The 61,050-nt window shown below is 43.9% G+C and overlaps 1 protein-coding gene across 1 annotated transcript; it reads left to right on the forward strand.

Moving 5' to 3' along the window:
• Nucleotides 1-16,936: 16,936 nt before the first annotated feature.
• DLX4 (distal-less homeobox 4) lies at nucleotides 16,937-44,752 on the forward strand. Its single transcript, XM_054994746.1, has 3 exons — nucleotides 16,937-17,537; nucleotides 33,546-33,739; nucleotides 42,442-44,752. The coding sequence occupies exons 1-3, from the start codon at nucleotides 17,150-17,152 to the stop codon at nucleotides 42,691-42,693; spliced, it is 834 nt and encodes a 277-aa protein (XP_054850721.1). The 5' UTR covers nucleotides 16,937-17,149; the 3' UTR covers nucleotides 42,694-44,752.
• The last annotated feature ends 16,298 nt before the right edge of the window (nucleotides 44,753-61,050 follow it).

Consider the following 61,050-nt stretch of genomic DNA (forward strand, 5'->3'; position numbering starts at 1 on the left):
AGGCTCTGGGAAAGGAACTTTAGAAAGAAGAGCAAGGAAAAGAGGTTGGAAGAGACCTTTGAATGGACGAAACCTCATTCTGTATCAGAGGGACAAACCAAACAAGACAAGAGTTATGTGGCTGGAGTGTTATTTTAAAGACTCCATTATCTGGAGATGTGGGGACGTGATTGAGACTGGCATTGCCACACAAGGACAGGGGGACAATTAGGCCAGTCCCAACCTGAGGTAAAATAGAGGAAGGAAGGCCAATATTTGCATTCCTGAGCTCCTCAGAGACAGAATAGGATAAAAATAACCTAGACAGGTACCTGTATCTGGGCTCATAAATATCAGTGCTCAATTTGGTCATCATAAGGGCTGGACGGACAGGCCCATTTCTGTGCTTGCAGTCTTGGACCTCCCCTTATATGACTGCTTTCCAACCCATTGGGTGCTCTAGATGGCTCTCACCAACCAATCTAATCTGGGTGGAAAGTGCTCTGGACCCAGCTGCTGAGTGGTTCCCTATGGGCACACACTACCAAACAGCCAGGGGCATTGTGATGGAATCCTTAGAGTGCCAGAATGGGGCAAGGAATAGCCAGGCTAAAATCTCTGCTTGTCATGAAGGTGACCTTAGGCCTGTCATTCCCTCTCCAGCATAGCCTACTTCACAGGGTTGTTGTGAAGACAAAAAATAGAGGTAGAGAAGGAGAGATCCATGTATGCCTCTTTGTAGAAAGAGTGGGATAAAAATACCCTAGACAGACAGGCAGGGTTAAGGGAAGCCAGCAAGGTCCACCTGCTTAGCACTGACAGGGTAGAATCATTCCCAAACAGCCACAGTGAGAATGTGGGTCAAGTTGATTGCCGCAGATCCTTTTTTCAAGCAGCTGCTTCTTTTGTCTTTGACAAAAGGTTAAATCAACAGGCACATACAAGAGTCCCCTGTTTGCAAACACACACACACACACACACACACACACACACACACACACACACACAGAGGTTTTCCTCCTTGCCATATTTATTATTCATGGGCTGCTGCTGCTATTTGGCAAATGGGGTTGCAGCCATGTGTGGGAGGCCAGACGCCGGGCTGTCTGTAAAGCATTCTCTTGTCTTGTTATTAACTTCTCCTTGGGCTTCCATTAAAGTGGAGCTTCTGTACTTGGCTTCAGGCCTTTGCCGTTGTTATTGTGGCTTTTTGTTCTTTTTGTTCTTTTCTTCTGCTGCATCTTTTTTTTTTTCCGGTTCCACCACTAATGCATAATTACAGCTGTCTGGACCTTCATTATTATCGAAAGGTCTGTGCAGGTTTATTACCTGGAACCTGCTTTTCCTTAGTTCATGCAGAGCACGGTGGATTTTTCTGCAGGAGATTAAAGCTTGAAAAATATTGGAAGGATCTGATCTAACTTCCTGAGGTGTCTTAATCTTGTGTATTGTGTTGAGTGCTTAAAGCAAAGAGGGTGAAAATGTTTTTTAGAAGATCTATTTAACTCCTGCTTCTATCTCCCATTCTTTTCTTTCATCCATCGTTATATCCTTTCTGCTGCTTCCCTTGTTTTGTACCATTGTCTTCCAGATATAATATTAACCAAGAGTCCAGCAGCCCCTTAAAGGCTAACAAAATTTATTCCAGCATAAGCTTTCCTGAGTCAGAGCTCACTTCATCAAATGCAATAGACTGTACAACAATTAGGCTGATTTATATACACAACAGAAAGGAAGAGGAAATGTTATAAAAACAGTTCTGTTAAGAACAAGATGCAATCAAAACAGTAATCAATTCACATATGGAATGAGATTCTCTCTTTCATCTATAATTTTAACTCTCCCTACACCTTTTCTTTAGTGTGTCTTTCTTCCCAGTTAGCCCATTTCTGCTCTTGGGAGCAAAGTAAGTAGATTCAATAAATAAGTCTTAATTGGGGATACCCTGATCTGGATTGCCCAGGCTAACTCAATCTTGTCAGATCTTGAAAACTAAGCAGGGTGGGGCCCTGATTAGTACTTGGATGGGAGACAACCAATGAAGTCCAGAGTCGCTACGTAGAGGCAGGCAAAAGCAAACCATCTCTGAACATCTCTTGCCTTGAAAACCCTATGGGGCCACTATAAATCAGCTACAACTTTCTACCACCAATTGGAGATATCCTTTGCAACTGGGATTGTTAAGACAGATGCAAGGTGGGGAAGGGAAAATGTATGTTATGCATTTCAGCATGAAAAGGAGAAGATGAAGGCCAGCTCCATCACAATGCATCAGAGTCAGTCTAGTATGAAAGGCAACATGTAGCTTTTAGAATGTTGAACTAGGTCCAGAGAGACCCAGGTTCAAATTCCCACTATTTCACAAAACTGTCCGGATGACTTTGAACTAGTCACTCTTTTCCTCTCTCGCTCAGCCTGACCTATTTCACAGGGTTGTTGTGAGGATAAGCTGGAGAAGGGGTATGTGTGCGATGGACAAAAACAGGACATATGGGATCTTTTGCAGTACAGGTACATACCATCTAGGTATTTCCTAAATGCTTCCTGACAAATTTGATAAATGCAGAGCAAGATGATGATCAGGCAAAATTAATTTTTAAAGACAGTAACCTTGAACAGTATCTATTGCTCCAGATCTGTGCACCATGTTTATGGTTGGTCACATGGGACAATTCAGTGTGCACATGCTCACTGAACACTATTCACTTGACAGTCTGAATCCAGGTTTTTCTGTGCAAGTTCTGAGGATCCAGTTTGGTCCTGAATTGGCTAACACTTCTTCTGTAACATTTCTTCTCTGGTCACCTCAGTCTCATGTCCACCAGCCCATAAAACCAGACTACATGTTCTCTGCCTCCTGGTCTAGCATGATGAAAAAGGGTTGAGGAAACAGACTTCCAAGTGTCAGCCTTCCAAGACACTTCCAAGTGTCAGCCTTGCTGAGTGAAATATTGTGTTTGCACTGTTGTGGGGGTTTTTTTGGAAGCTCTATGAATGTGAGAAAGAAAAAGTCTACGGCTGAGGATGTTAATCTACATCCCTGTCAGGCTGGAAATCTTTATTCTGTCACTTGTCCAGGGCTGATGAGTAACAATGAAGGATAGCATTCTCAAAGGTAAAAAAGAGTCCAGTAGCACTTTTAAGACTAACCCAAAGGAGTGTTGTGCTTTTTGCACAACTGGGGTCAGCATTGAGAAAGGCGGTTGAGGTTGACAGAGATACGGCAAAATTTCTCCAGAATTCCTCACCTCTGCTGGGCTCTGTTTTCTTTGCTATTTATGTCAGGAGGGCTGCTGTAGGTTCATGGGTGACACAGTTATTTCCAAATGACATTAAATGGAAACATGGTTGGAAGCTAGTCTTATTTGGAGGCATTGCATCCTCCTAGAATTCTTCTGCAAAATTATCTTCTTGGGATGACAGGAGGGTCTCCTCCTCATATGCAAACAAAACTGCTAAAATGTTTTGCGCAATGGGCAGGTTAGGATTGTAAAGAAGAATCACAGCTAGAATTCAGCTACTAGACCTCAGCCCTGGATGTGTTAAAATAATAGAATCTTTTTTTTTCAACCAAGGAAGCATTTTAGAACATGAACAAAATGCTTTTGCCTTACCACAGCCAGCTTGCATTCATCTCTGGTCTAGTTCCTGAGTTGGTAAACATATGTACCATCTTTAAGAATAGACTGATGCTCACATGTCTTGAATGCTCTTCCATACCAAAAAACAAACAAACAATCCCTTATATATAGAAACATAATATCAGGAAGAAGGGTTCTGTCTTAGCCTTCTCCCTGAAGTATTAGCTTTCTGTGTGTACAGATCTTTGGGAAACGTTCTGATGAACCCCCTCCCCTGCAGTCTGAAGTGGTAGAGCCAAGGTAAAGATATCTCATCTCTTATTGACAACTAGGGCATAAATGAGGGGGGAAGGTGGGGTTTCCAAGCGATTTGAACTTAGCTGCTTTGACTAAATTTAGAGAGCCAGCATGGAGTAATGGTTAGAGTATGATCTGGGAGACCCAGGTTCAAACCCCCTACTGTGCCTAGGGTTGCCAGATGTCCAGTTTTTTATCGGACTGTCTGGGGGAAAAGCAGTTAAAATACTGGACAAATAAATGTCTGGTATTTTTGTGGGAGGGAGGAACAGCTGACTGCTAGCCTGCAGGAGTTGGTGGCAGTGCCAGCAGGCCTTCCTGCGCCTCCTCCTCTCCCTCCCCCTACTCTCCTGTGCTGCCTGTACTACCTCCTCCCTGCTTCCAGCCCACTCGCCCACCCGAGCTCTAGAGAAGCAATCAGCCAGCCCAGCCTCCTCCTGCATACAGGGGAAGTGTAGGGGTTACAAGGTCTCTATACTCTCCCAGCAGGGGGGTGGACCTGGTACTTACTTGGAATCTTCTCATCACATAGACGCTTTGTGTACATGTGCTCCCAGTGCCAATGCAATGACATCATTTCTGGAACTGACGTCATTGCACTGGTCATAGGAATGCTCCTACACTTTGCCTGGAAGTGACGTTATTGGGTCTGCTGGGAGCACATCGTGTGCGTTCTCAGGGTGCCTGCTGGGGGCAGGTGATTACTGGTTGGCCTGCAGCCTCTCACTAATTGCCAGCAACTAGCAGACTCCTGGCATCCCTAGGAAAGCAGCGGGCCCACTTGTCCACCTGAACACTGGAGGAGTGACCAGCCAGCCCAGCCTCCTCCTGAGCACCTGGGAAGTGGCAGACCTATGGTTAAGAGCAGTGGGACTCTAATCTGGATAACCGGGTTTGATTCCCCACTCCTCTGCTTGAAGCCAGCTGGGTGACCTTGGGTCGGTCACAGCTCTTCCAGAGCTCTCTGAGCCCCACCTACCTCACAGGATGACTGTTGTGGGGATAATAATAACATATTTTGTAAATCGCTCTGAGGGGGTGTTAAGTTATCCTGAAGGGTGGTATATAAATCGAATGTTGTTATGATGGTGATTATTAATTTAACTCCATTGGAGGGAAGGGGGGAAAGGCGGATCCTTTTTGGCTGTTTTGGTGCTTTTAAAAATGGCATTGTCTCCCTGCCGATCAGTACTCGAGGGAACGCTGCCATTGACTGACCCCACCCATTGGCTTCAGAAATTTTCCTTTAATTTAGCTCTGAGGAGAGCATGTGTGTTTTGGCGTTTTTTATAACTCTGTGGAGGGAAGGTACATCTTGGGATTTTTTTGGCACTACTCAAGCAACAGCATTGTGTCTCTGCCAACTGGGTCCTAGGAGCAAGACCCCTCCCCACCTGTCAGCTTTGGAATACAGGGATATAGAAAAGGATTTTTTATTTAACACCGTTGCTGTGCTGCTCTGGTTGCAGTGCTCTCCAGCTTGGGTGCCACCCTGCTGCCACTGCAATGCCACCACCACTTTGCTAACCAGTCCTGGTCATTAGTTTAGATGGAGAATTGTGTTCTGTGTGATTTTGGTGCTATTAAGTGCAAAAAAGCTGCCCCAAAAACTCATTTCTCCAACCCTTTTTGAAAATAACAGCATGCATCTATGTATGTCAGCCAACACTTGCATACACAACAGCACTAAAATGCATGATAACGAAAAAACCCAAATGGATTAGATCCTAACAAGCAATGGCCCACCTGAAACAAACCAATAATGGAACACAAGTTTGTTTGGAAACTCCCAATTTGACAATGTAATGAAAATTTTCTTCATGCACACTCCTCTACCCCGCTAACTATGTTATGATACTTCAAACTAGGATCTGAAATTCATTGGTTTATTAACCACAGTTAGTCTTAATGATGGTTTTGTGTATGGTACAAAGGCTGGAATACCAGCTCAGTCTCTGTGGAGTGTGAAGAAATTGGCATTTCTGGAGACAAAGCCAGATTTGAATGATCACCTGAAAACCAAATCCTGGTTTCACAAGCTAACCATAATTAAAACAAACCAGGCTTACTTTCGCACGGTGTTTCAGCCAAGCCTATATGTTTGTTTTCCATGCAGGGTGTGTAATGTGAAGCTACTTATGCTGCATAGAAAGAACTTACAAATTCCTTGTAGAAAAAAACAGGACAGGAGTAATTAAAATTCAGTAATTAAATTGTGGGATTCATTGTGGACATAGTGACAGTCGAACACTGATAGTTTCAAAAGGGACTAGGTAGGTTTATGAAGGAGGTCTATCGATGGCTACTAGCCATGCTAACTAAAAGAAACCTTCACATTCAGAGGCAGTTACCTTCTGAACATCAGTCTTGAGACTCAGAGGTAGAACATCTGCTTGGTATGGGGCAGGTTCCAGGTTCAATCCTCAGATTTTCCAGTTTAAAGGATCAAGTAACAACAACAACAACAACATTCAATTTATATACCACCCTTCAGGACAACTTAACACCGAGTTAGAGTGATTTACAAAGTGTGTTATTATTATCCTCATGACAATCACCCTATGAGGTGGGTGGAGCTGAGAGAGCTCTGAGAGAGCTGTGACTGACTCAAGGTCACCCAGCTGGCTTCAAGCGGAGGAGTGGAGAATCAGACGCGGTTCTCCAGGTTAGAGTCCTGCCCCTCTTAACCACTACACCAAACTGGCTCTCAGTAGTAGGTGATGATGGGAAAAACCTTGACTTAAGACCCTGAAGAGCTTCTGCCAGAGTACAATACTGACTTTGATGGACCTTTTTTCTGATTCAGTATAAGGCAGATTCTTGTGTGTCCAGTAGGCAACATCAGGGTGAGGCCTTGGCCTATGTGCTTTGTTTATTGGCCCTTCACGGTAACTGGTTAGCCACCAGGATGCTGGACTATTGGGCTGATCTAGCAGGGTTCTTCTTATGTTCTTGTGACACTCACATGTTGATTGTCCCATCTCATATTTTTTCAACAATTGTATATGTGCTGTACATGCCCTGGAAAGCCAGACAATAAAAGGCAAACTTCCATTTCATGCTTTTCCCCCTCAGTGGAGTTTTTCATGTAGCCACTGTATGAAATGTTCCGAAAAGAAAATGGTTTGGACATCAAAGCCTCCATGTCAACGGGTTCTTAGAAGGACAGGTGCTGCCTGGTTCTTCTCCCAGACAAGAAGGCCAGATTTCCATTTCCAGGCTGTTTTTCTGGGTAATTATCACATCAAATCTTGGAGCCACCACCCTGCCTTCTCTTGTTGAAAGTGGTGCCTGCAGTCCCCAAAGAAACTCAACACCTGTACATGATTTAATTGCTCTGGCAACGGCAAACTCAGCCAAACCTTGGCTGTTCTTCCCTTTTCATGGAAAGCAGACCTGATTTGCATAACTGCACACTTTGAACTCCTAGTTGCTTCTCAAAGGCTGGCTGGATAACTCATCGTGATAAGTCATCATGCTAGCTCATGTCTACTGCTGCACCATTTCTTACACTGCTGATGTGCTCTGACCCAGCTGTATGCATATATTGATCTGGACCTGGGATGGATAAAATCAATGGGAGAGAGCTGAGACTAGTTGTAAACATTCTAATAAAGTCACAGATCATACAAACTTAATATTATGAGGATAAAAGCATGTCATCCCCATCTTACATGACTCTGGGGGAGATTATCCCTGTCTCTTTGGCTATACAACACAAGCCCTTTTCTGACTTTAGGTGCACATGTACCAAGAGCCAGTCAACCATGATAGGCTTATCAACTTGCCTACTCCTGGTTCCTGCTGCCGAACTTTGCTCCAATGAAAGCAAAGATGGAGGTTAGGAAGCAATGTGGAAATGTGACTTCCAGTTGTAACCAGAATTGATGTTGCAATGCTCTAGGAATCCCCAAATCTCTATGTTTTTTAACCATAGAAATTGGGCAATTCCTAGAGTGCCGGAACTCCGTTCCACTGCATTCCAGCTGAAAAAAACCCAGACTATATTTATACTTTGCCTTTTCTCCCCAGTGGGGATCCAAAGTGATTTACATCATTCTTCTCTCCTGCATTTTATACTTGCAACAACCCTTGTGAGGCAGGGTAGTCACAGAGTATTTGACTGGCCTAAGATCACCCAGTGAGCTTCCATGACAAAGTGGGGTTTGAACCTGGTTCTCCCAGATCTTAGTCCAACACTCTAACCATTATACCACACATGTTGTCTGAACAGGAGAACATGCTTTTTTGTATGCACGTACAGCTTTAGGACATGTGAAAAGGAACCTGGGAAAATTCTAGTGGTTGGCTTACATCTACTTGCATGCAAAATACCTGTCCCCCCCCCCCCCGTTCAGACAACATGGTGTCCCTTCCAGTAAGCAGGAATATAGCATCTGAAAAGGGATATTTATCTATTTAAAAATGTGTATGCTGCCTCTCCAGACCTGCTTAAGGCAGCTCACAACCATAAAGAAAACCAAGCAGATATACAATAAAAAACCCATTCAAATACATCAGTAAAACAACCCAGGTCAATAAAAATGCCAATATATATAAAAAACAATAAAAGCAAGTCAGAGCATAAAAGTACATGAAAAGGAGCTGTCAGAAATGATACTGATAAACTGGCCTGGTGCCTGAAGGACAGTAACGTAGGGGCCTGGTGGTGAGTCTCAAGAGGGAGGATGTTCCAAAGGCGAAAGGCCACCAACATCATGCTAATTACACATGCTGCCTTGATAAAAACTAGTGGGATTTGGGTCAAACACTCAATCAGAATCTGGGGGATGTTCATTATTCTTTTCTCAAGTCTGCCACGTTTTTGACCTGTTTCCATCCATGAACATTATTTTACAAGATAAGCAGTCTAGTGGTTAGATTGTCTGACTAGGGTCTGGGGACCCGTGTTTGAATCCCTACTCTACCATGGAAGCTTGCTGAGTGACCTTGGACCAGTCACACACTCATCTCAACCTACCTTACAAGGCTGTTGTGAAAATAAAATGGAGGAGAGGAGAATGTGATCTGCTTTGGGTCCCCATTGAAAAGTAGGATATAAATGAAGCAAATAAATCACAACCATATATTGTAATTGGGAGGGAAGGCAGCATAATGTAGCCCAATCTTGTCAGATCATGGAAGCTAAGCAGGGTCAGTACTTGGATGGATGACCACCAAGGAAGACTCTGCAGAGGAAGGCACTGGCAAACCCTCTCTGCTTCTTACTTGCCTTGAAAACCCCTGGCTGTGGTCACCATAAGTGATTGCGACTTGATGGCACACACACACACACACACACATGTCCTATAATCACACCAAATTCCAGAGCATTGTTTTAAGACCCATTTACAGGCATGTTTACTCAAAAGTAAGGTCTACTAAGTACAATGGTACTTTCTCCAGTGTTAGTGTGCATAACATTGCAGTCTTAGTTAAAAACAAACTAGAGTAAAATTAGGGTAGCCAGCTCCAAGTTGGGAAATTCCTGGAGATCTGGGGGGGTGAAACCTGGAGAAACCGGCAGAAAGTGGGGTTTGGGGAGGGAAAGGACCTTGGCATGGCATAATTCCATAGAATCCACCCCACAAAGTAGCCATTTTCTCCAGGTGAACTGATCTCTGTGGCCTTGAGACCAGTTGTAATTCCGGGATATCTCCAGCCACTACCTGGAGGCTGGCAACCCTAAGTAAAATATAACTGTGATACTTCTGTTTGTGCAGCATCAAGACTACGAATTAAATGACGCAATGTGAGCATGAGAAAAATGGGTGCATGACACTATCTAAGCCATAGATTAAATCAAAAGCTTAAGCACTTTAGCAGGAAACAGGATTCCTCATATTTTGAATAATTCTTAAATCTGTGAACTGTGGGAGACTACACAGAATAGGATGAATTTGGAATAAACGGTTAGAGAAATTAATACAACCAACAGAATGACTTGATGGTTGCAAGTAATAGGAAGTAGTAATAAGATCCTTCCAACTGTGCATGACTGCGAGGGATTTTTAAAAACCACGTAGCTCCTGCCCAGTCTACATCAAAAAATCTACAATCTACAATTGTTTGGGTTGGAAAGAGTCAAGGATTCATACACGAGCAGGAGTAAGTTTAGGAGGAACACTTGCTTCCAAGTGTTCCTGCCTAGCAACTAAAATAATCTTGTGAGGCCCTGATCCACCTTTCTCCTTTTTCTACGGCTAGTTTTGAGATGTTTGGCCTTTTCATTTGTGGCACCCCAGTTATTATGATATCCAGTCTCCATTGCTGTTTGCTAAATGCCAAATAGTTCAATCTATCAGCACCATATGAAAATGTGTTTGTTTTCCAGGTCTTCTGTAGACTTTCCACCCCATTTTTAATAAATCCTTCCTGAGATGTATGAAGTTGGATTATCTCTTGCTTGAAGTTTGTTTGATGTATCATTTGACATCTTCCACCCTCACCTCCTCTCTGCTTTCTCGCTGATGTTGCTGATCACCAGGGCTTTTTTTCAGGGGGAACGCGGGGGGAACAGAGTTCCGGAACCTCTTGAAAATGGTCACATGGCTGGTGGCCCCGCCCCCTGATCTCCAGATAGAGGGGAGTTTAGATTGCCCTCCGCGCCGCTCAGGGCACGAAGGGCAATCTACACTCCCCTCTGTCTGGAGATCAGGGGGCGGGGCCACCAGCCATGTGACCATTTTCTCTGAGGGCAACCCACTGAGTTCCACCACCTCTTTTCCCAGAAAAAAGCCCTGCTGATCACATTATTTAGATTGCCTTTATGCATTTTTACATAAGATTTTGTCAGCTTGTGAGACATTTCTTTCTAATCCTGTCCTTCTCTTAAAACAAGGGTTCCCAACATTTTTGAGCCTGAGGACACCTTTGGAATTCTGTGGTGGCCACAGCCATAAAGTAGCTGCCACAGGAGGCCGAGCCACAGAAGAGATAGTAGGACTGCCATGTCCCCTGGGATCCAGACCAGGGGATGGGGGGGGGCGTTTCGTGAGGGGGTTAGTGCATGGGAAGAACTGGGGACCCTAAGAGAGAGAGAGAAAGTCCAAGTGCAGAGGAAACGGGTAGTTTTAAAAATACACTAGGAAAGAAAAACGAGACAGAAAATAAAACCAAAACTGTGGTAGTAGTTGCTGCCAAAGCAATGTTATTAGAATCTGCACAGCTGATCAGATCTTCACTGGCCAATCAGAAGCTGCCCCACCCACTTCCTGAAATCACTTGGCAGGCATCCAATAAGATGTTGGTGGGCAGCATGTTGGGGACCCTTCTCTTAACATTTAGGATATCTTTATCGAATTGTTGCTTTAATATGTTATGATCCTTTAACCGTAGCCATTTTGTTTGATAACATTTTATAGCTTTTTATTGAATATGCTCCAAGAACCAAATTGGTCAAAGGGTGGGGCAAAATTGTTTTAAATAAATAATAGGATAAGGGAGGGCCAGGATAGGAAGAGGAGAATAAGGGTACGTAGAACCAGAAAAGGAGATTTCTGCAGAAGATGTATCCTGAGGAAGAGCTTAAAAGATAACAGGGGTGGGGGAGCTTATTCCATGCAGGAACTATTACAGACTTACAGTGCTATCCTAAACAGTGTTACACTCTTTTAAACTCCTGATTTGTCTGTCTCCCACAGCAATGGATTCATTTAAGTGTTCTGTGTCCCAGACGGGCAGTTTCTAACAATGCAGATTAGTTGTCTTTCCCAGCTGGGAACTATTAAAGCCTCATTCAGGTTTAGTGATTGACAGAACTGGGGAATCAAATCTGCAGGTCTGGCTGCTTCCTACAGCCTCATAAGGAAGGTAGTTATTTCTGAAATGAATGGGGGTGGGGGGTAGGAAGGATATTCTCATTCAAACCCACATATAATGACCTGGCAAAATACACTGAATTGCCCATGTGTGTGACGACATGGTTAGCATTGGCCTAGGAACTGAAGAACCAGGTTCAAATCTCTAACATGAAGCTTGTGGGGGATCTCGGGCCAGTCCCTTTCTCTCGGCCTAACCCATCTCACAGGATTGTTGTCATGGGGATAAAATGGAGGAGGAGAAAATAATGTTGTAAGCTGGTTTGGGTCCTTAACAGGAGAGGAAATCGGGGTATAAATAATATACACCGTTCCTTCACTCCACACACTTGTCTGTGTATTTATTTCATTTCATTTACACCTTGCCTTTCTCCCCAATGGGGACCCAAAGAGGCTTACAACATTATTTTCTCTTCCTCCATTTTTCCTCACAACAAATCTTGTGAGGTAGGTTAGGCTGAGAGTTTGTGACTGGCCCAAGGTCACCCAGTGAGCTTCTGTGACATTGCGGGAAATCAAACATGGGTCACTCTAGCCACTACAACGGCTCTTACCCGTGGACCCGTGGCTCTTACCTGTACAACAGCTCTTACCCGTTTAGAACTGATTCTTTGTCTGGATGAGCAGAAATGTGGCTGGTAAAACTTTTCCAGTTAAGAATCTGCATTTGTTTCCAGTTAAGGATCTGCATGTGTTTTTAGATGAACTGAAAAAGCCCTGTTCATTTGGATAGCAAAGACGAAGGGGGAAATAATGAAAGAACACCATTCATTTCCATAGAGCTTGGCAAGGCAGGTGATAGGAACACTAAACATAGCAGAGGTAGAGACTGGCAAGTCCATTGCGGGCAGGTGCAAATAGTATCACTTTCTCCCCTCTCCCCTTCCCTGAGGCCTTGTTGCACCCTAAGGAATGTAGTCCCAGGGGTGCCTGACCCTAGGCACTCTGAGGACTACATTTCCCATGGTTCATCACAGTATGGAACCTGGACATTGTCAGAGTGTCCAAGATGCCAGGAAAGGCAGAGGAAGAGAGATTCTCTTCACATCCAAATGTTATCTGGATGGCCAGCCAAGTGGATGATTGCCACAAGCATGGCATTGGATACCACGACCCAAAAAGCGAGATTCAAAGTGAAGAAACAAAACTGAATAACCCAAAAAAGAAAAGAAAGAAAAAGTAACCACAAGGAAACGGAATGAAGTTTTTGAAACAAATTCATATCCTTATTTTCAACCACTTCAGCTCCATGCTAGGAACAGCTGCTCTCACTCAGTTTCCGCCTGTCAGACTGCTGGTAGAGAAATTGCAGGACTGGTTTAATAAAGGGGGAAATACTAGTAGCAACCTCTCTTTCATAAGGGTGTACATGTTGTAGAATTAAAATAGTTCCCCTTCCCAAGAGAAACCTGGGAACGGCAGTCTCTAGAGATCTTGATCAGTCAACAAATGCTCTGTGTGTCACCAAGCCACAATCCCAAGGATCTTTTGAGGAAAACCACAACATTGAATAGGAATAAAATTATACATTTTCACTATGAAGACAATGATAGCAACAAAGGGCAAGAATTTGGCCCCCCTCCTTAGAATTCATTGAATTTTTAGAGTTATTATTCTCATTTGTTATCATTCTAGATGTGCTTCAAGGTCCTGTCTTCTTTTTCATAATTCTGTTACATATTCCATAGCTGAAACTGAACTGAAAACGGCTTTATTTATTAGATAACTTTCTGTAAAAATACTCGAGGAGACTCACAGCATCAATAACATAACATGCAGAAAAAAATAACAATAAAAGCAGGATTTTTAAAAATAAAACTTAGAGGTAGAGAACATTATAGTACTCTAGCATGGACATGGATAATGTGGTAGTATTTTTGTAGTCCTTAGTACAAATTAAAGTTTGACAGTCTCCTCTACCTCCTGCAATCACAGTTGCTACTATTTCCTTTTCATGTTTACTTGTTGGCTGATTAAATATGAGATAATCAATGCTCTATGATATCTCAAAAGGGAACATTATCGTCTATTGCGCTGTTCCTTGTACGTGTTTACCTTGCTGTCACTGCATTACTTTCTACTTTTGTAATTCCATTCTTTTTTGCATTGTTTATGATAAATCATGTCTGACATTTCTGTGCATTGCATTCCCGGTCTTATTGCATTGGATACCTCATGCTATTTGATTGCAATGACTTAGACTGTAATCTGCCCTGGATCTCGATGAGAAAGGTGGGCTATAAATGAAGGAAACAAATATTCTTTAATTTGTTTTATGTAGCAGCTTGTTGCTCTTTTAAATTATTTCCCTATATTGTTTGTGAGACAAAATTACTAACAACCCTAATAAAGATCCTTTTATACGAAGAAATTCTGTTTGATTAAAACCACGGTTTTATCCTTTGAAAAATAAAAAAGGATCATTTGATTGAAAGGATTTCTCTTTAATCTGTTACATGTATACAGTATTTCCTTGGGACCTTCTCTTTCTGTGTTTGATATTTTAGTATTTTCTTCCCTACCCTACTTCCCTGCCCTGGTGCAGTTTGGTTCACTTGCCCGAGCTATCTAAAGGCCATACTCTTCTAGATTCCTGATGGCTCCTTGCTTGTGATACAGAATAATCTGAATTTGCTATGTGAAGTTGATTTCTTCCCATTTTATTTCTCCTACTTTGTTTCTTACATCCATATATTGACCTTACTCTAAGCACAGAGATAGCCTCACATTTAATAATGAATGAAAAGGTAACCTTTGGCAGTGTGGCAGTGAGGCAGTGCATAACAACCTAAGAGTAGCTATACCAGATCAGACCAGTTGTCCATGCAGTTCAGCATCCCGCAGTGGCAGATCAAGTGCCAGAGGAGAGCCCACTAGCAGGACCTACAGCAGCCCTCAACTGCTCCCCAAATCAGAGATATCTAGTCCTGGAGGTCCCATTTTACTACGTTAGGTGACAGACTTGTCTTCCATAAATGCCCAGCCTCTTTCTTAATGAGTCTAAACCAGTGGACATTGCCATGCCCTGTGGCAGAGTGATCCACAAGCCCAGGCAGGGGTCATTTCCTAGAAAAAGAGCTTCAGGAACTCATTATCATAAATCATTAGCATATGCCACGCCCCTTGATCAGGCCAAAATGGCCGGGATTCAGCTGCTGCCAGACAGGGGAGTGTTCCCCCATCTGGCAGTAGCCCGATCAGGGCCGTTTTGGCCTCAATCTAGGCCGAAACGGCCCCAAATGGTCCTATTGGGCACATTTTGGCCTGGATCAGGCCCCAAACAGCCCAGATTGGGTCAGTGTCAGGCAGGGGAGGGGTCCCCCGCCAGACACCGACCCAATCCTGATGGTTTTGGTGGAAATGGGCATGGTTCAGGGCCGAAACGACCGGGACCAGGTCAGTGCTGGGCAGGGGAGCATTCCCCCGCCTGGTACCGACCTGATCTGGGCTGTTTCGGACCCAATCCAGGCTGAAACAAGCCCAAATGGTCGGTGCTGGGCAGGGGAGGTTTCCCTTGCTCAGTACTGACATGATCCGGGCTGTTACGGCCCCAATTTGGGCCGTTTAGGCCCCAACTGAGGCCTAAACAGCCCAAAACTTCCAAAAGTCAGGTAAGCGGGGCAACCTGACTGTTGGGGGAACTACTGGAACTGCGTTACTGTGCATTCCCCCTGGAAATGAGCCCTGAGCCCAGGGCATTTTTTCTGGGAAAAGAGGTGGTGGAACTCAGTGGTGGAACTCAAGACTGCACAATGACGTCACTTTAGGTCAGCTGGAACAAGGGGGGGGTGTTTAAAATTTTAATTGCCCTTGGCGAAAATGGTTACATGGCCAGTGGCCCCGCCCCCTGGTCTCCAGACAGAGGGGAGTTTAGATTGCCCTCCGCGCTGCTTGGCGGCCCGGAGGGCAATCTAAACTCCCCTCTCTCTGGAGATCAGTGGGCAGGGCCACTGGCCATGTGACTATTTTCAAGAGGAGCTGGAACTCCATCCACCGTGTTCCCACTGAACAAAAATCCTGCACAAGCCAATGACCAGCTGTGCAAAGTAGTACTTCCTTTTGTCTTTCCTGAATCTCTTGTCAATCAATTTCAGAGGGAGGACCAGAGTTCTAGTTTTATGGGCAAGAGAGGATAGTGTTGCTCTGTTATTTTTTTTCCTCTCACCATTCAGAATTTTGTAGCTCTCTGTCATGTCCCCCTCCCCTTTCAACTTTTTAAAAGAAGGGCCAGACATTTTAGCCTTTCCTCAGAGCAGGAGTTCTGGAGCTGGGACCACTTTAGCTGTCCCTTTCTGTGCTTCCTTCCAGCTTTCCTTTGGAGATGCCATTGCCAGAACTATTCATTATATTCCCCTTGTGGCTGCAACCAGTGACATTATAAAGCCATTACTACACAGGTATTTTTTCCAGCCAGCCTTACTGAATTCCAGAGTTAATCTGGTTAATCTACCCCAAAATAAAAGCAGAGGTCCAGTGGCACCTCAAAGCCAAACAAAAGTTTTCAAGAATCAGAGCTCCCATCATCAACGCCTTAGACTTCGTTAAAAACTTTTTTTAAAAAAAATCACCAAGTAAAATCGTCCCCCCCTCTATCATCCTTGCTTCTTTTTTGGAAATATTTCCGTTCTCTGGAAGCCTTAGGGGAAGACTTTTCCACCCCTCACTTCTGATCTGTGTTGACAAACATTGCTATTTGGACTCATCCCTCCAGAGAGCAAGGGGTAGGAGGAGACAGACGTGTTTAAACCTGCTGCTGACAAGCCATGTCCCGGGTCCTCCTCCACCCCCATCGGTATTAATTAGCGACTGTATCGTTTTCCTCGGGATTTTAGAGACTCCCCAGCCAACCAGCCCGCCCCCTCCCTTCCCAAAGCCCGGCCACCCTTCCAGCCTGGACTTCCTCTCCCCCTCCAACCCAGGTGAGAAAAATAGACGTGCCCGAACCTGCCGCTCTTTAATCTCGACTTTATTCTCTGACGCCCCCCGGGAGGACGACAGAACTCAACCAGCTGCCTTTTCCCGCTCTGGCCAGCCAAGCTTCTCTTAATGAGGGATGTCCCCGAGGGGCTCCGGGGACGTCACCGGGCGCCTGGGCCAATCGGGGAGAGCGCGGGCGTGGCTCGGGAGATGAAAGGGGCGAGGGGCGGTGGGCGGAGCCGGCCACGCCCCCGGACCGGCCGGCCCTCCTGCGAGCTGCCGGGTCGGGCTGGGGGAGAAAAAAGAAGGAGGGCGCGGGGCGGGCGGCGAGCCGGGCTCGGGCAGACAGAGGCGGCCGAGGAGGGGACGCTGCGCTTGAGAGGGAAGGCGCTGCCCCGCAGCATGAGGCTACCCCGCGGCTGCCGTCGCCGCCACCGCCACCCCTTGCCCCGCGGCTAGCCGGCTGCCTCTCTGGATGCCGCTGCGCCCGGGCGCCGCCTGCGCTCGCCTCCGCTCCTCCCTCCCGCTCCCGCAGCGGCCGCTGCCGAACTTTGGATGATGACGATGAACTCTCTGGCCGAGAGCCTGCTGGGCCCGCCGGAGCCCTCCAAGCCGGCCTTCCTGGACTTCGCGCTGGGGCCCGCGCCCTCGCCGCACCCGCTGCCCCAACAGGCGCCACCGCCGCCGCAGCACCCGGCCAGCTTGGCGCCTTACCCGCTGCAAGCGCTGCACCCGCCGCCGCCTGCGCAGCACGACGGCGGCGCCTTCCCTCCCGCGGCCCCTTCCTACGGCAGACCCCTGGCCTACCCCTCCTACCCCGGCCCGGCGTCCGGCAGCAGCCCCCACGCCTTCTACCACCACCACCACCACCACGGCGCCGCCTACTCGCCTTACCAGCAGCCCTCCGGCGCCCTGGGCCCCGGCACGAGGCTGGAGGAGACCGGTAAGGCGAGGCGGGGCGGGGACCGGGCGGCGGGCAGCGAGATGGGGGAGGCCGCCGAAGGGCCCGCGGTGGGGAGGCTGGGGGCGGGTTTCGGGAGCGCGCCCCGCTTCGCACGACCGGGTCAGCCGGAGCACTCGCTGCTGGGCACGGTCAGTTTCGGGATCCTGAAAGGCAGGTGGTTGCCCGGGGCCGGATGAATTTAAGGGGCTGCAGAAACGCATCTGAAAACGGGCCTCTTTCCCTCGGGAAGGGGGAGACGCGCGTTCAGTCTGCGGGGAAAGTGGATATCGCTGTGTAGCTCCCGTCTGTGAATCAGGCTCAAATATACACACGCACACAAAAGGGATTTTTTAAAAAAAATAGTTTTGCTCGGATATTGTCATTGGAGGTGCAGAAAGAAACGCGAGCATCGAATTGCATTTTCCTGCCATGAAAAGGTCCCGGTAGCACCTGAAACACGAACTAGATTTCCTGGGCATGAGCTTTGGAAAGTCAAAGCTCCCTTCGGCAGATAAAACTTGGACCTTGGAAACGGCCTGTGTCACTTTGAAGGCACTTGGAAGACAACTCCGAAGCGCGCACTCGGTGAGTCCACCAGTGCCGAACTTTGGATGATGAATGGGTCCCTCTTTTAATTCTTAGCTGCAGCAAACCAAAATAGTTAGCGCTACCTGTTTGGAACAGGCATTTCGTTCAAACTCAGGGGAGTGATCCTTCTCTAACACGCGTTCTGCTCTGCACCCATCAATCAGTATTCACAAGAGCTGCAACCCAGATCTGCAATTAGGAGATGCTTGAGAGGAAAGAGAGACTCAGAAATTTGCTTCTCTGAAACCTGCAGTACAAATCTTTATGATTTGAATCGGAATGCATTGTGACATAGGGTTTTTCTCCCCAGTAAATTGCAGATTGCCATCTGTCTGGGCACCACCACCACTTAAAACCCCTGTGGTTTTCAGCATCAAACAAGTGATTCCAGATCTCTCTGCAGTGTATAATGCTCCATTGCCTGCAAAGAATTAACATGAATATAACCTTCCTCCTTATTAGGCAGTGCCCCCTGCTCTCATCTCTATCCTCCCTCCATTGAACTAGCTGAAAAGAGGCTCATTGGTGGGACCCCCACAGATTTGCCAATGGGGCAGCCACCTGATTAATGACCCAAAACACCACCTGGCTGATGGGGGTGGGTGGATTTGGACAGCCAAAAATACTACTTACTATTTTTATACCCTGCCCCCCCCCCAAGTAGGGAGCCATAGTAACTTAAATGGTTTGCATCTCTTCCAATTTATCCTCACAACAACCCTGTAAGGTAGGTTAGGCTGAGAGGGTGTGACTGGCCCAAGGTCAGCCAGCAAGCTTCCATGGCAGAGTGGGGATTTGAACCTGTGCATCCTAGATCCTAGCCGGATGCGCCAATCACTATACCATAGCATACCTGCTGCTCTCAGGGGTCGCAAGACCATTCCTTGGACCCCCTTTCTTTTCTGCTTCAACACTCCATGATTTGGATATTACTATCATGACAGGCATGTTCTTGCTTGTGTGTAAAGCAGGCCAACCTGACCCACAGACCCTTGCCAGTTCTGAGATGCTGTGGTGGTTCATACATTAACTAACTGGAGTGTGTGTGGCGGGGGGGGGGGGGCAAGTTCTGATCTTTCTGCTGGAGTCTCCCTATCTGTAAAAATGATTACTTCAGAGAAAGTGGAAGAGTAACCACCATAATAACTTTTTAGCCTTCCTCTCCCAGCAACATGAAACTTGGATTTGCATCTGCTCACACCCCCAGCCTTGTCAGCCCACCCTGCTCTGTTGTTTCCCCCAGGCAAAGACTTATCTTTTCCCCCCATGTATGACTCTGTAATTGATGGTAGTACATAAATAACAACTTGCCACAAGAGAATGAGGGAGGTTTAGCCACCTAGTGCGCTGAATGGCTCTTCATGCATGGACCGACAGCTTTCAATGCTGGAGTTCAGGTCTGGATGTGGCCCATAAGAATACAGTGCATTAACATAGAGTGTCCAAAAGGCTTCATGCACCTAACTTGTAATCTGTCAAATGGCCCTGGAAGGTAGGCCAGTAACAATCGTCTTCCATATTGCAGACATGTGGCCGGGAAAGAGAGGCTTGCTAAAGACTGCTGCATGAACTTGTGCAGCCATGTGCAGAGATCTGTGCGCTTATCACCAAATGACTGCAATTAGCTGCCACTTCTGTGAAAAGAAGGGGACACTTCCAAACCAGGCCTGGCTCTCGGACCCCATTTTAGAAATTATGCCTGTCTCAATGACGACTTCAACCTGGGCCTCCCCCACTCATGGCCTGCTTTTTGGATCTTTTAAATTTCCTCCACTGATATGCACCAGTCTAAGATTCCACACTGGGAGAAATTTTTCCTCACTCCAGTACTGTCAGAATCATTTCTGTTGATGAAACAATTTATAGATTTTGGTTTGGAGGGAGTCTTTTCCCACCACCCACCCCCAGCTCCTTCCAGACATATGTAAGTGGCCATTTTCCTCTCCTCCACAACCTATAATCAAGGGATATTATTGCAACAAGTCCTTTATGAACTTATTTTATGGATTCTGGGTCTATGTTGCCAAATGCTTAAGCCCCACCCCCTCAAAAGAGTAGCATTTTAAATAATTTTGACAAAATCCAGATGTTTTCTCAAACATCAGGGCAAAGGCTGTGGAATCCTTTAATCAAAAACTGCTTTGTTTATTTTTTAAAAGTGCATGCAAAAATATTAATATTTCTCCATCTACTTGCAATGCAAAATGAGTAGCTTGAGGTCTCTGTTGAATGCAATTCCCAACCAAATTGGCTTCAGGATCCTGGGGTAAAGGGACTTTTTTCTAAAAAGGCATTTTTCCCAGGACAATAACAGTGCACTCCTGAGCAGAGTTACACCCTTCTAGGCTCGTTAACTTCAGTGAATTTAGAACGGTGAAACTCTAGTTAGGACTGCACTGTAAATGGCAAAGGATGATTTGTGTGTGTTTATTTAAGGGCCTGCTGAGTTTGAAAAAAATATTATTGGGTTTAAAAGAAGCAGTTGATCTTTGTAAAAAATGTTAAAATCTACTCAGTGGTTTATAAATGGGAAACATCTGAACACTGTAACTTGAAACATTGCCTTTTGTTTTGATACGTGGTTCTAAATCTGTCACGGAAACCTTTTTGAAAAAAAAAAATTATTTTGATGGGGGGGGAGTCCCATGTAACCCACAACTCAGGATTTCTAACATGCCAAATAAACTGACCCCCTTTCTGACGAAAGTTTAAGTAAGTGATTGTGAAAATGACCATCCATAATCTATGTTAAAACTACCTCCCCCTTTCTGAAATATTCATTGAACTAATGTTCAAAGATGCTTTAGCAACCAAGGTGTAATATTAGCCCCTCAGTCCCTTTTAAAATGAACCAACTTGGAATGCCCCTGGTCAAGACTGCTCCAAAGCTGAACTGAAACCTCTCCCAGAATGCCGTAACACCAGTTTGCCAAAATGTCCGGGGAAATCCAGGTGAGTTTGGCTTAACTGGTTTCTTGATGAGCCGGCTGTAAACTTGTAAGAATGTACACATTCCCAAAACTTTCCCCATCTTATGATACTTCAGTTTCCCAGACAAAAAGTTTTGTAAAATATTGTGATGTTCATATTATGTTGAGGTTTTCATGGGAGAGTCTAGTAGCACCTTTAAGACTAACCAATTTTATTGTAGCATAAGCTTTCGAGAACCACAACTCTCTCTATTAAACAGGCAAAGGCTGCCCTCTCATACGTCCCTCTTGAATTGGGAGGAGGTTAACCTTTGTGCTTTTAAAAAGCAAGCACGCTCTAAATTATAATGATCATTTCCTAATGATGTTCATCTTTATTATTGAATCCCAGCCTTTGTTTCTTTGTTTCAAATTGGCATCTTTCAAGATCGCAGAGGGTGATAGAAGATGATGACTTAATACTGTTTGGGGGGGGGGGACTGTTTTATCAGGAATCCATTGAAGGGATTGTCCTAGCGCTAGTCCTCTGGCTGCAAAACCAGGATCTATTTATTACAAGAGCGTGGATCACTCCAGTGCCTCATTAGCATTGGAAAGTGTTGTGGTGCTCTAATTCAAACAGGTGATAATTATTAGGTGCAGCAGTGGTGACTCGTTGCCAAAACTCTGACTCCTGGCACTTGGAGTCTAGAACCAAGAAGACATCTATTCCAGGGCCGATCGAATGGCATTGGCTGGTGGCAACAAAATGAAACAAGAGTCCAGAAGACCAGTTCAAAACTAAAAAAAAGTATTCCAGCCCAAGAGTTTGTGAGTTAGAGCTTATTTAATCAGATGTGTTAGACTTCATTCGCCACTCTCATCAAAGGACAAACCTTATATGTGTTCTTGCTTTTCTTTTCAAAGTCTGCTGGAGGGGGTGGGGATTTAGTCACTTTTCCAGTTACACAAAACTCTTGCTGGGATGGAATAAATGGAAACTGGTATCCCCAAGGAGAAAGCCGTGCTCTTTCTGTCAATATTTTACAGCCTGATTCAATGTGTCCACTCAGAAATAAATGTTACTGACTTCAAGTGGGGCATTGTCCCACATGAATGTGCATAGGATCGCAGAGAAATAGTCTGAATTTATTCTCTTTAAGTGAAATCAGTGGGTTTAAAGTATATCTAACATCTTGGGCTTCTCAGCTGGGATTCCTACTATGTGTAAGCACACAAAGTAGGAAGTAAGTCTATTGGAATGAATAGGATTTAAATGTAAACGTGCATAGCATTGGGCCACGTTGTTACCAGCTATGGGAGAAAGGAAGTGATGCTTTTGTTTGTTTTGCTTTGTGTTGGCGAGAGGAAGGGCCAGTTTTTGGACTGCACAGAACTCTTCAGCAGTTCCCTTGTTACTGCAAATAGCTTAGCTACTCAAGCCTTACAAAATAAGAAAAGCAAAGGGTGTTTAAAATTTTTATTATTACCGACCAAGCTTTGTTGGTGTAACTTCAACTTGAGGTCTATGGGATTACTCTGGATAAATTGTTTGCTGCTCTCCAAGGATGTCTTTCACCCTTCGATTTCTGCAGACCCTTTAGAAGAAGGGAGGGGGAAGTTTATAGAGGGCTCTCATAAAGCTGCGATCCTGTACACTTTTAACTTGGGGGTAAGCCCCATTAAACACGGTGAGACTTCTAAATAAACATATATAGGATGGGACTGGTGGGAAGGTAAGCAGACCCGGTAGGTTCGAATGGAAAGAGGCCTTGGTCTGCAGCCTGCAAATCTGAAATCGTTCTTTAAGGGTTGGGTGTAACCTACATGCGGGAGAAACGTGCGTCGGAACGATAGAGTCTCTCCTCCGCAGTTTCTGCCTCAGGTAGCCAGAAAGACTGAAAGGCTTCTCTGTGTGTTTTAAGGGCTTCAGGTGGAAGCGAGCGCGTTAATCTCTAATCCATATAATTAGGCTTTTTGGAATGCAAAATATTCCAATGCAAACCGTCGTATTAAAATAAAAACAAAAGGCACCGCGGGGGCGCTGCGCCTCGACTGTTTACACCCGTTGAATTTGAGGACTGGTTTGGAAGTCTCATCTGGAGCCGAGCAGGGTGGAAATCCCTCGTAGAAGCTCCGAATTCACACCCCACAACCCCACTAGAAGAAATAAGAGACCCCAGACCCTACCCCCCCCCCCAGATTTGGATGGATTTAAATACACCGCGCACGTCTTTACATCGCATTAGGAACTATGAACTGAGACGCTTCTCCCTCGTTCTGATCTCCGCTCGTTATCTCTTACCCCCCCCCCAACACACACACACACACGAGATACAGATCAATCATTCTACGGGCGTTTAAGAACAAAAGGACTCCTTTTCTTTATTAGTCGTTCACATGTGATTTCGAACGAGTGATTTAGGATTTTTTTTTTTAGTATCGCAGAAGCCACAGGGGCTTGGGTCCACCGGAATGCCCGTTTTTTATTTATGTGGTGTTAGCTATCAAGTTAATTTCGCTTGCTAATTTGTATTTCTCTGGCCGTTTTGTAATTTCTTCAACTCGTTACAGTTTACTGGGCGAACAGTGTTCACGTCTTGTTAATTTCATTGGTCAATTTCGTCCCTCGTTCTACTCCGAGCGCTCTAAAAGCCGTCATTAAGACCTTGGTTTTAATGATGATATATATTCGGATAAGGACCGCCCCGCTGCATAGAGATTTAAATTCTTTCTCGCAACGTTTTAGGCAGGCGTAACCCCCCCCCCCACACACACACATTTTGGTCATTTCTTTTTGATTTCCGTTTCTTTAGAGTCAAATGAATTGAGGGGCCGCGTTATGCGAATGGACTAGTCCGCTTTGAGAAGTCTTATTCGGAACACAAGTTGCTTGGAAGCTTTTTGGGTTTCTGCGGAATATATATTTACTTCAAGCAAGATCTGTTGTAGGATCCTAGAATATCGCATTATTTTATTATAAACATTGGTTTATAATAATGATTGAACCTAATAATTATCGACTTTATTTTTTGCGGATGTGTGTGTATTTTAAAAGATTCTACATATTTAGATCTTTAGAAATTATTTTACCACTTGAGAGGTTAGAAAATGTATAAAGCCGAGAAGGGGGGGGGATTACACTTCTGTTATAGTCGCTATTGACTGGAGACTTGGAGGGAGGGGAAAGCAGTTTTCTAACGTCCCTTCTTCCAGCCTCCTGATCCAGCGGGAAAATCTCCTGCGCAACAGGACGAACTTCCCAAGAGATAGTTTCAGGTGGGTCGCCGTGTTGGTCTGCAGTCGAAGAGCAAGATCCGGGTCCAGTAGCACCTTAACGACCAAAGATCCATTGGTCAGATACCTTGGAAATCTAATTGGACTTTAAGGTGCTCTTGGACGCGGATCTTGCTCTTCTCTTAAAAAGCGCCTGCCCAGTAGCGCGGTGAGATCAATCAGAGGTAGGACACGGCATTGCTGCTGCATGTGAATCCGTCGGTACACCCGATGCAGATGCGATGGGTGACCGGATAACTCCAAGGAACCGGAGCATGGGTTTTTTTTTAAATTTCGAGCAGACACCCCCCCCCCATTTTTTTGGTTCTTCTGTTCACACTGCGCTGCTGGCTTCGAACTTGGAGCAATTCAGGAACTTTCCCCATTTTACCTTCCAAGTCCTTTGGCGTGTCCGCGACAACCAAGAAATTGGTAACTCCAGTAGTGTTCTCTAGGTTAAGCAGAAATGTTTAAAGTTTCCTTTTTTTCCTAGACTGGATGGAGGTTTTGGTTTTGGTTTTAAAATCTCAAACCCGCTTTGTGTGATGATAATCCACGGTGGGGCAAGCGATTTCGTGCAATCCTAAATAGAGATACACTCTTCTAAGCCCTTGGACTTCAATGGATTTAGAAGGGTGTAACTCTGTTTAGGAGTCCACTGTTAGAAATGTAAATTATTCCTTAAGGGCTTTTCTACTGACAAAAAAAAGAGAGAGACTTTAATCTTTTTAACTCGCTGACTACTCCTACGCCTCAAGTGTATGCAGTTATTATTTAAGGTGCAGCATGCCCCCCCAGGCCCTTCAAGCCGAAATAATGGGAAGCTTTCGCAGGAGAAGTCCCCGCTGGCTCGTGCCCCTTAGGATTTGAACAGACTTGCAGCCCGATCTTGCGCACATTTATGCGGAACCGCGTACACTTGCGTTTTACTTCTTGAATAACCGCGCAGAAATTCTCATTTAAATCCCGCCGATTCATTCAGTGCGGCTAGAAACGAACGGAGCAGAAATTAACCAATGAAATTGACAAGGAATACTAAGGCGGTCTTCTGAGTAAAGGAAGCGAAGAAATCGTAGGAAATCGCGGCGAAGGAGGAAAAACCCACCCCCAGTTTAGCCAGGTTTTAACACCGCCTCGTAAAGTTGCGTTATAATCGCTTCGATATTAATCTTCAGCCGCGTTCCCCTCCCCCAAGCGCGTGTATTTCGAGATGGAGCTGTAAACCAGGTTGCATGCAAAGATTGCATTTTAAAGGAGTGGTGGATCGATTGCCTCTTATTTGACTGGCGTCTCTGGACCAGTCCTTTTTTTTTTTTTTAACAATCCTGAACGGAGAGAAATTCCTTCTCCAAACCTTTGTTTTAGCTGAAATCACTACATGATGTCAGTTTGGCTTGCCGGAAAATGGTTGTTATGCATTTTCATAGCTGAATTTGAACACAGGATTTTTGTGCGTATGGGTTTTAACCTAGTTCTGTTTTAAAACTCAGAGGGAACAAGCATTAGTTCAGAAGTAAGTCCCATGTGAGGCTTACTCACAGGAAAGTGTCCTTGGGATTGCAGCCAGAGGAACCAAGAGAAGGGACCACGTGCAGCACACTACGTTTAACACAATTAATTGAGCAAATGTTTTCAGGAGCAGCAACATCCATTCTATTCCGAACTGGGCTTCCAATGAGACCAATTTTTACCCTCGATGTCCTGCGTCTTTATTCAGCAGTAAGGCCTACTAAGTGCAGTGGGCCTTACTCTCCAAACAAGCGTGCGTCTAGGAGGGCGCGTCTGCGACGCCCCGTCCCTTCTGGTGCCTTTCGCTAGTCGGCCCCTAAGAGAAGAGCGGCTGTTAGTTTCAAGCCAGTGGGCTGCGGAGTTGTGACGCGATCGGCCGCGCTTCAGCCCAGATCCTTTGGATTTAAACGGCTGGGTTGTGAATTTGCAAAAGGAGGCTCAGCTGTTTGCAGGAGAGTGCACCCCTCCCCCGTTCAGAAGCAATCTAGCCTGAGACCCCAAAGTGGAAGAGCTCCGAGTCTTCCTGTTCTGTTGGTCAAAGTGAGACTGTAATATTTGTTACTGGGGCCAGCTTTTTCCCCCGGCAGGGTTCCTGTGCCTTTAAGAGCAACGTGGCAAACCGATTGAATCTGGTGTAGCGGTTAGTGTGGGACGAGGGACTGGGAGCCGGAGATTGGACTCCCTACTCTGCCATGGAAGCTTGCTGTGTGACTTTGGGCTAGTCTTACACTCTCAGCCTAGCCAACCTCATAGGGTTGTTGTGAGGATAAAATGGAGGAGGAGAGAAGGAGAACAGCTTGGGTCCCTATCAAGGAGAAAAGCTGTGTGTATAAATACCTAAATAAACAGCTGTGATGCAGAGGTGGGGATGGCTTTGCCCTTTGAATTTCTTTTTGGGGAGTAACATGAGATTAAGCAGGCAGGCATTGATTCTTGGCCTGCCTCAAAGATTCTGGTACCTTAAACAGAAAGGTAGGCAAAGTATATATATATATATACTTTGTATATACTTTGTAATATGTGTATATGTATGTATGTATGTATGTATGTATGTATGTATGTATGTATGTATGTAGAGAGAATGGAACATTTCAGGCATCTGATGAAGTGGCCTTTGACTCCTGAAAGCTTATGCCACTAAAATGGTTACCTGTTAAGGTTTAGTAAGACTCCTTTTGACAAAAGCAAAGGTTTATAAATGACAGTTTATCAAGAGACAATAAGTATAGTGGTTAGAGCACCTGTCAACCATTTTGTGAGGCTCAACCCATGGGGCAGAGGGGACATGTAATGCCTTGAAAGAGGATTTTTTAAAGTCAATGAGTATAAAAACAAATGGAAATCCAAACTTTCAAAGTCCCTCCCAAATGATTTAAATATTCAAGTTTTGTAACAACCTAAGAAAGTTGTACTTAGGATGAAGTCTTCTCATTTATTCTTTGACTTGGGAAAGGGTTTGTTTGTTTGTTTGTTTATAGTCCACCTTTCTCACTGAGACTCAAGGTGGGTTACACAGTATGAGATTAGTACAATCAGTATCAAGTACATTTCAATACAGTATCAAGGACATTTCATAAACAATACCATAGGGTAAATAGATACAATAAAAGACATAGTATTTGCAAGAATCCAATACAGAGTAAAAAAAAATACTGAAGCAGAACATAATCAATTCTAGGACTAATATTAGACAACATGGAGCACTGGCGGTACATAGGAGTACATATTTAAAGCAGCAGATAATAAGTAAGGCAATGTAGTGATGAAGTCTATGCTCCCTAACTCATTAGTGAAGCACCTGAGACCCTATCCCTACAATACAGCCCTCCCATTTGAGTAAAAAGCCTTTTTGAATATTTCAGTTTTGCATTGTTTATGAAAAGCCAGGAGAATGGGGGCTCTTCTGACTTCCTCAGGCAGGTAATTCCACAGGATAGGGGCCACCACAGAGAAAGCCCGTGTACGGGCTGCTGCTGACTTCACCCGTGTGCAGCCTGGCACCTGCAGGAGACCCTGTTCAGATGAGTGAAGCTGCCGTGGAGAAACATAGGGAGGGAGGCGGTCCTGTAGGTATGCCGGACCAAAGCCATGAAGAACTTTGTATGTAATAACTATTACCTTGAACTGAGCCTTGAACTATTACCTGGTAACTGATGGAGTGACTGTAGGATGGGAGTGATGTTCATGTTCCTTCTCACTCCTCCTGATAACAGTCCAGCTGCAGCATTTTGCACTAATTGGAGCCTCCTAGTAACTTGGATGGCAGACCTATGTATAGAGCATTACAATAGTCAAGCTTTGATGTTAGGTTTCTGTTGGAAAGCTTGTGCAATCCTATATGGAGAAAAGATAATCCAGTAGAAGATATGTGTCTTAGATACCACTAAAGACCAGTGATAACATGCTGTACATAATAAATAATAATGCATACATTGCATACAGTGCAATCCTAAGAATACTTTATACGCAATAAGCCCCAATGAATAAAAATGGAACTACTTCCAAGTAGACCTCCTTAGGATTGCACTGTTGTATATGACTGGGGTGTGTGTGTGTCATTTTTTATTGCACTCTTTCAGAGACAGTAATATTATCACTCCGTGTTGCAAACTGGGGAGTGAGAAGCCAGTAGAGACTCACACTAGTGCTTTCGAGTTGAATGTGGAGGGGGGAGGGCACGTTGAACTCAAAACTATACAAATTCTGAGTTCCTTTAAGAAATGAAATTCTTTGCCTGGTAGATTCTCTGACATCCATAGTTAAGGGTATGTATTTATTTCATGCCCCACCTTTCTCCCCAACGGGGACCCAAAGTGGCTTACATTGTTCTCTTCTCCTCCATTTCGTCCTCTCAACAACCCTGTTAGGCTGCAAACGTGAAATTGGCCCAAGAAAGCTTCCATGGCAGAGTGGGGATTCAGACCTCCCAGGTTAGAGTCCAACACTCTAACCACTACACAACACATTAAAACAGCACAGCTTGCATACCCAACCAAAATTCTTACAAGTCTTCTGGGCTCAGCCATCCATGTAGCCTGTAGGCAAAACTCATACCCAAATGATTCAGCATCTGAAAAATCAGCAAGGTGGGAGACTTCCCAATAAACTCAGGCAGGGCATTCCGTCAGGTAGGGGCCACCACTGAAAAGGCTGTGAAATATTTATATGCTGTCTTTCCAAGTGACTGTGGCAGCTCATACCAGAATCTGACCCACAGGTAAAAGACAATTAATTTTTAAATGCCTCATATATTTCAAATAATAAGTAGACACTCTATTGTGCATTAACCCATTAGGGGCAGGAAGGGCTGCTAATATCTTTAGGGTACAAGATCCTGCACCACAAGATCCCATGCCATGTTGCAGAAGATGCTGTGGTGCTACACTTCTGCTCATGGAGCAGGAAAAATCTCTTGGATTTCCTGGCCTGTATACTTCTATCAGTTATTCTCCAGTACAGAAGCGTGCCTTTCTCCATAGGTCTGTACGTTGGGAGGACCACTACTTCCTTGCAAATCTTATAAACGGGTGGCAGGGCCAGCACAATGGATTCTGGTTTCCTGGGTGAATTATGACTTTGCACCGCATTTAAAATATGGGGAAAAAATTAGAAATCTGGAATGAATTTTACCTTGTTTACTTGGCATGCAAAATGAACAATGTAAAAAGAATTAAAATAGAGTTTTAAATTAATTTTTAAACTTTTCAGCAAATTCACTTCGGTCTCATTTGGGGCTCATTAAATCCTGGCATCCCAGGTGACTGCCTAGTTTGTTTATATGGTTCGATGAACCCTTGATGAGCAGATCCGTCTTTCCGCCCCTCTTCTGATGCACCTATTCACTCCAAGGCTGTGGTTTTAAAAAGCTGCTTTTAGTTCTATTTGGCTTTTTTAAAGTACAATTTTTTTTAAAGGGCAATGTCAAGATCTCTCCCCCCCCCTCTTTTAAAAAAAAATTGTCAAAACTTTTTGCTCTTGTGGCTTATGTGGCTTCTACAGTAGCACATGGATGCGGTTTAGTGAGGCGTCTAGGGAGTGTTCTTTGTTAAGCTGAACAGCTTGTCTCTGCTCTGCACATCAGCTGAGTTTCTTAATTAAAATCTGCCCCAGTGAGAATTCAAACCAGCACTGCAGTGAGACCTCTTCTTCCTTCCCCTGACAGTTTCCAGCCAAGAGGAGGGAAAGCAAGGCCTCCAATTGGACAATATCCTTGTTCTGAAACTGTTCACATTTTGCGGCCTGGCGTTTGCATCCTCAATTATTTTCTCCTTGGGGAAGGAGCAGGTTTTTCTTTTTTAAAAAAAAAACACAGGATGTAATAAGGAATTCTTAACATAATGCAGTAAGTCTGGAATTTTCATAGAATCTCTAGGGTTGGAAAGAACTGGGTATGCAGCCTAGGTTCTCTAGTCTCATATTCTTAAAGGAAAGGACAACCTAGTATAAAAGAAGAATAGAAACAGATAACGATTTTTAAAAGGAGAATCCTCATATTTCAGTGTTGTCCGAGGATCTCTCTCATTCTGCTTCCCTTCTCCACCAGCCTGTGTTTTTCATTTAATGGGATCTAGAAATATTGGAAGCATAATGTTCTGGGTGAATATTCTGTTGGAGCAGATTTGAAATGGGTGAGGGGACTGTGCATGCATATGCACTCATGCTCAAAGGTGATGCGTGCCCAATATTCACAGACATAAACTCATAAAATTGCCTTCTACTGTGTCAGCCCATTGGTCTATCGAGGCCAGTATTGCCACCTCTGATTGAGAGCAGGTTTCAGGTGAAGGTATTTACTATCACCTATTATCTTATCATGATAATTGGAGTTGCTGGGGATTGAACCTGGGACCTTATGCATGCACAGCAGAGGCCCTGCCACTGAGCCACAGGCCCTTCCCCAAACAAACATTTTCACTGTGAGACAAGTGCTGGGGGAGGCATTGAAATGTCCCTCTTGTCTAAACTGTGACTGCTTTTCCCCTCCTTTGTGACCCTAGCCAGTCATGATAAATTGCTGTGATGATATCACAATGCTCTAGCGTTCTCTCGTAGCCAATCATTTTTGGCTCTGACATCCCAAACTTACTGTAAGGTGAGACCCTTGCTTCTTGCCCTCATTCGGAGTGGTGGAATGATTTTGCTTTTTCACAGCATCACCAGAAAAGGGATTTTTTTTTCATGGTTTGGGAAAGCTTTCATAAAGTGTTCCCTGGTTTGGCTTGGCCCAAGGATTTCAGCCAAGTTGGAGTTTTTGAATGCTCCAATGACAATGTTCTTTCTTCCTGATGACCGACTATTTTGTGGAAGTTTGCCTTGATAGTTTCTTTTCAGTAATAAAGACATGTTTCATTTTGATATGTGATTATTGTAGAGGTAGGGTTGTCAACTCCAGGTTGGGAAATTCCTGGATATTTGGGAGCAGAGCCTGGGAGGGTGGAGTTTGGGATGGGGAAGGACCTCTATGGCGTTATACCCCGCTAAAGTCCTTCCATTTTCTCCAGGGGAACTGATATCTTCGGTCTGGAGATCAGTTATAATTCTGGGAGGTTTCCAAGCCCCACCTGGACTTTCTGTGTTTCTCAAACCCACCCAACCCTGTATTAAAAAATTAGGAGAGACTGTGCCTTGGCCTAAATTCTTGGCCAGTGTTCAAATGATCCCGATTCATTCTGCTGCCTCTAGCAACTCTTCAGGAAGCACCATGGATACCCCCTCCCCCACCCACCCAAGGATTTTGGAAGTTGCAGTTTGCATGAGGCCTGAGAACCACCTTTGGGCTGGTCCACACAATGTGCTCTGCTTATTTTCTTCACACAGTTGTTTTGTAGGTACCTGGCTGGGTGAAGCAGGTAGCACATGGGATAGTTTTCACTGTTGTGGCTATTCAGACTTCAGTAGCTACAGTCATGGTCCTTGCTGTGCCTGTCTCCCTGGACTACCTGATTCCTCCCACCATTTCTTCATGTAGTTGTGTGCATACATGATAGCATGGGGAAAGCAGGAGAGGCGTGTGTGTGTGTGTGTGTGAGAGAGAGAGAGAGAGAGAGAAGAAGAAGAAGAAGAAGCCTCATGAGAATTCTCACCACGGAACTACAATTCCCAGAATTCTTCAAGAGGGGCGGGTGAGCTGTTATAGTTGAGAGTTTTGATGTTGAAATGGTGGAAATGGCCTGTGGGTGTTTGCAGGGCTGCCTCCAGTGTCCATTGAATTCTCTGTGACTCAAACTCATGTATCCACCTCAGCTGAAATCCTGACTCTACTTGCACGTGCATGTTCATTCCTTGAGAATGGCAATATCCCAGTGATGACGTGGCTTCATGTTGCCTCAAATACATTTTGCAAGGGAGGGCATTCCCACATGCAGCTGTGAGTGATGTACATGAACGTCCGAATGGGCCTTGCGTTTAGTCTTTGCACTGGAATGGTTATTCACAGGGTTGTTTCTGGGATTTTGAATGTCAGGCATCATTTTCTTTCTTAGTCCAACTAAATGCTGGCATGCTAAAGCATTGTTTTAGTGTTCTGTCTATGGAGAATGCAACAGGGCAATTCTAAACAGAGTTATGCCCTTCTAAACCCAATAACTTCAATGGAATTAGAAGTGTTCAATAGAATTAGAAAGGTGTAACTCTTCTTCAAATTGCATTGCAATTCCCACACCACTGAAGGTATTGTGAAAGGTGGTATGCAGAGGTACAAATAGTCTGGGAAATGTGTTTATTGTTGGATCTTTCTTTGACTGAGAACTTAGCACTCTTTATTGTTGTCTGAGTGTGTATCTTGAACATGAGCAGACTGTCTTCTGTCTATTCCCCAACATGCCCATTTATTGATTTGTTTTATTCATATATTAAAATAGACTCTGGCCTTTCCTCTTGGTTCATGGCACCAAGAGCGTATATTGGTTGTGGTCAAGAAAGTATAGCTGCCATTTTGGGGTGATGTTTTACTGAATTGAATTGTTTGTACCTGTGATTTTATTGTAGTTTTAACCTTATTGTATCTGCCTTGAGCCCACTTGTGGGCAGAATATAAATCAAATCAATAAATTAGAACCTGTCATTACAGCCCATCAAATCTGAGGTTATAGGGAAGAGTATGCACTGCAAAAGACATGGTTCCCCCATTGCCTCTCTATTTAGGAATTAAGCATTGACTGAGTTGACCTTCTTTATGTCCCTGCAGACTGGCAGGTGAGAGGACTGTTCTTGCACATGTGCAGGATACTTTCCCTGCCCCAGGAAGCTGCTACACATCCGTTGCAAGGGCTCAGGGCATCATGGAAGGCTTGGATTCCAGCAGGCCCCTTCATAGGCACTTAACCTCTTGCAATTATTAAATTTGAGCTGGAGCCCTTCCCCTGATATGCTAGTTCTCTGTTTGTAGGGAGGTTTTTGTATATGGGGGAGCAGTAGAAAGCAGCACCCCTTCAGTGAGAAATGGTACAGTTCATTCTTCCAGTCTAAACCCTATCTGATTGTGTCATCTCAGAGGCCTGGGGGGTGGATTTGCAATTATGTTGTAACTAGGATTTTTCTATCACAAGCACATTTCAATCAAGTTCATGGAAAATACAACCAATCCCAATATAAGACCTCCTACCCCATGGTTGCATGTATGGGCCCAAAGTCAATACACGCTGATGACATTTTAGCAGCTATTGAAACTTGGTCCAGTCTGAGATGATCTTACTTTCCCCCTTTTAAAATCTGTTTCTTTTGGAAGAGCTGGAAAAAACCACAATAATTGAGAATGGGGAAATCCGCATCAACGGGAAAGGGAAGAAAATCCGCAAGCCACGCACCATCTACTCCAGCCTCCAGCTCCAGGCCCTCAACCAACGCTTCCAGCAGACCCAATACCTGGCATTACCTGAGCGGGCAGAACTAGCAGCACAGTTGGGTTTAACCCAGACGCAGGTAAGATGGAATGAGAAACTGGCACGTATTGCTATATATCAATGACATTTGTTAACTCATCTTTCCTCCAAACATCTCGAGGGTGGCAAACCTGAGGGTCATCCCACTTTATCCAACAAAGGTCCTGTGAGATGGGTTAGGCTGAATGATAGCCTCCATGTTTTGTTCTTGTGTGAATGAGCCACGGGAATCTTGGTTTCTTCCGCTTTTGCAGTGCTTGATAATTAAGCCCACCCTCCTTTTACATTTTCATTTTTGTTTGCAGTCAAGCTTGAAATGATGTAAGTTGCTTTGGGGCCCCACTGAGGAGGAAAGCAGGGTATAAAGATAAATATTTAAAGAATAAATTCAAAAGCTGCACACACACCCCTTTGAGAAATGGTGCCTTCCATTCTACCATTGTAGCCCTTACCTGGTTCCCTCCTCTCAAAAGGCCTGAGATGGGCATTTTTGCATTAATGTTGTGCTTCAGATCAAGCATTTTCATAATAGATTCCATATTTTTAAGCTGAGGGTACCCATGTAACCTGGGACCCAGTTTTAATTTTTTCACATATCTATTTTGCACATACAGTATCTACAGTCTTTAAAATAAGCCATTGTTCGAGGATTGGATCCTGCCCAAGGGTACAGTCCTTTCCCCCTCTCTCCCCCTAGCAGACCCTGAGACTTCAAAGTAGTGATGCTGGAGGATGGGACACAGCCCAGAGGGCTGCAATGGAGAGGCATTCTACTACAGAATGCAGCTGCTTATCTGTTCACTTGAACTTGGAAGTATAAGCATGTTCAGCCAATTCTACACCAGCTATGTTGGCTGTCTGTCTGCTTCTGGGCTGCATGCAAAGTGTGGGTTCTTACCTTTAAAGCTTTCACAACCTGGGATCCACATATCTAAAGGACTATCTCTCCCAGTGTAAGCCTTCCTGCCAACTTAGATCTTCCCAGAGCTTTCTCTTGAGATTCTTGTCCCTGAAGTCTCTTAGATATGTCACCTCTCAAAGACACTCCTTCTCCGTCATGGTACCTGTCCGCTGTGCCCCTGCAAACCACGTAGCTTTTTGACTACGCAAACCAATACCCTGATTTTTGGAGGTCTTAAGGAGTTGCCGGGGGAAGGGGATGGGAGGGACAGAGCCATGTCTGTGAGCATCCTTGCATGCACGCTCTGTAGGATCAAAGCAGCCATTATTCCTGTTTCAGCGAAGAGACTATGGTTTGTTTAAGGTCATCTAGTGAATGAATGGCTGATGAGAGATTTGTACTGGTATCTTCTAGGTTCACAGATCAGTCTTTTTAGCCTTTGTTCAAGGGGAGTTAGCTGTGTTAGTTTGTAGTAGAAAAATAGTAAAGAGTCCAGTAGCACATTTAAGACTAACCAACTTTATTGTAGCATAAGCTTTGAGAGCCACAGCTCTCTTCGTCAGATGCATGGTGGTAGGTGCTGTACCAAACATAGCAGTGACAGGATCTCTGATCAGAAAGCATTGCAGTCTACCTTAGAAAAGAAAGGGATCGACAGAGATTGTGGGGCGGAGTGACAGAAGAGGAGTGGGAGTAAGTTCACAGTAACAATACAGGCAAGATGAGGTGACATAACATTTTTCCATATATGAGAGCCGCTTCCTGAAATGTTCTGCCTGCCACAAAAGACAAAAGTGGCAGTCCCTTATGTTCAGGTGGTGATGGTTTTGAATCAGGATTCGAACTTTCTCCTTGTTCCAAATCACAGGGCACAATCCAGGGGTACTGTTATGATTTCAAGCAGCTCCCATTGGTTCCAACAAGTCTTGTGTTGTAAATCCGCCCATTGGGTTTTGCTCAGAGTGGGTTTTTTTTTTTTTTGGCAGGGGGCATTCTGCATGTGCCTTCTCACCCAGAAGCCTCCCTTACAGGTGGCCGAGCAGTTTACAGAGATTGGTAGAGACAGACAGATGTCAGGGGTGAGCCCACAGCCGGAGGCATAAATAAGATTTATGTTGGAGAGAGAAAAGAAAGTCAAGTGAAAACCTGCTGAAATCTGTGTGCTGGGCATGGTGGAGGAGGCACTGAGGTAGAAAAAGCTGTGAACGTTTATAAAATAGGGCTCTCTCTTTAGAGAGCACAAGGAGATGATGTAAAGTAGACCTTGCTTGCTCTCTTTTGTGTGAGCTCTGAGCTGGAACATCTCAAAAGTCCATACATAGTACCTCAAGATGAGCTGCCTGAGAGGGTTTCTTAATAGAAAAATTGATAGATTTTTTTTGGGCTTATGATGTGTGCATGTTATGGCACACTGATTCCAGTTAACCTATGGAACTCTCTGCCACAAGATAAAGTGATGGCTGTTAGCTTGGGTCTGGTCTATGCATGAGGCAGAATAACGTAGCAAAGTGTGGAGCTGGTAGAATGGACTGTACTACTTCAGGCTACAGGGGCCAGGGGGTCTGTTTTGAGGGAAGTTCGTCTATGTTCATAATTTCCTCTAAGTGAGGGAGCTAGTGCAGCAAGTGAAGGGACAGAACAGAGTCTTTATGATGTGTTAAGCTTCTTATGTGCAGGGAGTTTCTGTGTGGGAGAGCATTTATTTATTTATTTAGGAAATTTCTATTTCCTAAATGCACAGAAGACAAATGCACAGAAGACAGATCCATCATTGCCTATTAGCCATGTTGGCTAAATAGAACCTCCCTGTTCAGAGGTATCGTTGCTGGGGGGGGGGCAATAACAGGGAGGAAGATTTGGCCTATATGCTCTGCTTGCAAAGCTTCTGGGAGCATCAGGGGGTCCCTGTGAGATGCAAGATGCTGGACTAGATAGACCATTAGTATGATCCAGCTGTGCTATTTTTACGTGTCTACATCTGTCTCCAGTGTGGACATATTTCCATCTGTTATACCAGGTGCGCAGATGGTTGCTGAGTGTGGAAAGGGAAAGCAAAAGCATCTCTAGGAATGCTCCTGGAGCTCCATGTCTTATACACCAGGGACATCTGGATAGCCCCAGTTTCTGTGAGAAATGCTGTTTATTTCCAAGCCTGATCTCCTCAGATCTTGAAAGTTAAGCAGGGTGGGCCTGAGAGACCCCCGAAGAAGACCAGAGTTGCAGAGGCAAGCAATGGTAAACCACCTCTGTTAGTCTCTTGCCTTGAAAACTCCAACAAGAATCACAATAAGTCAGCTATGACTTGACATCACTTTCTCCCACCTCCAGCATTAGCATAGCTTTCTGTTGCTCCTCTTGACTGGGGCCCCATCATAATCAAGGATGTTTATTTTGGACCTGGGGGCAGGGATATAGTTGTGGGATTTAGAACAACTCTCCAGTCTCCTTTAAGTCATCTACCTGGGGTTGCCAATCTCTAGGTAGGGCCTGGAGTTGGATCTCGCAGAATTATAACTGATCTCCAGACAATAGGGTGTTCAGTTCCCCAGAGGAAATGGCAGTTTTGGAGGGGTGGTGGTGGTTCTATGGCATTATACCTTGCCAAAGTTCCACCTTCCCCAAACCCTGCCATCCCTAGGCTGTTCTTCCAATCTCCTGGAATTTCCCATCCTGGAGTTGGCAACTCCGTAGCCACAGTTTTTAACACACAGTTATTTTGAAAACTGCTCCTTATCTCATAAATACATTTGCTCCTAGTGAGTCCTGTGAAACCAACAGGGTTGGATCAAACGAGAGAGAGAGAGAGAGAGAGAGAGAGAGAGAGAGAGAGAGAGAGAGTTGTTCTTATATGTTCAGCATGGTTGGAGAGAAGCTATTCCTTCCATGGTGAACACAAGTGTTCCTTTTGTCCCAATGTCCGCTTCCAGTCAAACAGGTTTTGCAGGCTTTTGAAACAATACACAGACCTGCTAAACCTGTTTACTGGGGGATGGCTACAGTGACATGAGCAATTCTCCTCATGAGTTCGAATCACCTTCAGCTCTGGGGGGGAAGGTAATGTGCCCCAGCATCAGCAGGTCTGCAGAAGGCCACAGAACTGATGGTGTGATAGGCAAGACTGACTTTAATTTAAGCCTGGGCTCACCCAGATTAGAATCCCTATTTGCCATTAAACTGCCTGGGCCGGGTTTCTCTCTCAGTTTAGCCTTCCTCACAGGGCTGTTGGGAAGAACTGCCCTGAGCTCCTTAGAGGAAGGGTGGGGGAAAGCTGTCTTATACCAAGTCAATCGGTCAAGGTGAGTATTGTCTACTCTGGCAGCAGCTCTCCAGTGTCTCAAGGGAGGTCTGTCCCACCACCGGCTACCTGAGCCTTCAGCTGGGGATTGAACCTTGGACCTTCTGCATGCCAAGCAGATGCTCTGCCACTGAGCCATGGATGCCTGGAGGAGGCTTGTTGACCTTGCCTGCATGTGGCTAGAATTACCGTTCTTTAGGGCTGAACTTCCTCCCCGGAGTCCCTGAAAACTGACTCTCAAGTGGATGGGTGACATATCTTTGACTTTAGTCCAATGCTTTTTAACTTGTTTATTAATGATTTGGAATTGGGATTAAGCAGTGAAGTGGCTAAATTTGCAGATGACACGAAATTGTTCAGGGTGGTGAAAGCCAGAGAGGATTGTGAGGCACTCCAAAGGGATCTGTCGAGGCTAGAAGAGTGGGCATCCATGTGGCAAATGAGGTTCAATGTAGCCAAGTGCAAAGTAATGCACATTGGAACCAAAAATCCAAAATATAAATACAAGTTGATGGGGTCTGAACTGGCGGAGACTGACCAAGAGAGAGATCTTGGAGTCATGATAGATAACTCACTAAAAACGTCAGCACAGTGTGCGACTGCCATAAAAAAAGCTAATGCTATGCTAGGGGTTATTAGGAAAGGGATTGAAAACAAATCAGCCGGTATCATAATGCCTCTGTATAAATCGATGGTGAGGCCTCATTTGGAGTACTGTGTACAGTTCTGGTCGCCACACCTTAAAAAAGATATCATAGCACTGGAAAAAGTACAGAGAAGGGCAACTAAAATGATTAAAGGGTTGGAACACTTTCCCTATGAGGAAAGATTGAGGCGCTTGGGGCTCTTTAGCCTGGAGAAAAGACGACTGAGGGGAGACATGATAGAGTTTTACAAGATAATGCACGGGTTAGAGAAGGTAGAGAAAGATGTGTTTTTCTCCCTTTCTCACAATACAAGAACTCGTGGGCACTCTATGAAATTATTGAGCAGTCGGGTTAGAACAGATAGAAGAAAATACTACTTTACACAAAGGGTGATAAACACATGGAATTCGTTGCCACAGGAGGTGGTGGCAGCTACAAGCATTGCCAGCTTCAAGAGGGGACTGGACAAATATATGGAGCAGAGGTCCATCAGTGGCTATTAGCCACAGGAGATAGATGGTATTCTCTTTGTGGGGAGGTGGTGCTCTGTTGTCTTGGTGCTGGAAGGAAGGCAGTGGGAGGGCTTCTGGTGTCCTGGCCTCACTGACAGTCCTTTAGATGGCACTGGATTTCTAGCCACTGTGTGTGACAGAATGTTGGACTGGATGGGCCACTGGCCTGATCCAACATGGCTTTGCTTATGCTTATGTTCTTATATTTTGGGGAATGTATTTGCACGATTGCTAAGGCACCGGTGTAGTGCACAGCCTGCCATTTTACACACCACAGTGGCTGTTTTTTCATCTTTTGATCACCTGTTGTGGGGCAGGTATTGTATTCTAGATGGATCACCCTCTGGATTTTTTGGGTGGGTAAAAGACTGTTATTGAAAAGTAAACAAGCCTAGAATCGTCAGCAGTATGTAAATGGGGGACGCGTGTGTTCGGGCAGTGACCTTAGTATGAAAAGTGGGGACATGTCCTTCCATTTGTTTTTAGGGATTAATCTAAATCCCTTCCAAGGAGCTCCAGGTGGTGTACATCGTTATCCTCGCCTTTGTTTTATCTTCACAACAATTCTGTGAAGTGAGTTAGGCCGAGAGTGAGTGACTGGCCCAAGGTCACCCAGAGAGCTTCCCTGGCGGAGTGGGGATTTGAACCCAGAAATTCCCAGATCCTAGACTGACAGTCTGACAACTACATCATACTGCCTCTGATGCACTGGAGGATATGAAAATTCAGCACAAATTATAAACAGAGAGAAAGGATGTTGTGAACAAATGTGTTAAGAGACACAGGGAAGGGGCAAATGCTCACAGCCTAACCCACCTCAAAGGGTTGCTGTGAGGATAAAATGGAGGAGAAGAGAATGACGTAAACTGATGTGTATCCTCATTAGGGAGAAAGGCAGAGTCTAAATGTAGTAAATAATAATAATACATGAAAAAACAAAACAAGAAACAGAGGAGGCATTAATATCAGTAAAATCTCTTAATATTAGAAATCTCTAAGCTATAGGTTTACTGTCTTAAGAGTTGATTTTTCATCGTCTCCCTCTTCTGTATTTTAAACTATTATCTAATGTAAAACAAAACTTGCAACATTTCTTCTCCCCAGTCCCCAGATTTGCTACATGATTAGATGGAACTGATTTGGTTCAGTGCAGCATTTTGGGTTGGGTGGAGGGAGAAGATTTTCCTTCTTGTATTTTTCCACCTGTTGAGATGCCCTTAAGACCGAGGGTTATGCTCTGCCCTCTCTGATCTTTCCACAAATGCTATTGTGCAATCATATTTTTTGGGGAAAAGAAGCCCTTTTTTTGCAAATGTTAACTAAGTAGCAACAGTGAGGCTTCAGTGTGCAAGTGATGACAGGTTGTATTGTCGAAGGCTTTCACGGCTGGAGAACGATGGTTGTTGTGGGTTTTCTGGGCTGTATTGCCGTGGTCTTGGCATCTGAAGATGCCAGCCACAGCTGCTGGCGAAACGTCAGGAGCTACAATGCCAAGACCACGGCAATACAGCCCGGAAAACCCACAACAACCAATAATGTCAGGTTGTTGGTAAAGTTTTCCAGATGGTTTGTAATGAGTTCCCAGACGTAACTCCTTCCTCCGTGCAACAACTCTGGGTCTAGAGATGAGGACACCTATTTTATGAAGGGATTAATCATGGAAAAGAGTGACAAACAGTACACAGAGACCATCCAAACTGACCCCTTTCCACAGGCAGGAATTGTCCATGTATCATCTGATCAAAGGCTGGCCAAGGCATTTGTAATCTGGATGGCTCACACATGATCTAACACGTTCCTTCAAGATCCATTGAAAAGGATCTTGGGGCACACTTCTGGGGTTCCATGAATTCTCTTGTTTCCCCCACCCTGTATAATTATTGCTGTCCCAAAGTACCACATCTGAAGCCTAACCCTTCCCTAGTTGGGTTGGCCTTCATCAGCCTTAATATATCCCATCTATAAGAAGTGAGCAAGTGCACAGTCGAAAGAGCCAGGTTCAAATCCCTACTTTGTCATCTTTTAATTTGTTTGAAAAAAATGAATAGTTTGAGCATAACATGGACACCATGCATTATATTTTTAAAGAAGTCTAGCAAAAATAACCATCAGGTTTCCAGCTACCTCTCATCACCTGTTTAGGCTACAGTGGATCCCTAATGCCTCTAAAAGACCATTTTCAGAACTCAGCACAACCCCTCTGTATAGCTGACAGTCTCAATCAGCCAGAGAATCACATGCAAGTTCACTTTCTGAGGTGCTCAGATAAGGTACTCTGTGCCTTTTTCTACATAGGGGGTGGGAATCAACAGGGGAAGGAAGTAGTTTTGAATGGGCTATTGAGAGGATTTGGCAACGCAATGTTTGCACTGTTTGGCCTGAATACAAGTGGAAGTTCTTTTGCTCCCACACTTTTTCTAGGTGGAGCTATAGACTAGCCCACACACTGTTGCTGTGATGTGAGAGCTGCTTCCTGGAAGCATCTTCCTGTTTCCCCACATCTAAGTCCATGGCTTAACTCCTGTCTCTGTGCAGTCTATGCTAACCCTTCACTACTCTGTACTGGCTTATGCCAAGGGCTGCAACTTCATCCATACTGGAGTGGAAATGAACATGCCACATATTCAGAATCTGGCTGAAATGCAAAATTCACATTTTTGGAGTATTTTCAAGTACTTTCACTTTTTGTGCTGCTACTGCACCTTAATCCCAATTTGCAAATTCAATATCTTTTTTAGTTTCGGACCCCTAAATTCAATGTAACTGACAAATATAGAAAGGATATATATTTTTGCAATCAAATTCAAGTTAGCAGCTATTGTCTGGATCCCAGCTTCTGTAGCAGCAAGTGCTTCAATCCCAGAGCACACTTTTCCTGCCTCTCCCCGTGGCAACCTGAAATGCCCTTCCTAGGTCCTCTTTCCGGGAGTTCCCTGTGCCCACAGGTTTTCAGGGGTCATTTCATGCTCCTATGAGAGGGGAAGGCAGAAAAATCTATGCACTGTGAGTGTAAGAACTTGCACTATAGAAACACCAGTCAGGACGCAGCCCTTTCTCTTGACACCTCCCCCCCCCCCCGGGGTATTATAAAACTCTGGCCTAAGTTCAGAATTCACATTTTCAATGTTGGGATATTTTGAAATAATTTCTCTTCTAGTGCAATAACGTGTAAGTCCCAACTTGCAAATTCCAATACCGTTCCAAACGAGAATGGCTAAATTTGCTGTAACTGATTAAAAACAAATTCTAGAGAATATATATTTGGCAAACAAATCCAGATTATGAGCATTTTATCTCTGTTCCCCCTCCTTCCAAACTACATGCCTTTCAATTCAATGCAAGGTGTGTTTCCGTTCTGACCCACCTCCACCTTCTTTGTTATCACAGGTTAAGATCTGGTTCCAGAACAAGCGCTCCAAGTTCAAAAAGATCATGAAACAGGGCTCCAGCATCCAAGAAGATCACCTCCACTGTTCCTCCTCTTTGTCCCCCTGTTCTCCTAACATACCCCCACTCTGGGACATCCCCATGGCATGCAAAGGAACCCCCCTCCCTCCCAGTGGCTACATAAACAGTTTTGGACCTTGGTACCACCAGTCACAACACCAAGACACCATGGGGAGGCCTCCAGTGATGTGACCTCAAAAGCACTTGAAACACCAATCTGCCTCCAAAGCAAGGATCAGGGACCCTGGAACATGGGAGCAGGAGAGTGTACAGAAGGATAGTTCCCTTGAAGGACTCACTAGCACGTCGTTCTCCCCAGGAAGAGCTCCCTGGCTGAAGATTCAAAGGATTCTTCTGAACTGTTCACAGATGAAATTCTCAACTGTGGTAGGAAATGTGAGGTGAAGACCTGAAGAGGCTGCCCCTCTAGCTGAAACTTGACCCATTTCAAGCAATGTCTTTTTATCAGGGATTTACAAAGCTGATGTTCATACTTTGTTCCAAAGACAGGTTCCTAAGGGACAAAGCCTGGTATTTCATCTAGCTGTGTTAGCAGAATTAGTAGGGTTGCCAGCTCTGGCTTGGGAAATTTGGGGGGCAGAGCCCGGGAAGGATGGGGTTTGAGGAGGGGAGGGATCTTATGCAGTTATAATAACATAGAGTCCACATTCCAAGGTAGCCCTTTTCTCCAGGAGAATTGATCTCTCTGGCCTGGAGATCAGTTGTAATTCTGAGAGATCTTCAGCCATTGCCGTGAGGTTGGCAACCCTAAGAATTAGAATTGCTGATGCATTTTTCCTGGCAGTGGTCCTTTACCTTTAAAAAGGCAGAAAATAAATGGGTGTAGGGGACAGGAAAGCTTTATTTGTTGAATTTTTGCTGTTAATGGTACAGGATCACTTGTGGGGGGGGGAGGGAATGTGGCAGTCCTAATTAGTGTAGCAAGATTTCGAGCTACACAGAGCTCTTCTTCAGACAGTTGTTTGGAGAAGAATGGCAAACTAGTTAGAAATACATGGCTTTGTGAATTTTGGGGACAGAATGCTGGTTAGTTTGGAGACAACAATCAAATGGGTTAGATCCAGCTAGCTTTTTCACTACATCTGGTCCAATTCCCCTGGTTACTACAGCCCCTGTCCTCCTTCGGCTTTTGTCCATGCAGGTCCCAAGATGAGCCTTTTTGACAACTGAAGAGGATTTCCCCCCTCCTCTTTTCACCAGTGGAAAAGTTGGCTGGATCCAACTCAGCCTCTTCTCACTAAACTACAACTAACAAGAACTTTTACCATTCCTCTCCAAAAAAGTTCAGTCAACTTTCTCCTCCTTCGCCAAAACAAATGAGTAATGGTTTCAGATAGCTGATTTCTGTATAGACCTCTCAACTTGCTAGTGCTGAAAAAAATAGTTTTTATATTTAGATCCTTTCTACAAAGACAAATTTGCCTCCAAGTTTTCTGTCACAAAAAATATTTTTTTAAAAACAATTGTATTCAAGCCAGAATTATGTTTACAGTTTGTGGAATGTAAGCCCCATATTCCCTCCACACACCCCACTTTCTTTTTAAAGAATGTTTATACTTCTTTCAGCACCTACATGATGATTACAAGTTGCAATTAAACTCTGCCGGGGGCACATGCGCAGTCTGTTGCTGTGTCATCATGTGTACTCCTCCTTACTCCTTCCACTTCTGTCCTCTTCTAGTGCGCAGAACTTAACAAAATGCTTGACCCAGCTGCATTCCATTGTGGCAGCCAAATGCAGCCTTCCTTAGTAAACTGGAGGGTTTTTTTTCATATTCCCTGCAAGCTGGACTTCTAAAGGAACACGCCTAAGCAGGTCTACTCAGGAGTAAATCAAATGTTATTCAATGTGGTTTACTCTCAGGAGTTTTTAGGATCGCCCCCTAAACCTCTGCTTAATCCTCCTTTAGAATCTTTGTTTGTGTTGATTAAACAAACTGCAATTCACTGAAACTCCTGAATTTGAACATCACAGTGAATTTGAGCTTGAACCATTAGCAATGCAATCCTAAAAAGAGTTTTCCCGTTGATATCAATGGGCTTAGACTGAAGCAAGTCTCTTTAGGATTGTGCTGTAAGGAAGTTTTCCATGCACAAAGGAAGGTGGGAGGAGCAAGGGAGGGACACATGTTTAATTGCAGCTTAAAATCTTCCCCATTCCCATTCCAGAATAACTTGAGTCTATTTAACAAAGCAATGTCTTAATTTAACTTTTTTCCTCCACACTTTTGCCAAGTATAACAACAAAAATGTTATTTATTGAAATAAAATTTTTGGTATATTGTATTTTTTTTCTTTATAAACAGAATGTAAAACTATAAATAAAGTTTTTTTGTACAAAATAATGTTGTTAAGTCAATTCTTTATTCTACCACCAATTGGTAAGAGACTGAGATGTGGTCTGTCTCTTCTCCAAGATTAGGTTCAGTTCAGTAGGGATCTTTTTTGCTTACTTACATACTACATATGTAGTCTGGCTTTCAAGCTGAGACTCAAGGAAAATTACAAAAATTTAAAAACAATGCAATAAAAGCAGCATAACAAATACAATAAAATCTGTCTAAAATTTTCACAGATTGCTCCAATAGAGTATGAATCATTGGCTCATAAATGAAATTATTCCATTTGGCTGTATCCAGCCAAGAGGCTTGTCTGGTATTGTTGTGGAGTTAAATCTCCCATCCCATCATTGATACACCTTTTTCATTCATGCCACTGAAAGCCATTAGGCATTTTCCATGCCAGGTTGCCAACTTTTGAAATAATAAATTCTAGTTTCTGAATATGAATCCTGATATGCCAGGGGACGACTGTGGTAGAGCTCTCAGAAAACACTTAATTTACGGTGCTTACCTACTGCATGTGTTTCCAAATCTTGCAGTCCTCATGTAACAGGGTCTCCATAGATCACATTATGCATACTGTAGCTACCATATTCAGATAACAGGAAACAATCTGTGAACAGAATACATAGTTCAAGAAGTTCAGCCAAGCCACTGACTCTACAGTTCAGATTTATACGATCATGGAATTAAGCCTCATGTAGGAAACACAAGCTCTTATTTTCAAGCAAGTCCGCATGTTGGAAATCCACTTGCATAATGCTAGTCCTGAGTACTGCTGGATGAACAGTGCTCATCACCTTGATATCTTTTCTTCTCTGGGCAGGTGCCATATGACAGACATTGGTTTGAGGGCTGGGGCTTGTTTCAAGGGTTGGATTCTACCAGCTTTTTTACTTGACCTTGTCCAAGTCCCCTTCTCAGTTCCCCTTTCCCACATAGTGTTTGTCCTCACAGGTCTCACAATTAGGGTTGTCAGGTACAGGTGGGAAATTCCTGGAGATTTTGGGGGTGGAGCCTGGAGAGGTCGGGGCTTGGGGAGGGGAGGGGCCTCAGTGGGGTATAATGCCATAGAGTTCACCATTCATAGTAGCGATTTTCTCCAGGGGAACTGATCTCTGTTGCCTGGAGATCAGTTGTAATTCCGGGAGATCTCCAGCTACTACCTGGAGGCTAGCAACACTATAAACCACCCTTCCTGGAGTCTGCAATAAATACCATTCAATAGAACAATCAATTAGTCAATTTATACTGTTAAAGTGCCAAAAGTGCTCTAATAAATCAATCAATTACATACAATTATTGCACCATTCCATCATGCCAAAAATACATACAAACAAATCCATTAATTATCATAAATATATTTGTAACGCTGTCCAACTGGTGGGGACAAAATCTCTAAGTATCAAAATTTATGTAATAAATTGTTGTAAATTCATAGAAGTCCCAGAAGCGTTTAGATGTTGTATAAACCATCTCAATGCGCTGAAACAGTTTTTCTTTTAATATTATAATGTTGCCACCGAGGCTGCAAAATCACAGAGATGCCAGTGCTGTGAAGTTTGCCTTTAGAATGTCACAACCATGGCTGAATCCACACTTCCTTTTTGTTTCCGTGCCTTTTTCGCAACCGCAGCTCTGTTCAAGCAGATACTCACATGCTTTCCCATTCTGCGTGTTCCCCGCCATCACCGCGCCACAATTGTGCCTCCTTTCCATACCATGTGATAATGGCAGAAATCTGTTTTTGCCTGGCCCTTTTTTTAAAATGCACTTTCATAGCGCATTTGCACAATAAAGAAAGGTTGGTATACCAGAAAACCTACTTTGTGAGCAACATGATTTCCAGAGAAAGTTTTAATGTGATAAATTATTTTCAAATTTGCCCGCCATAACAACCAGCCAATTGTTAGAAAGTGGACTGTGACGAGCAAAAAATGGGCCAATCAAAGTTGAGGGGGAGGGGATCTTGCCATTTCTTAAAAGTCGGAATAACGGTATAGCACAAAATTAACTTTTTTTTAAAAAAAGGGAAGTGACGTACAGGAACCGCCAACTATAACACTTTACTCAGTGGCGTGTGGAGAACTGATTGCACCACAAAGACGCACTGGGAGGGTGAATGTGATGATGCACAGCATGGTAGCGGAATGAACCCAACTGCCATGACTGCGCAAGATAAGCGGATGGTGAGTGTGTGTGGATTTGGCCCATACTTACGAGTTTTGCCAGCATATATTCATTCCATCCTGTTTTGTATATTTCACTTCTTCATAGGCTCCTTTATACAATATCTACGAACTTACAAAACAATTTATTACATAAATTTTGATACTTAGAGACTTTGTCCAAGTTGGACAGCATTATTATAATTAATGGATTTGTATGATGGAATGGTACAATAATTGTATGTAATTGATTGTTTTATTAGAGCACTGTTGGCACTTTAACAGTATAAATTGACTAATTGATTGTTCTATTGAATTGTTTTTATTGCAGACTCCGGGAAGGGAGACCTATAGTGTTTACTACCTGGAGGCTGGTAACCCTACTCACAAACCCTGGTTTAGCCTTTTCAGTAGCCAAAAGGAGCACATCCTTTCTCCGTCACCACTGGAAAAGTTTAAAGGATCCAACTCAATAGGCTGGCCTGGATTGAGAGAAAGGCTGTCTAGCTAGTATAATTTTTATCCTTCCCTTCATGGAACAGAGCAGCACATAGAGTTTTCCTTCCTTCATTTTCTCTTATAACAGCCTGGTGAAGCAGATTATGAATCAAAAGACCCACAACAGTAAGGACTAGCAACTTAACATAAAGTCTACAAAGTACAGCACACACTTATGATGTAAGTTACTAACCACTTTTATGAACAGTATTAATCACAAAGGCCACTAGCCTGTTCCTTTTCAATACAAAATGAACACAAGGATTGCACAAACATAAAGTCCACACTCCCCTATGGGGGAAGATGTCCCCAATTGTCACACCTGACAATTGATATCCATTTCGGAGCTAGAGGAGAGAGTGCAGCTTTGTGGAACCGCACAACCACCAGTACATAGCGCTCTTAATAAAGAAGATACAAAACAGGAGTTCAGCTTGCGCCCTGTTGAGCGCACGATGGCTTTCCATCCTCCCTGCAGGGTTGGCGTCCTCTTTGTGGAATTTCCCGACTGGGGGCTGGTCATTGGAATGTGTTCATCATTTGACCACCATGATTAAGTAAAAAGGAGTGACTCGTTTCATTAAGAGACAATTTTGGGACGTCTTCCACATTGGGGAGTGTGGACTTTCTGTTTGTGCAAGGCACAAGTGGCCTTTGTGATTAATATTGTTCATAAAAGTGGTTAGTAACTTACACCATAAGTGTGTGCTGTACTTTGTAGACTTTATGTTAAGTTGCTAGTCCTTACTGTTGTGGGTCTTTTGATTCATTATCTTTGTTACCACACAGTGTTCCCCTCTGTATTTTTTTCCTGGTGAAGCAGATTAGGCTGATAGAAAATGACCGACCCAAAGACACCCAGCAAGTTTCATGGTCTAGTGGGGATTTGAACTTGGATCAGCCAATGTGGGTTATTGTGAAGGTTAAATGGAGGTGGGAAGAACAGTGTTGTAAGCTGCTTTGTGTCCCTATTGTGGAGAAAAGTGGAGTATAAATACATAAAGATGGATTGTTTGTATGTGTTGGGGGGGGGCAGCAGTTTTCACATTTTCTTGACTGGCCAAAGGATCTTGCAACAAGAAAGCTATTTTTCTCAGTCAGTTGGCAATCTTGTCCCCCTGTTATTTGAATCCATATATCTGAGCAAGGACCCTTTTCCAATACCTGTCCCCACTTGAGAACATTCTTAAGTTTAACCTGGCAACGTCTGAGAAGATACATATGGAAAAGAGAGTCAACATGCATCTTAAAAGCATCATTTGGAAGAGTTCCTGCCCTCATCTGCTCACAGGTCTCAGATTTCACTCAAATTTTCCTTGATTAAATAAGTGATCTCTGAATGTGTGAATATTTACTGGATGTCTTAGACTGGACATTCATCAGTTTTGCAGTCAGTCAGCATCTGACAGTTGCCAGGCATTTAATTCATTTTATCCTAATTTTATCCCTTCATCTAATCTCATGATCTACTCCTCCCCTCCCTCATTAACCAGAGAATCTTTTGCCACCATTCCGGAGTGGCAGGAATGAATACATGATTCTACTTTAGAGCAAATCATTGGTTCATTGAGTTCATTGTTGTCTGTCTTCTCTGACAGGTAGCAGGGCTCTGTGGTCTCAGGCAGAGAACACCTTTTCCTTAAACTGAAGAAGGCAGGAACTGAACACGATGCTTTATTTATTTAAATAATACTGCTGATTTAAAGCATCGTTTGGAGGGGTTCCTGTTTTTTCCTGCTGACAGGACTCAGATTTTATTCAAATTTCCTTCGGTTTAAGTTTTTCTCCCAAATGGGGACCCAAAGAGCCTTACAGTATCATTCTCCCCTCCCCCATTTGATCCTCACAACAACCACTGTGAGGTAAGTTAGGCAGAGAGAGAGATTCAAAGTCACCCACTGAGCTTTCATGGCAGAGTGGAGAATCTGAACCTGGGTTCTCCAGGTCCTAGTCTGATACTCTGACCCAGTAGTACTGTCTTCTACATGTAAAGCCTGTATTTTACCAATCATCCACAACCCCTAGGGCACACTGGACTTATTTTACAGTGTAATCCTGAATAGAGTTACACCATTGAAGTCAATAGATTTAGAAGGGTGTAACACAGCTTAGACTATGTTAGAAATCAATCCTTGGTGATTGGTTGAATGAAAAGAAAAGAAGTAGAGGTTGAATGAAAGGAAAGGGGGTCGACTTTGGTAACTAGCTGTGCTTGAGAGGGGCCTCTGGTTTAGTTCCTTTCATAGATTAGGGCAAACACCTCCAAATTATTGCTGGTGTGTAATTAACTCCCATTGAACTTCACCAAGTCATGAGGACATTTTTTGTATAGGGTTTTTAGAATAAGAAGAACCTTTATATTCTTAGCTCAGGTCTCAATTTCTTTCCTTCCCCTTTTACCATGGCCTCTACAATTACCTAAAAGGGGCATATTTCCAATAAAAGCAAGGCTGTAGTTACTTTTGCAGCTTTTTGAATGGGGAGGGGATACTACCCCTTTTGAATTTAGGTTTTTAAAAAAATTGTATGGGCTCCCCCACCTAATACCTAACCGGTTCAATGATAATTATTTCAAGATTTGAGTTAAAAGCAAGCAGACGTGCTGCAGAAGATGGAAATGGGGGGAGAGGAAGATTCAACCCTACTTCAAAGCCATGCAAAAAAAGTCTTCCTTTTTAATTTAGCAATTGTAATTCTTTCATGGGAACAGGTGGTCCTGGGGCAGCACCAGTAACCTGCTTAGGTAGGGGTGAGGAATGAAGAAACTTCATGCAGATTCTTTGATTAGCCATGAAGGAACACATGGGCATCCTTCCCAAAGACCTCCACATACCTTAAGCCTGTAGCTAAACACTGGAATGGGTCCAACTAGCTTCTCTCCCTTTAATTTATTAAATGTTTTAGTAATTTTGGAAACTTCATTTATGAGGCTACTTGCACTAATAAAAAAAGTAATCCTTCCTCATGGATTCCAAAATGACGTTAAGGTAACACTTTTACTTGAAAAACAAACAGGCCAGGAGATAGAAACACACTGCAGGTAGATTTACATGTAATGACAGGTGTCTCCCTAGAATGGGAATTAATTGAGAGAGTAAAAAGCAATTAAAATAAACAGACAAGGTTGTACATTAAACATGTGCATGTGTGTAACATCCTCAAGTCATAGCTGACTTATGGCAACCCTTGGCAGGGTTTTTATGGTAAGAGACTATCAGAGGTAGTTTGCCATTGCCTAGCTCTGCAACCCGGGTCTTCATCAAAGGTCTCCCATCCAATTACTAACCAAAACCAACACTGCTTAGCTTCTGAGATTTGACAAGCTCCGGCTCACCTAAGCTATCCACCTAAGCTATACATCAAATGTATTAAATTAATTATATAAATATATACTGTATGTGATTGGTGTGTGTTTATTGCTGAGTCAAATGAACGGTTTTTTAATTGCTAGGAAATTTTATAACTGAAGAAAGCTATACATTTTGAATTAGCAATGTAAAGAAAATTAATCTTACATCTGAGCGAGCCTTTGGTATGCATGACTCTGTGGTTTCCAGTAGAATCATATCTCTGTATGTGTATGTGTGAATGGTGTGGAGCTAACAGCATGCTCCTATACATGTTTACTCAGGACTTTTTTTCTGGAAAAAGAGGTGGTGGAACTCAGTGGTGGAACTCAGGACTGCACAATGATGTCACTTTGGGTCAGCTGGAACAAGGGGGGAGTTTTTTAAAGTTAAAATTGCCCGCGGCGAAAATGGTCACATGGCTGGTGGCCCCGCCCCCTGATCTCCAGACAGAGGAGAGTTTAGATTGCCCTCCATGCCAGCGGCGCGGAGGGCAATCTAAACTCCCCTCTGTCTGGAGTTCAGGGGGCGGGGCCACCAGCCATGTGACCATTTTCAAGAGGTGCCAGAACTCCATTCCACTGCATTCCCACTGAAAAAAAGCCCTGTGTTTACTCAGAAATAAATCCCACTGTCTTCAATGGAGCTCTACTCCTAACAAAGTAAGCATAAGATTGCATTGTTAAATGTTTATTCCTGAATAATCTCATGGACTGTTTGTAACAGTGCACTCCTAAACAGAGTTACACACCCTTTGAAAGACTTAAAGGAGTGCAACTCTGCACTATTAATATGTATTGCATTATTGTTTTATTGTTTTATTTTAATTTTATTTATTATTGCTCACTTATTTACATAATGCTCAAGGCACTACAAAGAACAAAAATACAGGTCCCTTCATGTCTTTAATAAGCCACAACACTCCAGTAAACATGAAAGGTTTAACTATTTTAATTTCTGTCTCTCTGCCTGCCTATCTGTTTTGAGGATTAATACCTTTCTCTACAAACAGAACAATGAAAAATAAGTTAGGTCCCCCAAATCTGTTAAGAACTGATGGACTTCTTCCTTCTTTATCTTTCTCCGCAAACAAAATGCTGCTATTTTAAGAAAGATATGAAATGAGGCAATTATAAATTTGGGAGATTCAAAGTCTTCTATTGAAGCTTTGATGGGGGGGATGGGTAATAATATTTCAATTGCATGTAAAAAGAATGATGAGGGATGAGGCCAGTGAAAGACTTCAAAGAAAATACAAATTACCAGGGCTTTTTTTCTGGGAGAAGAGGTGGTGGAACTCAGTGGGTTGCCCTCAAAGGTCACATGGCTGGTGGCCCCGCCCCCTGATCTCCAGACAGAGGGGAGTTTAGATTGCCCTCTGCGCCATAACTCCCCTCTGTCTGGAGATCAGGGGGCGGGGCCACCAGCCATGTAAGGTTCCGTAACTCCGTTCCACCATGTTCCAGCCAAAAAAAAGCCCTGCAAATTAGAGTAAGGGGGAAGAAGGGGAAAAATGCATGTTTTGGCTAAAGTGCTCTGAGTAAATTCTAAAAAAGGGTTGTGGGAAAATCTGACAGATTTGTCCTGCATTCTTGGTAATCTCTTTTGCAAGATTTTATTTTGAAGTGTGGAATTACAACACAATTTATTTAATAATAGTGTTTTCAACTTCAAAAGATGTAGCTATGCTTAGGACATTACTGTTAGGGATGCCAGTTTTCAAATGGGACCTGGAGTTCTTCTACAAATAAAACTGATCTCCAGACTATAGAGATTAGTTCCCCAGAAGATAATGGCAGCTTTAGGGAGTAAACTGCATGGCATCACATCCTTGCTGAAATCCCTCCCTTCCAGGGCTGCCTGTTGCCCACGGCCACTCTAAGCGGCAGCAAGAGGGGGGGACCCAACAGAGTTGCGGGTGTGATGATGACATGACTTCTGGGGAAAACCTCGGAGAGACAACATATAGATCTAGAAACCTTGAGAACTTCTATGGTTTTACCATAGAGTTCCCAGTGATACCTAGGTACCCACCATCACTTGTGTTATATCGAGGCAAGTTGTGAAGTTGGTGATGTTCCCTTACTGAACTTTCCCCTTACTGAACTGTTTAGTTATTTTCCCCTGATTCCTTGGGACCGAAAAGGCTGTGCTGTAGTTTGGTTTCACTTTCCCTTCTGGTTGTGAGCTGTTTGGTCTCTGCTAAAGCAAAGGGCAGGGAAGGTTCTGCTTTTGTTCAAATAAAACTTTCAATACTTCAGACATGGTGTCCTTATGAATTATTACATCTTCCAGGTTTTTTCCAGAAGTGATGTCACACCTACTATGCTGCCCCCCACTATGTTCCTACCCCTAACCTCACCAGTTCCCAGGGTCAGCCTACATAAGCTTGCCAGGCCTCCCGCTATGTTGGGAAGACTCCTGTCAGCAAGCTCCATTGCCTGCAACCACTCTGCTCAGAAGTAACAAAGAATAACTCTAGGAATCACCCCAAACTCTATGCTTGTACAGCTTTACATGCACGCCCCCTTGTCCCAGCCCTCCTGCTGGTTGATCAAAGGGTAGAGCAAAAAGATCAAGTTGACAGAAAATACTAATATGTCTGAAGTGCAAAGTTTTCTATCTATCCTTTGGCTGAGGAGATAACAGGAAAGAAAAGGCAACAGAAAAGACCAGCCAAGACAGCAACACTGTTTATAGAAGTTGCTTTTGTGGCACAGAAAAGCCTGGACTGATAGTGAAAGTAAAAGTAGAGGCCTGGCACTGCTAAAGTCTTCAAGGCATGGCAAAGCAAGTGCTTTGAAAAGTACTAAATGGTTAAACACTGGCCTATTCCTTGCATTATATGAAAAAGCTTCACCTGGCATGTGGCCAGAACACGGAAAAACTATCCATGCTGGTGGAAAACTGGGCAACTTGGCAACCTTCTCTGAGTAATTTGATTTACCTTCATTGTGATATTTGGTTTGGGTGGGAGGAACTCAGAGGGAATCCTTGTCTTGGGGCCTGTGGTGGCTCTCGGCAGCCCTGTTCCCAGATAACTACAGCTTTGATGGTGCAATTATTTTGTGCTTTTGTATTATAAAATGTGATGCAATCTTTGTCAACTGAACAGCCGCAACTTTATCACCTTTATCCTATTTGCAAGTCCAGCCCATCTTCATGAGAAAGAAGAATACATTTGAGGGAGAATGGGAAATAGGGGCAGGGGGGAGGACAGGAAAGGGTGAGCAGCAGAGGCCTGAGAGTAATAGACTCGAGGACAAATCACCTGGTGTAACAACTTTGTGTAATCGTGCATCAAAGTTTTTAATAAATACAGTGTTGACTTGAGTTTCTTTTATTTCTTCAGGCTGCAAACTGGTATATTTTTGTGGAAGAAAGAAAGAAAAGTCTAGCTAAAGTGGTTAACCATTTTGAAGTCCTATTGGTTAAGATATTCATCACCAATGAATATTTATGGACACAAACACTCCTTTGAAAATTAAACTATCTATTTTTACTCATGCTTCGTCCAAGGAGCACAGAGGAGGATACAAGATATCCCTTCCTCCCTTTGACCCCCCACAGCAACCCTGTGAAGTAGGTTAGGTTTGAGAAGGTGAGTAGCTGAAGCCCAACCGACTTCATGGCTGACTGGGGATTTGAACCCGGGCATCCCAAATCTTCCTAATATGGTATTGTAAGCTCTATATCACATGGCAATAGAAAAATTTTAACATTGGTTGGATTGTGCTCAAAGATGTTTGTAAAAAATACAATATTTTTAAAGCCAGACTTAATGATACCTTGTTTTTCTGTCTCTGTATTGGAGTGGAGTTCACATGAGGTTAAGTGAAACAGAAGGCATGCAATGTTTGCGCTGCATGAAAAGAGAAGGAGAGAAAATCTATCCTGGGGGTCACGGGACTTGCATGGACAAAACCCAGGTGGGGTGAGTGCTGGACTAAGGAGGGAAATGGGCAAGAGTGAGTGCAAAAGCTGGCTGGATCCAATCCTTGCTTTGCTCCTTTGTATGAAAACATATATAGATGGTTGCGTCATTACAACCCGGCTGCAGCTCGGAATAGTATCAATTTGTCTTTTTGTTAGAGAGAGCATTTACCTGAGATAGAGATCAGTGTTCAGCTGAGTGTTTTTGATGTATCCTGTCCCTGACACAGACAGGATTATTAAAAATATTATCTGATTGAGCAACTCAATATAGAACTGAATGCAAATGTTAATGAGCATTGCAGGAGGTGAACTTGCAGGTAATTATCTGGCAGTTTGAAGCTGTCTAATAGTTACAGCCGTGCCAAGTGTTTCTTTGAGTTCTGAAAATGGTCTGGACCACTGCAGTTTAAACAGCACTGGGGAGGTAGCTAGAAACTTAATGTTTACTGTTGCTAAACTTTAAAAAAAATCATGCTCAGTGCCAGTATTATGTTAACACTATTTATTTTTTCAAATATAAGTTAAAATATAATTAAAAATAAATATTCTAATCTAAACTAAAAGTAGAAAGATCCAAAAACAAACTCTCAGCTGCATCATGGTTCTTACTGGGACCAACAGAAAATGACACAAGACATTATGCAAACTTTCATGTTCTGCAGAACTCTTCATCAGGCTGGATAGAGGGGAGGGAATCAAAGCCTTAAGATCGTGACCCAAGATATCTGGTCCTCCTGTCCCATAGGAACAAATCATGGCTTTGGTCTGTAGAACATTGAGAGCATTCCATCACATTTCTCCTGATCTTTCTATTCTGTGAATTTTGATGTCTAACTATCTCCTACAAGTATGCAGAAATTCTTTGACTTTCAGCATCAGCAGTTGATATTGAAAGAGTTTTGCTGTGGTGTTGCTATATGATGCTATTTAAGAGCTGACATGAAGCCGCAGTATAATCTGACCTATAGTAATAAATCAAATTTATTATTATTACGGTCGTAGACCAGCATAATAAACAAGAGATTATACTTCTCTGACACTCAAATAAAACCTAATGCATTAAACACTAGAATAAAATATTTACACATAGATAATTTTCAAAAGATAAATGCAGTATATATGGCATTTGCAGCTCTTTCCTCCTCCATTTTATTCTCAAAACAACCCTTTGATGTAGGCTAAATCAAATCAAATCACCTATAGTAATATCTTACAGTGTTTGGCTGGCATGCAACATCTCTCAGAACCAAACGACACGAGACACCAGACATGTGTTCTTCACATGTTGGGTCCCACAGTGTTCCTTAGGTAGTGTAGTCTTACAAAGAACAGTCACTCAATCTGTTTCTCCACCAGGGGAAGAGCTATGGGTGGGATTCTGTCTCTTTCTTGCAAAAAGCCTTGGCTCGAGTTTTCCTCCAGGGGCTTGGCGGGGGGTGGGGGGGACATAACAGGAAGCAGGAAATCCAGGGCAGCTTTTTGCAAGAGAGAGAGAGCGAGAGAGAGAGAGAGAGAGAGAGAGAGAGAGAGAGAGAGAGAGAGAGTTCCCCAGTGGAGAAGCATATTGAGCATATTGACTACACTACCCAGGGAACCTTGCAGGACCTGACGCGCGCCTGGGCATCTCATGTAGTTTCCCTCTCTGACAGTGTCTGACCTGTAGTGGTCATTACTGAATAGAATCAGAAAGCTGGGGTTCGGTAAGGCAGTTCTGGACAGTTTTTGATTGTTGACTTGCAATGGAATTTTGTGTATTTTATAAGAATGTCATTCATTAGATGAAAGAGCCAAATCTTAAGAAGTGTTTTGGTGTGAAATTGATGATTCTGGAAATCTAACGTTGACATCCAGATCTGACTTGCAAAATGTGAACAGATCATTGAATTTCAAAGGTTTGCAATTTTAATTTCAGACATAGTTACAAGCAATCAGTTGGCTGCCAATGAAAACTGTCTATAGGGATGTTTTTGTGGGAGCTTGAAAGAAACCAGATGATAGCAAGTGCCAAACTCCCAGCATATGGGGGGTGAAGAATGGGTGAAAGCAGATATACTTTACTGGGGCCTGAAACTCAAGGAGGATTACTGCAAGCTACTACCATTATGTATGTTATTTTGGGAATAAAATAGCCTTTTATTTCATGATTAATGTAAATATTGTATTAATGGGCTGGGATGTTTATTTAAGATATTTTTTCTCTCTGCCTACAATATTGTTTTCCTCTACTCCATTTTATCCTCACAAAAACAACCCTGTGAGGTAGGTTAGGCTGAGAGAGAGTGACTGGCACAGGGTCACCCAGCAACCTTCCATGGCAGAGTGGAGATCTGAACCCGGGTCTCCCACATCCTATCCAGCACATGGCACAAAACACTGTGCCACTTGGTGTTCTGAAAGTGCGTGTTACTAGCTTGGAGTGTGCGCAGAGAAAAAAATATTTGGCCCTATCAAAGGGCCTAACTTGATGATCCCACATCCCCAAGTCTGCCAAAGGGGATGTGGTGCCATTTTAGAGCCTGGCTTTTTACTTTTGAAAATGCCGCAGAGTCCTGAGTAGCTCCTGTCCACCTCCACCCTCACTCTGTGATGGCACCACATTGGCAACCTCTAGTTTGGCCCAAAGACATCTGTCTAGCAAGTGCTGCACATGTATTCTTGCGTACATGAAAGTGACTTGCATTATTCTCCTCTTCTCCATTCGACCCTCACAATGGCCTTGTGAGGTAGTTTGTTGTGATGAGAGACTGGCTGGCTCAGGTTCACCCACTACGTTTCACGGCAAGTGGGGCTATGAATCCAGATGTCTTTAGGCCTAGTCTAGCCGCTTTTTCTATTCGTCTCTTGGTCAAGTATGGTTTTTTTCCTCTTGTCCAACTTTACCCCCTCTTGCCCAAGTTTTTAACAAGTTGGGTCTGGGTTCTCTGCCACAGGTAATGGCTTTTAAAAAATTAAAGGAGAGCCCAAATGGGCTCAGAATGCCACTGCAGGGGGAGAAAGGACTCCTGCCTCTCCCCAAACCATTATCCTGTGCAGAAAAAGTACGGGGGTGGGTAGGAGTTATTTCCCTGTTTATGCTGTGCCAAGTACACAGAATATTCCACGTGGAGCAGCAAAAATGGGGAAATAATCCCCCCCTCAGCATTGTTTTGGCATGAGAAAATGGCTTGGGAGGGGGAGGCAGGAGCCCTTTGTCCCCCTGTAGTGGCCTTCCGAGCCTTTTTGGGCTTTCTTTTATTTTTTTAACCAACTGATCTCCACAGCTGCTGTGTGGCTGTGGGGAATGCAAGTCGAGTCTGGGGAACCTAGATTCAATTCATTAAACACCCAAGAAGTAGCTTGGCCCTCAGTGTGACCTACATGATTCTCCTTCTTCCTTTCATCCTCGGAACTGCCCTGTGAGGTAGGCTAGATGGTGAAGACAGTATGTCTGGCCCTCAGCAAGTGTGCCTCTTCCGTCCGTATGGCTGAAGGACAGGGGTAGGCTCTTTCATGTTCACAAGCAACACACCCACAAAGCAGGGCCAGCTGGGAGGGAATGTCCCAAATTTTGCTGACCGCACCCTGATTGTCTCACTGTCTCCTTGGGCTGTAGCCGCCACCCTCTCCGCCCCACCGGTTTGGTAACAAGTCACTGTTCGACCTAGTCAGCAAAACAAGTTGGGCAACTTTGAATCTGGCACGTGGCTGAGCTTAGGATGAGGCGAGTTTGGGCTGTCACCCCTGGGCGGAATATCTCTCTTCCCATGTCATAAGAGCTTCCTGTCCTAGCAGGACAAGGGAACAGAGGGAAGCAAGCAGGAATGGCGACATGATTTGGCTTCTGCCAGGCCCACCTCCGGATCGCTCAGTTCCAAGGCTGAAGGGCCTCTGGTTCCTATTGGTTTTGCATGATTCACTCCTTGTTCTCTCAAGTTTGCACTTGTATTGCCATGTTTCCTGAATTTTCAACATGCAATCGTTTCTACCTCTGATATCTTTCCCTGTCCCTCAGTAATGTGTCCATTGCGACTGGTATGCAAAATGAGGGTAACGTAAGTTTTGTGGCCACCTCTTTGATAGTTTGTGTGTAGAGGTGGGGGGGGAGAGTAATGTCCGGGCTAAACCTATGCCACTGTGGGGTGGTGGTTAGAGTGCTGAACTAGGATCTGAGAGACCCAAGATCAAATCCCTGCTCTGCTTACTGGGAGACAGACTTTTGGGCCAGTCAGACGTATCCTAACCCACCTCACAGGGTTGTTGTAAGGATAAAACTGGGAAGGAAAAATCATGTTCTTCTCTCTGAGCTCCTTGGAGGAAGAATGAGATAAAAATACAATAGAATTTAACTCTTCCCCACCCCCCACAAAAATCTGTTTCTTGAATAATATTTTGGTTTTTTAAAATTCTTATACATACATAAAATAAAAGAAGTGTGTGCTTGTGTTTCTCTCTTACTCTCTCTGTCTTTTAAAAGTATTGCTGGTGTAGTAGAGTGGCTAAAGGAATAAGCTGTGATCAATTAGGTCCCAAATTCAAATCTTGCTTCTACTACAGACTTGTTAGGTGGCCTCTGTTAGCCTTCCCTTGCCATATGGCGTAATGATAATACTGACTGGCCTACCTTACAAGGATATTGTAAGTTTGTACTCAAAACAACCATTTCCCAGTGTTATGATCAGGTGTGCTGGGAGCCTACCAACTATGCATAGATCCTCCCAGTTAGTTGCTGTGCTGTCTGAACAGCTGGAATGCATGTGCTTTGCATCCACATAACAGCTTCGGCACATGTCAACAGAACTCTGGATTATTCCAGATTTCTGGTTTGCATGTAATGAGGCTGTATGGACCTGGGAAAAGAAGAATATTCCCCCTGTTCAGACAGCCTAGTGATGGTGTAGATAGGGATAATTCTGGATTCTGTTAGAGTGCTTCCTGGAACATGTGGATACTGATAAGGGCCAATTTTGTGTGGAACTTTTTGAAGCACTACATCAGTGCTGAATGTTGTTGTTAAGTAGAGTACAAGAGTATAAGAGATTTAAAAATAAATAAATAAATAATTGTAGTTTACAACTGAAAGAGAGACAGTAGTGTATGAGGATGAGACATTTCAGATGTGTGAGAGAACATGAATTAGGATTGTGGGGTGAGGGGAGTGAAAAGAAACAAACTGATTTAAATAATATAGAAGCTAAAATGACAAAACTAAGGGTATCGTACATTGGTCATATCATGAGAAGATGAGATTCTCTGGGAAAGTCAATAATGCTAGGAAAAGCGGAAGGCAGTAGGAAAAGAGGAAGACTTAAAACAAGATGGCTTGACTCGATAAAAGAAGCCACATCCTCCAGTTTGCAGGATCTGAGTAAGTCTGTTAATGATAGGATGTTTTGGAGGTCTTTCTTTCATAGGGTCACTAGGTCGGAGGTGACTTGATGGCATATAACACACGCATTGGAATCTCAGATTTGCCAAGAAGGGGTGGTGGTGGTTGGGGATACAAAATTCTGGGGCCCCGAGTTGCCCTGGAGCCCCCGGAAGCATACCACTTCGAATCAAGCATCCTGTGCGTGTGAATGTGAGGAGGGACAAATTTCATTCAAGGGGAACCCCTGAGGTAGTCTTTGTCTGGGTGTCCATGGCTCCTGACAGCCCAGTCTGTGTGGTGCCTTCCTTAGTTTCATAGGGAAGGGAGAGTAGATGCTAGATTGGAGGGACCCTTGGTTTGATCTGGCAGGGCCCTGATTTTTTTCCGATACTGACAAGTCACTTGTCAGTGTGAATCTCATAATGGTGACAGCATATCTGCGCCACAGTTTTCAACATTGTACAGAAAAGCCCATATCTGAGCCAGGAATCACCACGCATCAGTCAACCCCAGAACCTGTTTTGAATGCCAGGGCACATCCCTGGACTGTGAAATGAGCCTCTCGTGTGTTTGTGCGTGTGCGTGTGTGTGTGTAATTTTCCAGGTGTTAGGTAGAGAGGTGAAATAAAATTTGGAAAGTTTTTTTTAAAAATAATAATAATAAGTACACTTAAGTTTAAAAACCTACCTTTCATAGCATTTGGGGGATGAAACCTAAGTCATGCCTAAAGAAGAGATCGAAAAGAAAAGAAACGATCAAGTCCCCTGACCAGTCCAAATCATTTAGAACATCTGTATTCCAAAAGTTTAAAATCTGATTCTGAGATGCTGATTTCCATATGCAAGTTTGACATCTGTTCCTGCTCCCATCCAAATTCACTTGGGCATGA

This window comes from Eublepharis macularius, chromosome 12 (assembly GCF_028583425.1).
Source record: "Eublepharis macularius isolate TG4126 chromosome 12, MPM_Emac_v1.0, whole genome shotgun sequence".
Taxonomy (NCBI): domain Eukaryota; kingdom Metazoa; phylum Chordata; class Lepidosauria; order Squamata; family Eublepharidae; genus Eublepharis; species Eublepharis macularius.

Bases quoted from the DNA above. Each gene is read 5' to 3' on its own strand.
- DLX4 (XM_054994746.1), top strand. From the start codon at position 17,150: ATGATGACGATGAACTCTCTGGCCGAGAGCCTGCTGGGCCCGCCGGAG. The intron at 17,538-33,545 runs GTAAGGCGAGGC...TTCTTTTGGAAG, and splicing joins CACGAGGCTGGAGGAGACCG to AGCTGGAAAAAACCACAATA. The intron at 33,740-42,441 runs GTAAGATGGAAT...TTGTTATCACAG, and splicing joins TGGGTTTAACCCAGACGCAG to GTTAAGATCTGGTTCCAGAA.